Source organism: Triticum urartu, chromosome 1, assembly GCF_003073215.2.
Source record: "Triticum urartu cultivar G1812 chromosome 1, Tu2.1, whole genome shotgun sequence".
Taxonomy (NCBI): domain Eukaryota; kingdom Viridiplantae; phylum Streptophyta; class Magnoliopsida; order Poales; family Poaceae; genus Triticum; species Triticum urartu.
This window is the reverse complement of record NC_053022.1, coordinates 44,368,705-44,440,793: the sequence shown is the minus strand read 5'-3', so window position 1 is coordinate 44,440,793 and position 72,089 is coordinate 44,368,705. Positions and strand designations below refer to the sequence as shown.

General features: G+C 46.6%; 3 protein-coding genes across 4 annotated transcripts; all 3 read right to left on the bottom strand.

The window, feature by feature from the left end:
• Positions 1–7,741: 7,741 nt before the first annotated feature.
• On the bottom strand, positions 7,742–8,507 carry LOC125552436. Its single transcript, XM_048716020.1, has 2 exons — positions 8,113–8,507; positions 7,742–7,947 (listed from the first exon to the last, which is right to left on the bottom strand). The coding sequence occupies exons 1-2, from the start codon at positions 8,408–8,410 to the stop codon at positions 7,922–7,924; spliced, it is 324 nt and encodes a 107-aa protein (XP_048571977.1). The 5' UTR covers positions 8,411–8,507; the 3' UTR covers positions 7,742–7,921.
• A 4,441-nt stretch (positions 8,508–12,948) lies between these two features.
• Positions 12,949–36,774, bottom strand: LOC125545861 (4'-phosphopantetheinyl transferase HetI-like). Of its 2 annotated transcripts, none has more exons than XM_048709922.1 (9): positions 36,596–36,774; positions 36,170–36,482; positions 35,200–35,375; positions 34,315–34,379; positions 34,132–34,233; positions 33,872–34,027; positions 33,290–33,388; positions 26,586–26,706; positions 12,949–13,147 (listed from the first exon to the last, which is right to left on the bottom strand). In XM_048709922.1, the coding sequence occupies exons 2-9, from the start codon at positions 36,367–36,369 to the stop codon at positions 13,041–13,043; spliced, it is 1,026 nt and encodes a 341-aa protein (XP_048565879.1). In that variant the 5' UTR covers positions 36,370–36,482; positions 36,596–36,774; the 3' UTR covers positions 12,949–13,040. The 2 variants fall into 2 exon arrangements, with proteins under 2 accessions (XP_048565879.1, XP_048565870.1); XM_048709913.1 differs by lacking the exon at positions 12,949–13,147 and adding an exon at positions 26,174–26,503.
• On the bottom strand, positions 23,119–23,906 carry LOC125545871. Its single transcript, XM_048709930.1, has 2 exons — positions 23,489–23,906; positions 23,119–23,324 (listed from the first exon to the last, which is right to left on the bottom strand). The coding sequence occupies exons 1-2, from the start codon at positions 23,784–23,786 to the stop codon at positions 23,299–23,301; spliced, it is 324 nt and encodes a 107-aa protein (XP_048565887.1). The 5' UTR covers positions 23,787–23,906; the 3' UTR covers positions 23,119–23,298.
• Positions 36,775–72,089: the final 35,315 nt, after the last annotated feature.

Genomic DNA, 72,089 nt, shown 5'->3' with positions numbered 1-72,089 from the left:
AACACCGTAGACAAATATGCCGGCAGTCGCCGCACAAAAAGCTATCCAAAGCGAAAGCTACTGCCTGAATTTGACGAGGAGGCCTTAGAGCTCCTGCAGTCAAAAAATAGGAAAGCCATCCGGTCGGACGGACGACCGCATGGCCAGCATGGAGCGGCAAGCGGCGCCGCACACAAGCCGGCACGCGATCCACCAAAGGATCCGCATCAAAAACACGACCCAGCCAGATCTATATACGGGCCAAGAAAGCAAGCTCTAGTAAGCAATGCAACACAACAAATATCGAAACATCACGGCACACCCAAATACAGGGGTGCCGCACACCCCCTATGTTTCACCGACAAGGTGCTGGACCATGAATTTCCAGCGGGATTCAAGCCCGTAAACATAGAGGCATACGACGGAACAATAGACCCAGGGGTCTGGATCGAGGATTATATCCTCCACATACACATGGCCAGAGGAGATGACCTCCACGCCATAAAATACTTACCCCTCAAGCTTAAAGGGCCAGCCAGGCATTGGCTCAAAAGCCTTCCCGAAAACACCATTGGAAGTTGGGAAGAGCTTGAGGATGCTTTCCGGGCAAATTTTCAAGGGACCTATGTCCGCCCTCTGGATGCAGACGATCTCAGTCACATAACTCAACAGCCCGGAAATTCTGGAACAGATTTCTTACTAAAAAGAATCAGATAGTCGACTGTCCGGACGCCGAAGCCCTAGCAGCTTTTAAGCACAACGTTCGAGACGAATGGCTCGCCAGACACCTCGGCCAAGAAAAGCCAAGAACAATGGCCGCATTGACAAGCCTCATGACCCGCTTTTGCGCAGGAGAGGACAGCTGGTTGGCAAGATGCAGCACCAGCGACCCAAGTACATCCGAAGTTAGGGATGGAAACAGAAAACCTCGACGCAGCAAGGACCAGCGCCGGAATAAGGGAAACAGCCCGAAGAGCACGGCGGTCAACGCCGGATTCAAAAGCTCGCGGTAGAATTAGAGAAAGCCGCCCCTCAAGGATAAGAGGGACGAGCTATCCAACTTAAACAAAATCTTGGACAAGGTATGTCAAACACACAGTACTCCCGGGAAGCCTGCGAACCATACCCACAGAGATTGTTGGGTTTTCAAGCAAGCCGGCAAGCTCAACGCCGAACACAAGGGGCTCGACACACCAAGTGAGGACGACGACGAACCCCACAAGCAGAGCACCAGGAAACAAAAGGATTTCCCACAAGAAGTCAAAACAATAAACTTACTTCACGTGACGAACAGAACGGCGCCACAAGAGATACGCGCCATACGGCCTATCCCAAAGGAGTCTCACCAATGGTTGTTAAAACCAATCACCTTCGACCATCAGGATTACTCTAGAAGTATCTGGAACGCAGGATGGACTGCCTTGGTATTAGATCCAATAATCGGCGGACTCCATTTTACAAATGTCCTGATGGACGGCGGCAGTGGTCTAAACCTGTTATACCAGGACACAATCCGCAACATGGGGATAGACCCAGCAAAAATTCGCCATAGCAAAACCTCCTTTCAAGGGGTAACGCCAGGCCCGGATGCCCGTTGCATGGGTTCTCTCCGGCTAGAAGTTATGTTCGGCTCCCCCGACAACTTCCGTTCCGAACAGCTAACTTTCCACATCGCCACATTCTCAAGTATCTATCAAGCACTGCTGGGACGCGAAGCTTTCGCCCGCTTTAACATAGTACCGCATTATGCATCTCTTACGCTTAAGATGCCCGGTCCACGAGGCATCATCTCGTTAAAGGGAAAACATTGAGTGTTCCTCCCGCGCGGAAAACAGTGCGGCTGCCTGGACAGCCCCACAATGAAACGGCTTCACTAGCCAAAGCATCTAAACAGGTCGTCAAGACCACGGACACGGCTAGACGAGTCCGGCTTAAACATACAATTGATAAAGGCTTAATAGTCGTATACCCCTGTACTAGGGGCTCCGCGCATATAAAACAAGAGACAATAAAGCTCAATTTTACCCATTTCAATTTATACTTTGTTTATTTAGTATAACTCATGTTCGGCACAATCTTTCTTTAACTAAGTTCCTCTCTTTTACAGATGAACATCGTGCTACGCCCGTCCAGGATACGGCACAACGGAGACACATGCGCAGACGTGCAGCAGGGACCCGTTCCAAGGATTCTTTTCAGATTAAGACCCTGCGTAAACCTTTTTTACTGTCTCTTGTTGATACACATCCCCTGGTTTCTTGGTATAACCAAGGAGGAGGTTGGCGTTTTGGCATGTGCCACGTCAGAGTTTTGCGCGTACCTGGACACTAGGGGCTTATTACTAAGGGTGTTATCCCGCCCGCCCTCATAAAGACCGAATACCTTAGGGAGTGTTCGGCGTCGCGAGTTTGTCCTTATATGCATCAGCTCTGAATCATGTCTTTGGTCAAATGTTGGGTTTGCCCGGCTCCTGTGTTTTGCTGCCTTACGTTCCGCTCTATCGGCTAAGGCGGCACCAGGAGAACTACTGCGATTGTGCCCCGGTTCGGCCAAGCGAGCACCTCAGTAGAGAAAGCCGAAAACTGACTGTCATGATATAGCGTGAGACTGGTCAACCACTCGATGACATACCAGAATCTTTAGGATTCCTCCGCATTAACGAAGGGCCGTTTCCCGGCCAGGCACATACGCGCCCCGAGTTTGGGTGAGCGCAGGCGCCACCAGGGGCTATATGAGTAGCCTCAATGTCAAACTCCTATGGCTAAGTGAAAGTGATAAAGCATCATAGTCGGATTGCCTAGTTCGCTGCGCTATCACCTCCTTTGTAGGACCAAGACGTTGGATCAAGTGTGAAAATGCGCCTTCTGCAAACACCCCCGCATTATGTGCGTGGGGTCTGAAGCCGACGACTGTCATCTTTCAGATTATATATACATATATGTTAAACGGCCGCACAGGAGGTATCATAATACTTGCAGGCACAAGTATAAAAAGCTTCTACAATTTATCAAAATATTGTTTTACAATAATACATGCTATTCGAATATAGTATCCTTCGAGCACTGTGTCTCTATTAAACGAGCGCCTTGCAGAACTTCCTGAAAATAGCGCTCGGCAGGTACTCGGCTTCCATCCGAGTCTGGGGATGCAACAGCGGTGGCCTCCATTTCCGCCCAGTATGTCTTGACACAGGCAAGAGCCATCCGCGCACCCTCTATGCACGCTGACCTCTTCATCGCATTGATATGCGGCGCGGCACCAAGGAACTGCTGCACCAAGTTGGAATAACTTTTCGGCTCTGGTCTCTCTGGCCACAGATGACTCACGACATACTTCATGGCGAGTCCAAACAACCTATTTAGCTTGGCCCATTCGGCCAAACGATCGGCTAATGACAGTGGACGCTCTGGATTGTGGAACTTCGACCAGAAGAGCTTTTCCACTTCGCGATCTTCTTGATCTCGGAAGTGCTCGGCCGCATCTGCGGCACTCGCTGCTAAATCCAGATAGGTGTCCGCCATACTCCACATCTGGTCTACCGGAGCATGTTTAGGATCACAGAACTTCCTCCGCAGCATAAAGGGCTTTCCAGCCGCGATTTCTGCGGCCTGACGTAGCTCCTCCTTCACAGATCTCATCACAGAGCGAGCATCCTTCGCATCGGCAACGGCCTTCTTCAGGTCCGTCTATTCTGCATGATCTTCTTTTTCAAGAAGCTTGCAACGGTCAGCAGCATTCTTCAGCTTCACGGCCATCTCGGCCATTTCCTTCTTGCTTCGGCAGTGAGCAGCCTGTTCGGCTTTCAGCTCTTCAATTGCCTTTTCGGCAGCCGCATCACTTTCCCTGGCTTGCTCCTTGGCTCAGGCAAGTTCCGCCCGAAGATTCTCCATGGCAGCAGAACCATCTGCATCAAGTGCACACATTGTAAGATACTGGCATAAAGCTCCTCTTACCAGGCGCCACCGAAGGAATTACATACCTTGTGCCTCGTCAAGCTGCTTGTTGACAAGCGCGATGTCGGCATCTGCCACTTCAAGTTGCCACTTTAGCTCGGCAAATCCATCAGTCCGGCTGGCCACCGGACAATTCGCCACCTATGTATAAAGGCGGCATATTAGACCTGGGATTATGATCCTCTGTGCGCCGTCACTTTTGACAACACACAGAGTCTCAAGGGCTACTATCTACACAGGGCGCATCTTATTTATGCGCAACTATCCAAAAAGGGTACATTATTTCGCGTACCTCAAAACCTGTCAGTAAACTCCTGACGACCTCATGCAATCCGCTCTCCGCGGATGAAATCCTCTCAATCACCGTACCCATCAATGCACGGTGCTCCTCTGAGATAGATGCTCGCCCTAGCAGATCCTTCAGCTCCTCTGACTGCACACCAGACGGCACCGGACTCGTCCGATGGACCTTTTCAAAGGCCGGACGCGGAGGGCTTTGGGGGGCATATGACTACCTTCTGGCACCGCCGGATTCGGAGAAACCCTCCGCAACAATACCTCAGGGTCGCCCGCCTCGCAAGGCTACGGCAGGGGGAGGCGTTCCGCTCTCCATCATCTCTGGAAGAAGATCCCCCGAAGACGAGCTCTGCTAAGAAGGGCTAAGGTCCGAGCTACAAGGTAAATTTTCAATTACTTTTCTCAGATATAAAGCGGGGATTTCTCTCGTTTCTTAAAAAGAAAACTCCTCTCTACTTACGGCTCGGTGGAGGGTTGATCCCCTTGAGGGCATATTTCGGCCGAAGTATCCCCCAGCACAGGACCCTCTGGCGAAGATTTCTTCCCCCGCTTTAAGGCCATGGTCTCCGGGTCTTCAGAGGCGGTCCTCTTCTTCCCCTGAGGAGAGGAATTTTCGATTCCTCCCTTCCGGACAACCTCCTTTGAGGAGGTTGTAGCTCCCTTATCCCCTCCCTCGCTTCCCTTTGAAGGCACAACCTCCAACATCCTGACTAGCACGGGACCCGGCGTGGTCTCGGGGAGGGGGGCCGGACACCTGATTAGCTTTGCTTTCGCTATCCACTCCTGTTTAAAGGACACCTCTTTTAGGGGCAATTTTATGATAAATATACGGATAGCGAGTCCGGGAACAAAGCTACTTACTTGAGTATCCGGACGATTGTAGCTTAGACCTGCGTCCTCCATAGAATCCGGACACACTACTTGTGGACCGAAGAACAATTTGTACATCTCCACGGGCGTCATGCCAAGAAAATGTTGGAGAACTTGTGGTCCCTCCGGGTTGAACTCCCACAGGCGGGGGGGCGACGTTTGCAGGGCAGAACTCGGCGAATTAACATAACATGTGTCACCATGACCAGACTGATGTCTCTTTCTAGGAGATCTCGGATGTGGCCCTGCAACTGGGGCACGTCCTTTGCCGGCCCCCAGTCCAGCCCCGTATTGACCCATGACGCCAGTCGTGGTGGGGGACCCGCGCGAAAGGCAGGTGGCGCCACCCACTTAGGGGCCCTGGGAGCGGTAATATAAAACCACTCTCGCTGCCATAAGCTGGACTCCTCTTGAAAAGAGCCCTCGGGCCATGGAGTACCAGCATTCTTGCTTATAAAAGCACCTCCGCACTCCGCATACCATCCCTCGATCATCTTCGGCTCTACTTTGAAGGTCTTGAGCCATAGTCCGAAGTGAGGAGTGATACGGAGGAAGGCTTCACACACGACGATGAATGAGGAAATATGGAGGATGGACTCCGGGGCTAAGTCGTGAAATTCCAGCCCATAATAATACATGAGCCCCCTCACGAAGGGATCCGTCGGGAAGCCTAGCCCCCGAAGGAAGTGAGACATGAACACCACACTCTCACCGGGCTTGGGAGTGGGAATGACCTGCCCTTGAGCAGGCAGCCTATGCGAGATTTCGCCGGTCAAGAACCTGGCCTCTCTCAACTTCAGCACGTCCTCCTCCGTGACGGAGGAAGGCATCCATCGGCCTCGAAGGTCGGAACCGGACATTGTCGAAGGTCCGAAGCGCCTGAAATCTGGAGCCTTGGGTGTTGGAACTCGAGGCGAAGGGCGAACTCGTTTGATATTGAAAGAAAGGAGTAAGGCCTTGGTCTCTTTATAAGAGGTTGAATACCAAGGGCCTTCCCCGTGACCGTTCGGGACTCGCCTTTGATCGAGGAAATATACCAACGGGTACGGTTGGGTTACCCACGCCCGTGTTGATGAGAATCCCGGAATAAGGGGACATGATCTCTGCTTTAACAAGACGTGTCAAGGAAACCGCCTCGCTAAACGCGTTGAGGTGGGACAGTAAAACGATTCGAATAAGGACTTGGTCGTGGTGTGATGTCACGCTACGGAATACGTCAGTAGATTAGATTTGTGCAAATGTTATTCTCTCTATGGCAATATGTGGAAACTTATTTTGCAGAGCCGGACACTACCTTTGTGTTCAAAATCTTCTATGAAGTACTTGGAGGAGGAACCCGCCTTGCAATGCTGAAGACAATCTGCGTGCCAGACACGTCGTCATTGAAGCCTGGTTCAGGGGCTACTGAGGGAGTCCTGGATTAGGGGGTGTCCGAATAGCCGGACTATACCTTCGGCCGGACTCCTGGACTATGAAGATACAAGATTGAAGACTTCGTCCCGTGTCCGGAAGGGACTTTCCTTGGCGTGGAAGGCAAGTTTGGCGATACGGATATGTAGATCTCCTACCATTGTAACCGACTGTGTGTAACCCCAGCCCTCTCTGGTGTCTATATAAACCAGAGAGTTTTAGTCCGTAGGACGAACAACAACTTAGCTTGTGAACGTATGTCTATACAAGTGATGTATCATAGACCCTTTTAGTTGTTATTTTCCAAAAGGGGTCGACCCTCTTTCAGAGAAAGCATATGTGTGCTCTGTCAATTGCCTATCCTAATGAAGACTTCTTTTGCAGATTACGTTGATAGCTGATGATGTTGTGTGTGTCTTCTATTAGAAAGAAGTCGCGCATCTGCGCCGAGGACAACAGACTATGGTCCTTCTGTTTCTCATCTTCTGTAATTAGGGCTACTTTGGTAGCCTGGTGTGATACCTTTGGTCCACCTTTAACTACTTTTTTGTCCTTAACTCTCCTCCTCCCTCTTGTATATCTATGCACGTTCTAACTGTTTCTATATTAATGTTCCCTTAGTCACAGAGACGAAAAGTAGAGCCTTCTTGCCCAAATTTGTGATATACATGTCATAGAAAAGTCCTACCCAAGCATCCCACCTAGTCCCACGCGGTGTCTGCGTGGAAATCATCAAGCCCAAGCCAATGAAAATCTAAGATTAAGCTAAAGAAGAATAAGCTAAAAAGAACCTTAAGGGAGCCTAGCTGCTAGTTGAAATACTTCGTGTGATAAAAATCTGGTAGTGTATACATTGTACAAGGCAGACGTTGCACGCATTGCAAAATCCAAGTAAACCGTTACAATCGAACTACACCAGATTTGTGTGTGAAATCATATATACAACTAACTGAATATGCCATTTATCTTTCTCATCCCCTTCCCCATGAGTCTCCTCACTTTTAGCAAAGTAAGTTGTATTTGGAGCTTTGCATCAGCCAGGGTCGAGGAATAAGAGTTACTAAGATGAAAAATTGGTTGAGCTCAGCCATAAATGAACCCATTAACTTTGGATATAAAAAGCACATGAAAGTTGTTGCTTTAACAACAGTAATTTCTTCTAATATCCTTGATCCCTTCACCTGCAATGAGCCGTAAATAGAACCAAAAATATTGTGTATGAACAAACATAATTTAGACAATTTGAGGAGAAGACTTTATTAGTTTCAAAAACGTTCTCATACAGAGTGATTAACATAAACTATTATGAGTAAAACCTCACGAATTACAAATGTGAAAGGGAAGCTCTTGTGAGGCCACACACATATAATGTAAAAGCCAATGCTTCTCCTCCCGCGGCTAAACTAGAATCACTACGCCAGAGGAGGAAATGTGTAACCTGCAAGACCATTCAATTTGACCCAACATATGAATCAGAATAGCGCAAGAAGCATATAAAATGCATAACTAAAATCAAAGCCGTGTGACTCCAAAGAATAATAAATATCAAAACTGCATGTATGAAATGCCGATCATCGTAATTCCCTTATTATATTTCACTTACTTCCGCACTTGTAGCCGTGTGGGAATGGCTTCTTGCAGAAATTGGCAACGTAGGCAACCTTCTCCATACACCATATCTCCTCTTTCTCCTTGGTGACACCAGCACAAAGGCATGGGATGTTTGCCTTCTGCCACACGGCGCAGCATGCGTCCGACGGATCTAGCTTCGGGTTTGCTGGCCATTTTTGATACTTAGCACACTCCTTGATCATGGCCTGTCGGTCACCCTCACATTCGTCAGTCGACACGGCTACCGCAATAGTGAGGATGATGAAACATAAGCACATGAGTTTCGCCATGGCTATGGCTTTTGTATCTCCTACACTAGAGCCTTCTCTATCCCTTTGATATTAGAATCCTAAAATATAGGATTTGTGTGGCTTCTGTGAATGTGTGCGATACATGACTTCGCTAGCTATGTCTTGGTATATATAGCCTTCTTTGAGATGATGATACAGACGCATACACCAGTTGTATATCATGAAGATATAGCACCGTGTCAGACAATTAATGTATACATTAATTATACATCTAGGTGTTGGAATAAGCCACGACGTGTGTGATCGGGTTCGTCGGATGGGCGCGGGACGGGCGGGACACACTGGTGCCGTCAGGCTCGTCGGGCTTGTCGGGCGCGTCGGTGACGTGCGGGACGCAGAAGCGTGGCATATGTGTGTGTAGCGTGTATACACTCGAGTCTGGCACGTAGAGCAGGGCGTTGGCAAGTGTGCCGGCCACGTTTGCTTGATGCGTGTGAGTTAGTTAGTTGATTGTTAGCAGTGACCGGTGGAGATGGCCGCGTCGTGCGCGTAGCGCGCATGTAGTGCGCATAGCCGGGCTGATGGATTGCATGCAGGGTCGCTAGCTAGGCGGCGTGAGTACGTGCGCACAAGGAAACGTGGGCGCTGCGTTGTTGTGCCACTACAAAGCCATGACGACGAGTGTATTTGTTGAGGAGAGTTTTTGGGCTCTCGGAAAAGTAACGGGGCTGTGAAGCCGGGTGAAACTCTATTGTACTGTGTGCTCCTTCTTCTTCTATCTCCATCCATCAGTGTGAGAGAGCGGTTCCAACAATTGATATACAGAGCTTTGGTTCGGGCGATCACCGGCGACCATGGCGCTCGTCCCACACGGCGGCGGCGCGGGCGGATCGGCGACGATGGCGATGCCTTTGCTGACCGCGGACAACTACACGGTCTGGGCCATCAAGGCGCAGGCGATCCTCGACGTCCACACCGTATGGGAGGCGGTGGCGCCGGGCGACGCGGCGGTGAATGCGCGGAAGGACAAGATGGCGCGCGCGTTGCTTCTCGGGGCGTTGCCGGAGGATGTGCTGCTGCAGGTGTCGACGAAGCTCACCGCCAGGGAGGTATGGGACTCCCTGAAGGTGAGGTTCGTCGGTGCTGATCGGGTCCGCGCGGCAAGGCTGGGGACGCTGCGTGGCGAATTCGACCGGATGAAGATGGCGGACGGCGAGGAGCTCGACGTGTACAGCGGGAGGCACGTGGCGATGGCGGCGAGGTATGCCAACCTCGGGGAGACGCTGGGCGACGCGGCACTTGTGAAGAAGTTGCTGGATACGGTGCCGGATCACCTCTTCACCGTCGCCGCCGGCATCGAGCAGTTCCACGAGGTGACGATGATGGCGTTCGACGAAGCGCTCGGGCGGCTGCGTGCGTTCGATGAGCGGGTTCGGCATCGTGGACAAGACGGCGGCGAGCGCGGAGGTGAGCAGCTGCTCATGACGGCGGCGCAGTGGGCAGCATGGGAGCGTCGACACGGCGGTGCTTGGGACGACGACGACGGGCGCAGCGTGGCGTCGGGGAGCGGCGGCAACAGGCGCAGGCGCTGCTACAAGTGCGGGGAGCACGGGCACTTCCGGCGCGAGTGCCTGCAGCTGCGGAAAGGACCGGCGGCGGAGCATGCACTCTTGGCTGGCGCCAACGTCGACGATGACGGACTCCTCTAGGTTGTGGCTTAAAGGGTGTGTGTTGGAATAAGCCACAGCGTGTGTGATCGGGCTCGTCGGGCGCGTCGGGTGCGCGCAGGACGGGCGGGACACACTGGTGCCGTCGGGCTCGTCGGGCTTGTCAGGCGCGTCGGTGACATGCGGGATGGGCGGGACGTACGGGACGCAGAAGCGTGGCGTATGTGTGTGTAGCGTGTATACACTCGAGTCTGGCACGTAGAGCAAGGCGTTGGCAAGTGTGCCGGCAAAGTTTTCTTGATGCGTGTGAGTTAGTTAGCTGATTGTTAGCAGTGACCGGTGGAGATGGCCGCGTCGTGCATGTAGCGCGCATGTAGTGCGCATGGCCAGGCTGATGGATTGCATGCAGGGTAGCTAGCTAGGCGGCGTGCGTACATGCGCACAAGGAAACGTGGGCGCTGCGTTGTTGTGCCACTACAAGCCATGACCACGAGTGTATTTGTTGAGGAGTGTTTTGGGGCTCTGGGAAAAGTAACGGGGCTGTGAAGCCGGGTGAAACTCCATTGTATTGTGTGCTCCTTCTTCTTCTATCTTCATCTATTAGTGTGAGAGAGCGGTTCCAACAGAGGCTACATCATACATTAGTTCTATATCTTGAAGATACGATATTGTATCAAATAATGAATGTGTACATTAACTTTATATCTACAGGCTAGACCTTTAAGATATGAAATAGCATCAAACAATAAATGTGTACAGTAACTTCATATCGACACGTTTGACACACATTAGTTGTATATATGATATATCTCGAAGATATGGCATTGCATGAAAAGAATGAATGTGTACATTAGTTGCATATCTACACGCTACAACAATACATTATTATATATATATATCTTGAAGATATGGTATTGCATCAAAAAAATGAATGTGTACATTAATTGCGCATCTACGGGCGTACAACATTACATTAATTATATATATCTTGAAGATATATTACTGCATCAAAAAAGGAATGTGTACATTAATTACACATCTACGGGCTACAACATTAGATTAATTATATTAACTTTTTAAGATATGGTACTGCATCAAAAAATAAATGTATACATTAGTTGCACATCTACAAGCTACAACATTAACCGCAAATTGCTACAATATTGCATCACGCTTTGGAAATATGCATTGAATTCTATATATCACACTAGTATAAGACACTGGACATGTACATTAATGGACGTGTATCTCAGAAAAAATAAAGTTGAACTCAGGAGGGGAGCTTCTGAGGGGACGGCGCAACCTGCTTACGAGGCCTAATAAATCTGTAATTGTTGGCCCATGTGAGACAATTTTTTTTTGCCAGTGCTATTACTTTGGCTTATCAATTAGCCCCGTCTTACTTCCATGCCGCTCTCAGCTACTGATTGAGCCCACGTATCTTTTTTCTATCGGGGTACATATTTGTATACTATTAGATGATCCCTGCGCATTGCCGTGGAAAATTTGTTAAAGGTAATACATAAAGTGGTACTTAAAACAAGTAAAACTATTTGCAAACAAGTGTTCTCATCATGCTCGCTTGCACCAAGGGAAGATGGGAGGCGTGGCTGGAAGGTAGAGCGTCGAACTCCAACAAGACAGTTGGAGAAGAACTGGACATCTCTTTGGAGAGTCCAAGTGCCGTCAAAGATCAGGGTATTTTTGTGGCGGCTTGCCAAGCACTCACTTCTCACGGCAAAATCATGCCACTCCCTCCGTACTCCATAGTGAGAGTAAAGTAGATGATAACATCACACATAACTAGGTAAAATAGATGATAGATGATGTGGCAAGAAATTAATGAGGAAAAAGAGGCATATGGTAACATTGTATGTTATTCATACTATGAGTAACATCACACATACCAAAACAAGATGAGTATATAACCTAATAAATGGAGTATTGCATGACACCATACATATGTTACTCCTCGTTATGCAGGTAGTAACATAGACTAGTAACATATGCATGTTACTAAAGTTACTCCCCACTATGGGTAGTCTAAGTCATCTTACGTTGTGCATCAAGACCAAAACGAAGGGAAAACAAGAGAGCGTAATGTTCATTAGCTAATTAATACCATTGCATGCAATGAATTAACCACTGCATGCCGTGGTAGGTAGTCTCAACTCATTAAAAACATACACGCCCCACATCTCTTATTGGTTGATTCATTTATTCATGTCAAGAAATAAGAAATAAGGTGGGAGTTAATGCACCACCCCTGAGTGTTTTGAGACTATATGGTTTTCGTAAAATGACTAATGCATCGATACGGAGGAAATAGTTCATAGGAATGCATGTTACACGAGATGCAAGATACACGGTCACATGGATTCCTCAAGGGTAAGGCATTCCCGTCCGGAGTGCACAATGTCAGTGTGCGTATGGGCTGTGGCTGACGAGTACGTGACCAAACTATTGCAGAACCGGCGAGAACCCCATAAACTGGAATGACCTTTTACTCTGATTGATCACTTGAAACATGAAGAATAGGGTGAAAGTGCTTGATAGTGTGGGCGATCTGGTATGCGTGATTTGGTGGGTTGATGACTGCTCAGTGGCAAAGAACTTGAATTCTTGCAGGAGAGGATGTTATTGCGGTCACATCGTCCTAGAGATTGAAGAACGAGCTAAATTTTTCCGGGAAGCCTAGTACATTCCCCTTGACTGTCGACCGTCATTTGTGGCTGAGAACCACCTCAAGTGCATTGCATCCCATATAACATTCTAGATAGATTAAGAGTGTGCTTTCCTTGATAAAAATACCAGCCATTGTTGTGCAAACAAACTCTGAAGATACATACGGTAATGTAATGGCTGCCATTGAATGGCAGCTCAGACCAACAATGTTTCCACCAAGAGAAGAGAGCCAACACAGGAAAAATGATGTTTTAGTGGGCAGAGACCAAAACCTATTGGTGCTGGACCAAGTGTGTTTCACAACAATGTTTCAGTAGTCAGGCAATAAGTTTTACAGCTTCTGTTCCAGAGACGAGTGTATCTTCAACAAATGGCACGGTCTTCCATACTTTCAATCCTACTGATGCTGGACTGTCTTCAGGACCTGACATATACAGCAACAATGAAGCAACTGAAAGGACAAGGTAAGCAAACAGTTATTACCCAAGCTGGAAATATATACAGACCTTGACTTCTGGAACTGTCCTCTATACAAACTGACATGTAGTGAGAACTATTTAGCTCCGCGAGTGTAAACAACCAGTTCTCAGACAGATGGTCACAACCAGGCCTGGAAGCATTCGATGTCTGACAGATCCAACAAGAGTCAAGGAAGTCGATTAAAATTGATTTATTGCTAAGTTGCAACACAGTAATAAAGCACCACTATCTTAAGAGTTACTCCCTCAGTTCCAAAATAGATGACTCAACTTTGTACTAACTTTATACAAAGTTGAGTCATCTATTTTGGAACGGAAGGAATACTAACTAGAGGCTCCTTTCGAGGACTGGCGTTAATCCTAGAGAATTTGTCGGAATAACATCTATCTGGTCTACCTTCAAGCTATCTATGTAGCCGTTTGATTAAGTAAACCTCACCCTCTCCCACATGGACTCCTTTTGTTTCCCTTCCTCTCCTTACCTGCTGACTCCCTAAGTTCACCGTCACCTCCCACGCACGGGTCGGCTTATAATCGCCACTTCACACAATACATAAATAGATCATACATCATCCAGAATGCAAACAAGGTCGGACTACGGAACCCAAAATAAGAAAGACAACCACAAATGCTAGATCCCCAATCGCACCAAATGGGCTCCACTAATGATCATCCGGAAAAGAGACATAGTAACAAAAAGATCTTCGTCGAGCTCCCACTTGAGCTCAGTTGCGTCATCTGCACTGGTATCATCGGCACCTGCAACTGTTTGGAAGTATCTGTGAGTCACCAGGACTCAGCAATCTCACACCCGCGAGATTAAGACTATTTAACCTTATGGGTAGGAAAGGGTAGTGAGGTGGAGCCGCAGCAAGCACTAAGCATATATGGTGGCTAAGTTACGCAAATAAGAGCGAGAAGAGAAGCAATGCAACGGTCGAGAAGCTAGAAGTGATCAAGAAGTGATGCTGAAACTACTTACGTTCAAGCATAACACAAGAACCGTGTTCATTTCCCGGACTCCGCCGAGAAGAGACCATCACGGCTACACACGCGGTTGATGCATTTTAATTAAGTCAAGTGTCAAGTTCTCTACAACCGGATATAACAAATTCCCATCTCCCCATAACCGCGGGCACGGCTTTCGAAACTTCAAACCCTACAGGGGTGTCCCAACTTAGCCCATCACAAGCTCTCACGGTCAAAGAAGGATATTCCTTCTCCCAAGAAGACCCGATCAGTCTCGGAATCTCAGTTACAAGACATTTCTACAATGGTAAAACAAGACCAGCAAGACTGCCCGATGTGCCGACATCCCGATAGGAGTTGCACATATCTCATTCTTAGGGCAACACCGGATAAGCTAAGCGTATAGGTACCAACATAACCCAAGTTGCCAAGGGATGGTCCCGCACGGTGCTCTGGTTCGGACCAACACTTAGAGAAGCACTGGCCCATGGGGTAAAATAACATGACCCTCGGGAGCGCAACTCCCAAGGGAAAAGTATAGGTGGTGGTGAGGCAAATGGTAAACCAAGGTTGGGCCTTGCTGGAGGAGTTTTATTCAAAGCAAACTGTTAAGAGGTTCCCATAACACCCAACCGCGTAAGGGACGCAAAATCAAGGAACAAAACACCGGTATGACGGAAACTAGGGCTGCAAGAGTGGAACAAAACACCAAGCATAAGGCCGAGCCTTCCTCCCTTTACTAAGTATATAGGTGCATTAAAGTAAAAAAGATATAATAATGATATCCCAACAATATCCATGTACCAACATGGAACAAACTTCATCTTCACCTGCAACTAGCAACGCTATAAGAGGGGCTGAGCAAAGGCGGTAACATAGCCAAACAATGGTTTGCTAGGAAAGGTGGGTTAGAGGTTTGACATGGCAATATGGGAGGCATGATATAACAAGTGGTAGGTATCACGGCATAGCAATAGAGCGAGCAACTAGCAAGCAAAGATAGAAGTGATTTCGAGGGTATGGTCATCTTGCCTGAGATCCCGCAAGGAAGAAGAACGAGTCCATGAAGAAGACAAACGTACGTAGTCGAACGAATCCTCACATCTCCGGAATGGAACCAAAGCTAACGAGAGAAGCAACCCGGAAAGAAGCAAACAACATAGTAAACAACCATCACATAAACATGGCATAATGCACAACCAAGTATGATGCATGTCTGGTTTAACGAGGCATGGCATGGCAAAGTGCAACAAACAATACTACAAATTAAGTGGAGCTCAATATGCAACGAGTTGCATATTGACAAAACACCACATGGCTTATTTAGTTCGACCTCGGTTATGAACTCAACAATATTAAATGTTGTTAACATGGCAAGAGGTGAAACATGAGTAGAATACACAGTTAGGCATTTTAAATGAGGTCGGAAACATCCAACAACAATTCCGGTAAATCCTCATGTGCATTAGCAATTTAATGCAAACACCAATTTTAAACATTCTTGATGTTGTTATCATGATGCGGATGACATATGCAAGTTTATGCAATTTTATGAGAATATTGACATGAGCATATTATGAAGCATTTGTCATTGTGGCGGAAACGAAAAGGGGTGCCACTGCGATGAATCCGAAAATGATACCACGGCAACATATCGGTTCCGGTAGCTCACGGAGATACCGATGCAAAAGGTAGTGTGGCGGGAGTGTGCAAAAGATGGTGGGGGTGATCCCGGTAACTGGGTTCCTACGGGTGGACGGCATGGCAACGAGGAGGAACAACTAACGTTCACGGGCGAATACAACATCTAAACGTGCATCTCATACAACACATGCATTCGTTCATGGGCATCGTTCCGGCGGTTATATCTTCCAAGGGTGCATTCTCGGAGCGTTTCGGGTACGTCGAGGGAAGTAGTTGTTCTCGCGATGGTAGTGAAAGTAGCTGTTCTCGCGGGTCGTAGAGGAAGTAGTTGTACTTGCAAACTTGTCGGATCCACGACGACGGTAGTTGTTCACGTTCATAGTCGAACAAGTTTCCGTAGATGTTCGGGGTCACGGCGAGGTACTCGGCGTTTCGGTGCGGTGTAGGGGTACATGTCGATGGTCGTCGTGGTACTTGGTGTTTCGTTGCACCCAAGCAACGGTAGTCATACACGACGCGCTATGGACGTAGTTATACTCGCGGTCTTCGGTAATGGAAATTGGGCGTAGTGGTACACGTTGTCGGGGTACTCGTCCCATCACCGGGTGTAGTCATTCACGTTCGGAGTGGAACTTCGCGTTTCCATGTTCTTCGGAGTCATTGTGTAGTCGTTTATGTCGTAGTTGGACTTGACAAAAAACACACCGGCTGTAGTGGTACATGAGGGCCTTAACGAACTCAAAGGGGTACTTCCAGTTCGTGAAGTCGATCTCGGGGTCTTGGCATATACATCATGGGCAAACTTGCATCCAGCAACAACAGGTTCCGGCGTGCAGAGGCAAGGAGGAGGCCATCGACGAGTCTCTCGATAGCAAGGACCAGCAGCAGAGGCACGGACGCGGAGCTAGCGAGGGTAGCGGCGACAGCAAGCATAGGTGGCGCAGATGGTGGTCATGGGGATGGCCGAGGGTGGAGTAGCTAATGGAGGAGGCAAGGCCATGGCGCTGCTAGGACTGCCGGACATGTAGCTGCTGCTGTCGGAGGCTGGAAGCTCTACGCCGGCCATGAGGAGCGGGACAAGCAGAGGCGTCGAGCGGCTGTGGCATAGGGCGCGCGAAGGGGCGGCCGGAGGTGCGAAGGGAGCAGAGGAAGGGAGGCCGGGCGATGCAGAGGAGGCCGACCAGGGGAAGGTGACGACGCATGCGACTGGAGATGGTGGTGGCGCGGGAGGCCGGGCACGGCGCCATGGGAGGCAACGACGCAGAGGAGGGGAGGCTGCACGGGTAGTGATGGTCGACGATGAGGGCGACGGTAAGGTCCGGTGGCGCGGCACCAAGGGCGGCAAGGAGGAGGTCGGACGTGGGGGTCTCGCGGTGGAGGCGGCGAGGGGATCGGGTGCAGAGAGCTCCTCTCCCTGGCCCGATGCGTGTGTGTGTGTGTGAGTGGCGGTGGTGTGGGGGACGAGATGGAGAGATCGAGAGGAGGGGAACGAGCAGAGTGCAGGGCTACGGGCTAGGGTTAGGCAGGGGAGGTTCGACTGGGCCTTGGCCTAGTGGCCGGCGGCTATAGGAGGCCCAAGAGGTTTGGCTGGGCTCTTCCTCTCTCCCTTATTCCCTTTAGATGAAGAAAAAAATAGAGAGAGAGGTCAAAATAATTAAGAGAAAAGATCATGAACAAGAATTAGATGGTGGGACATATTTTGTAGGGCTAAATGAAATATTTCCAACCCAACAAAAATTGTTCTGGCAAAAATCAGGGAAGTTAAATCCAAAATTATTTAACTTGCACCAAAGTAGTTTGAATGGAGTGTAGGATTTCGGAGTGTCCAAAAATATTCGGAATTTTTGTGGAGATCAGGAAAGAGATGAAAGAAAATATGGGCAAAGTTTGGGGACCAAACTTGAAGCGGGAAAAGGCATGTGATTATTTACAAGTGTGTTTATGGGTGATTCCGAAAATGGAATATTTAATATAGCTCCCTAATATCGGGAGGATATGTTATAAAGAGAATCACCATGTGAAATCCCTCGATTTAAATGGACTGAAATTCCATACGTTTTATTTATTTGAGTTGCAAAGATTAATGACATGATGGCATGATGACATGATGCAATGCAAAGATAAAAGAGCAAGCACAAATGAAACACACGGCGATCACGAAAATATGGAAGTCTTCTGAAGCGTCGGTCTTGGGGCGTCACAGGAACACTTTCCTAGAACTAGAATTAAGCCACCTTATGAATCAATCATGAGGGCATCTTATGGATCTCGAACCAAAGATGACAAAACTTAGATCCTTGCTTTATGCCTAGCTATGGACGTAAAACTATAGCGCTTGTTGGGAGGCAACCAAATGAATAAAATATATTTTTGCTTTTTGCTTTCTGATTTTGTGTGTTAGCATAATTATGCTACTGTTATGATTGTGTTTTTTGTGTTTTAATTAGTGTTTGTGCCAAGTAAAGCCTTTAGGATCTTCTTGGGTGATAGTTGTTTGATCTTGCTGAAAAAATAGAAACTTTTACGCTCACAAGATTAATTTTTATATTTTACCAAAGAGCGATAAAATACCTGTTCCACTTGAAGTAGATCAATATACATATTTCTCAGGTCTTCCTAATTTTTTAGAATTTTTGGAGCTACAGAAGTATTCGAAATAGTCAGATTGCTACAGACTGTTCTCTTTTGACATATTCTAGTTTCTTTGTGTTGTGTGCTTATTCTGATGGCTCTATGGTTTTCTTTGATGAGTTTTTGCCATAAAAAAGTTGGAATATAGTAGATATAATACAAAAACAAAATATGAATTGGTTTGATACAACACTTATAGTAGTGGTTTATTATTCTTATACTAACGGATCTCACGAAGGTTTTGTTGAGTTTTGTGTGATTGAAGTTTTCAAGTTTAGGGTTATCTTACGATGGATGAAGGAAGGATGGAAGATCCTAAGCTGAGGGATGCCCCGGCATCCCAAGCTATTATCCAAAAATGAGCAACCAACTACCAACTAAGCTTGGGGATGCCCCCGAGTGGCATCCCCGCTTTCTTCCAACGATCATCGGTATTTTACTTGAAACTATATTTTTATTCGTCACATGATATGTTTTTTGCTTGGAGCGTCTTGTATGATATGAGTCTTTGCTTGTTTTATTTTGTGTTTTAAGTCATCAATCCTTGCTGGACACACCTATTAGAGAGAGCCAAAATTATGTCATGACTTGTTAGAATAGCTCTCTATACTTCACTTAAATTTATTTATGAGCTAGGACTTGCTCTAGTGCTTCACTTATATCTTTTTGAGCATGGTGTGCTTAGTATTTTTGAAGAAGTTCTCTCTTGCTTCACTTAAATTATTTTGAGAGAAAGAAAATTTATTATGCTCATGATCTTCACTTATATTTGTTTGAGCTTATGAAAAGCAACACATGAAAATTAGTCCCAAAGTGATAGATATCCAAGAAGGATAAAGAAAAAAATGTCATGAAGATCATTGGACAAAATAAACTTGATTCTTAGTAATAGTTTTGAGATATGATGATGTGATATGTGAGTTATGTTGATGAGTAATTATGCTCTAGTAAGAATATTGGTGTTAAGGTTTGTGATTCCCTATGCATGCACGAAAGTCAGTAATCATGCAATGAAAATTATATCCTACTTGTGGTGCATTATTCGGTGTTAATTATGCTTAATGCTTGCTTATGAGATTATCTGTTTCTTAGTTGGTCACTTCCCAATCTTTTGCTAGCCTTCATTTTGCACTAAGTATGATCACTACTTGTGCATCCAAAAACCTTTAACCCAGTTTTGACACATGAGTCCACTATATCTACCTATATGTGGTATTCTTTTGTTGTTCTAAGCAAATTTGCATGTGCCATCTCTAATTTTCAAAATAAACTTCTCTTTTGTGTGTTTGTTTCGCTCGCAGAGCGGTGAGGGGTGGCTAATATTTTCCATGCTAGATATGTTATTCTCAAGATGAGTGTTTATTCACTTGTCATTACACGAGAGTAAAGCAAAGGTATTAGGGATGCCCAATCCCGAAATGCAAAAATGAATTTACTTTATGTTGTCAAATAATAAATTCCTTGGAAAGTGTTGGTATGGAGGACACCCGTGGATACGGTTAGCCATGGAAAGTGAAAGTTATGGTGGAAAAAGGAATAATCTTTATTTTCTGTTTGGGAACCGCCTATGATATATCTATGCATGGAAAGTATTGGGAACTATTAGTTGGTGGGATGGATACACCTCCCAAAATGTATTTATCTCTAAGTTTTTCGCTTTGAGCTCTCGCACCTCTACAAATCCCTACTTCCCTCTGCGAAGGGCCTTTCTTCTACTTTATGCAATTTTTATTTTTGAATTTGAGTCTCCATCTTCTCTTATAAAAAGCACCAACTAGGAGGCAATATGATCGTACTTAAGTATTGGGTGTAGCTAATATTCGAGTGTGTTTCATGAATGGATCAATGTTTGATCATGATGGGCTAGGGATAACTTATTTTAGCGTTGATATTTTGAAAGACATGGTTGCTTGTTGATATGCTTGAGTATCTAAATTATTATGTCAAAACTAGACTATTGCTTTGAATCACATAAAAAGTCCAAATGTCCATGCTATAAAGAAAAGAATATGATGACATGTTAAACAGCACTCCACATCAAAAATTCTATTTTTATCACTTACCTACTCGAGGACGAGTAGGAGTTAAGCTTGGGGATGCTGATACGTCTCCAACGTATCTATAATTTTTTATTGTTCCATGTTGTTATATTATCAATTTTGGATGTTTTATAATCATTTTATAGTCATTTTATATCATTTTTTGGTACTAAACTATTGACATAGTGCCAAGTGCCAGTTCCTGTTTTTCCATGTTTTTTACATCGCAAAAAATCAATATCAGACGGAGTCCAATTGCCACAAAACTTTACGGAGGTTTTTATGGACCAGAAGGAACATGTTGGGGGTGCTCGCCATGTCGTCTCACGGACAAGAGGGCCGGGCCGAGGACCCTCGTGGCGATTAATTACTAGGATTCTTCGGGCAGCCCATGACATATACAATGGATATTCCACAAGACTTGGCGCACAGGACGAGGACTCTTCTAAATCCTAGGCCTCCGGTACATTATATAAACCGAGGCCAGGATAGTCAATAGATCATTACAACTTAGATCATTAGATCTACAAAGAGGTTCATTCACACATACGATCTCGAGGTAGATCAACATGTACTCTATACCCCATCCACAATCAATACAACAAAGCAAGACAAAGGGTTTTACCTCTTTAAGAGGGCCCGAACCTGAGTAAATACCGTGTCCATTCTTTGTCATGTTACCATCGTACCAAGATCACCAGCTTGGGACCCCTACCCGATATCTACCGGGTTTAGCACCATCACATGTGTATCTTCGACCAACGGTATGGTCTTCCATACTTTCAATCCTAATGGTATTGGACCATCTTCTGGACCTGCAACATATACACCAACAATAATGAAGTGGACAAAAGAACAGACAAGATAAACATACTATTTACCCCAAGCTGGCATAGCAATACAAACATTGACTTCTGGAGCCGTCCTCTATGCACATTGACATGTAGTGACAACTACTTAGCACTGTGAGTGTAAATAGCCAGTTCTAGGAAAATGGTCGCATCCAACTAGCTATCAACAACACCCTTATTGGCTCTCACATTCAGCTAGCAATCCTAGATGCATGCATAATTGTTTCTCATGTCCATTGTTTTATTTTTAGGGAACAATCTGGCCCATCTTAGGCCACTCGATATGCACCAGGAATATTTTGGCCCTCAAGTTCTCTGGCCCTGATTTGGATGTCGTTCTCAATCTTCTCAGTTGCTTCCCCTTCTTGGAAAAGTTCTATGTCATTGTAAGTGCTCATTTTTGTTTGCCTTAAATGTTGAAATAAATTCTTGATTCTCATTTATATATTCTAGTCTAGTTAGCAACTGCCTATTTAACATGTATCTGGCATTTCCCAATGAGAGGAGTATTTGAAGGCAAAGATGAAGAACTTGCATCCTCAGTCTGACCCACTACTAAATCCAGTGAAATGCCTTGAGAACCATCTCAAAGTAATGGTGTTGAAGAATTACAAAGGTGGTGAGAAAGAAGTTGGCTTTTCCAATTTCTTTGTTTTGAATGCGAGAGTGGTGAAGGAAATCAACTTAACATGATTGCCATCGATGAGAATTGGATGATTGATCAACTCAGGCTGCTACAAGTAGAAACTAGAGCTTCTCAAGTTGCGCGGCTGAAATTCAAAAATGGTTATTCTCCCTAGCAGACCTATGTGTATACAAGTGATGTATCATAGACCCTTTTAGTTGTTATTTTCCAAAAGGGGTCGACCCTCTTTCAGAGAAAGCATATGTGTGCTCTGTCAATTGCCTATCCTAATGAAGACTTCTTTTGCAGATTACGTTGATAGCTGATGATGTTGTGTGTGTCTTCTATTAGAAAGAAGTCGCGCATCTGCGCCGAGGACAACAGACTATGGTCCTTCTGTTTCTCATCTTCTGTAATTAGGGCTACTTTGGTAGCCTGGTGTGATACCTTTGGTCCACCTTTAACTACTTTTTTGTCCTTAACTCTCCTCCTCCCTCTTGTATATCTATGCACGTTCTAACTGTTTCTATATTAATGTTCCCTTAGTCACAGAGACGAAAAGTAGAGCCTTCTTGCCCAAATTTGTGATATACATGTCATAGAAAAGTCCTACCCGAGCATCCCACCTAGTCCCACGCGGTGTCTGCGTGGAAATCATCAAGCCCAAGCCAATGAAAATCTAAGATTAAGCTAAAGAAGAATAAGCTAAAAAGAACCTTAAGGGAGCCTAGCTGCTAGTTGAAATACTTCGTGTGATAAAAATCTGGTAGTGTATACATTGTACAAGGCAGACGTTGCACGCATTGCAAAATCCAAGTAAACCGTTACAATCGAACTACACCAGATTTGTGTGTGAAATCATATATACAACTAACTGAATATGCCATTTATCTTTCTCATCCCCTTCCCCATGAGTCTCCTCACTTTTAGCAAAGTAAGTTGTATTTGGAGCTTTGCATCAGCCAGGGTCGAGGAATAAGAGTTACTAAGATGAAAAATTGGTTGAGCTCAGCCATAAATGAACCCATTAACTTTGGATATAAAAAGCACATGAAAGTTGTTGCTTTAACAACAGTAATTTCTTCTAATATCCTTGATCCCTTCACCTGCAATGAGCCGTAAATAGAACCAAAAATATTGTGTATGAACAAACATAATTTAGACAATTTGAGGAGAAGACTTTATTAGTTTCAAAAACGTTCTCATACAGAGTGATTAACATAAACTATTATGAGTAAAACCTCACGAATTACAAATGTGAAAGGGAAGCTCTTGTGAGGCCACACACATATAATGTAAAAGCCAATGCTTCTCCTCCCGCGGCTAAACTAGAATCACTACGCCAGAGGAGGAAATGTGTAACCTGCAAGACCATTCAATTTGACCCAACATATGATCAGAATAGCGTAAGAAGCATATAAAATGCATAACTAAAATCAAAGCCGTGTGACTCCAAAGAATAATAAATATCAAAACTGCATGTATGAAATGCCGATCATCGTAATTCCCTTATTATATTTCACTTACTTCCGCACTTGTAGCCGTGTGGGAATGGCTTCTTGCAGAAATTGGCAACGTAGGCAACCTTCTCCATACACCATATCTTCTCTTTCTCCTTGGTGACACCAGCACAAAGGCATGGGATGTTTGCCTTCTGCCACACGGCGCAGCATGCGTCCGACGGATCTAGCTTCGGGTTTGCTGGCCATTTTTGATACTTAGCACACTCCTTGATCATGGCCTGTCGGTCACCCTCACATTCGTCAGCCGACACGGCTACCGCAATAGTGAGGATGATGAAACATAAGCACATGAGTTTCGCCATGGCTATGGCTTTTGTATCTCCTACACTAGAGCCTTCTCTATCCCTTTGATATTAGAATCCTAAAATATAGGATTTGTGTGGCTTCTGTGAATGTGTGGGATACATGACTTCGCTAGCTATGTCTTGGTATATATAGCCTTCTTTGAGATGATGATACAGACGCATACACCAGTTGTATATCATGAAGATATAGCACCGTGTCAGACAATTAATGTATACATTAATTATACATCTAGAGGCTACATCATACATTAGTTCTATATCTTGAAGATACGATATTGTATAAAATAATGAATGTGTACATTAACTTTATATCTACAGGCTAGACCTTTAAGATATGAAATAGCATCAAACAATAAATGTGTACATTAACTTCATATCGACACGTTTTACACACATTAGTTGTATATATGTTATATCTCGAAGATATGGCACTGCATGAAAAGAATGAATGTGTACATTAGTTGCATATCTACACGCTACAACAATACATTATTATATATATCTTGAAGATATGGTATTGTATCAAAAAAATGAATGTGTACATTAATTGCACATCTACGAGCGTACAACATTACATTAATTATATATATCTTGAAGATATATTATTGCATCAAAAAAGGAATGTGTACATTAATTGCACATCTACGGGCTATAACATTAGATTAATTATATTAACTTTTTAAGATATGGTACTGCATCAAAAAATAAATGTATACATTAGTTGCACATCTACAAGCTACAACATTAACCGCAAATTGCTACAATATTGCATCGCACTTTGGAAATATGCATTGAATTCTATATATCACACTAGTATAAGACACTGGACATGTACATTAATGGACCTGTATCTCAGAAAAAATAAGGCTTAACTCAGGAGGGGAGCTTCTGAGGGGACGGCGCAACTCGCTTACGAGGCCTAATAAATCTGTAATTGTTGGCTCATGTGAGACAATTTTTTTTATTTTGCCAGTGCTATTACTTTGGCTTATCAATTGGCCCCGTCTTACTTCCATGCCGCTCTCCGCTGCTGATTGAGCCCACGTATCTTTTTTCTATCGAGGTACCTATTTGTATACTATTAGATGATCCCTACGCATTGCCGTGGAAAATTTGTTAAAGGTAATAAATAAAGTGGTACTTAAAACAAGTAAAACTATTTGCAAACAAGTGTTCTCATCATGCTCGCTTGCACCAAGGGAAGATGGGAGGCGTGGCTGGAAGGTAGAGCGTCGAATTCCAACAAGACAGTTGGAGAAGAACTGGACATCTCTTTGGAGAGTCCAAGTGCCGTCAAAGATCAGGGTATTTTTGTGGCGGCTTGCCAAGCACTCACTCCTCACGGCAAAATCATGCCACTCCCTCCGTACTCCATAGTGAGAGTAAAGTAGATGATAACATCACACATAACTAGGTAAAATAGATGATAGATGATGTGGCAAGAAATTAATGAGGAAAAAGAGGCATATGGTAACATTGTATGTTATTCATACTATGAGTAACATTACACATACCAAAACAAGATGAGTCTATAACCTAATAAATGAAGTATTGCGTGACACCATACATATGTTACTCCTCGTTATGCAGGTAGTAACATAGACTAGTAACATATGCATGTTACTAAAGTTACTCCCCACTATGGGTAGTCTAAGTCATCTTACGTTGTGCATCAGGACCAAAACGAAGGGAAAACAAGAGAGCGTAATGTTCATTAGCTAATTAATACCATTGCATGCAATGAATTAACCACTGCATGCCGTGGTAAGTAGTCTCAACTCATTAAAAACATACACGCCCCACATCTCTTATTGGTTGATTCATTTATTCATGTCAAGAAATAAGAAATAAGGTGAGTTAATGCACCACCCCTGAGTGTTTTGAGACTATATGGTTTTCGTAAAATGGCTAATGCATCGATACGGAGGAAGTAGTTCATAGGAATGCATGCTACACGAGATGCAAGATACACGGTCACATGGATTCCTCAAGGGTAAGGCATTCCCGTCTGGAGTGCACAATGTCAATGTGCGTATGGGCTGTGGCTGACGAGTACGTGACCAAACTATTGCAGAACCGGCAAGAACCCCATAAACTGGAATGACCTTTTACTCTGATTGATCACTTGAAACATGAAGAATAGGGTGAAAGTGCTTGACAATGTGGGCGATCTGGTATGCGTGATTTGGTGGGTTGACGACTGCTCAGTGGCAAAGAACTTGAATTGTTGCAGGAGAGGATGTTATTGCGGTCACATCGTCCTAGAGATTGAAGAACGAGCTAAATTGTTCCAGGAAGCCTAGTACATTCCCCTTGACTGTCGACCGTCATTTGTGGCTGAGAACCACCTCAAGTGCATTGCATCCCATATAACATTCTAGATAGATTAAGAGTGTGCTTTCCTTGATAAAAATACCAGCCATTGTTGTGCAAACAAACTCTGAAGATACATACGGTAATGTAATGCCAGCCATTGAATGGCAGTTCAGACCAACAATGTTTCCACCAAGAGAAGAGAGCCAACACAGGAAAAATGACGTTTCAGTGGGCAGAGACCAAAACCTATTGGTGCTGGACCAAGTGTGTTTCACAACAATGTTTCAGTAGTCAGGCAATAAGTTTTACAGCTTCTGTTCCAGAGACGAGTGTATCTTCAACGAATGGCACGGTCTTCCATACTTTCAATCCTACTGATGCTGGACTGTCTTCAGGACCTGACATATACAGCAACAATGAAGCAACTGAAAGGACAAAGTAAGCAAACAGTTATTACCCAAGCTGGAAATATATACAGACCTTGACTTCTGGAGCTGTCCTCTATACAAACTGACATGTAGTGAGAACTATTTAGCTCCGCTAGTGTAAACAGCCAGTTCTCAGACAGATGGTCACAACCAGGCCTGGAAGTATTCGATGTCTGACAGATCCAGCAAGAGTCAAGGCAGATTGATTAAAATTGATTTATTGCTAAGTTGCAACACAGTAACAAGGCACCACTATCTTAGAGTTAATAACTAGATGCTCCTTTCGAGGACTCGCGTTAATCCTAGGGAATTTGTCCCAGAGAAATAACATCTATCCGGTCTACCTTCAAGTTATCTATGTAGCTGTTTGATTAAGTAAACCTCGCTCTCTCCCACATGGACTCCTCCTTTTGTTTTCCTTCCCTTCCTTACCTGTTGACTCTCTAACTTCACCGTCGCATCCTATGCACGCGTCTACGAGTGGCCACCACAGTAGTTCATCCTCCTTGAGACTGTTTGAGACCATTCTCCAGCAATCCTTTCCGAACTCAACACGCAAGTAACCATTAATCCCCAAATTCACTGCTGTATTCTCCGACCTATTGAGTTCATAACAAGGACCCACAACAAATATGCCTTATCCCTAATGTCTGATCAAGAAAATCTATGGAGTATATGAACTCTGCTGCTTGTAGGGCTTGAGATCAGAAAAGCTTGGTTTTCTAATGTGTATTTTGCAGCAGAGAGGAGATTGTTGACGACGTATGGGTGTGTCAGAACTCAAAGTGCGGATGTGCTTAATTAATTCAAATGTTGTGTTCTTGACCTTTGATTTTAGATGAAATCCCAAGTCATAATTGTGAACTTTTCCTTAGTTTTCCTGAGCCCAATGTTCACATTGTGTGGACATGCAACACCATTCCTGTAGTGAGTACTCTCGTAAGTGCATGTATTCTGAAACAACTGCTAAAATCGGTTGTGGGTATACTGCATTGTACCTCTTCTCTTCACGTCTGTCCTCTAATTTGCTTTAATTTCTTTTAGGTTTACCTGTGATTGTCTTCAGATTTACCAGTCAAATGGGAAGTATGTTTATATCAATGGTACATATGTCATATGTGAAGTAAAAAATGTTGAAAATTTGGGACTGAATTATGACTGTCAGTATATATAATTTCCATGTTTTCATCAACAGCGCATCATTCATGCAGATAATATTTTTTTAACTGGTATTTGGTCTAACAAGTGTTCGAACAAGTGATGTCGACACCGATGACTTCCCGATTAAGATAGGACTGCATCAGGGGTCAGCTTTGAGCCCTTATCTTTTTGCATTGGTGATGGATGAGGTCACAAGGGATATACAAGGAGATATCCCATGGTGTATGCTCTTTGCGGATGATGTGGTGCTAGTTGACGATAATCGGACGGGGGTAAATAGGAAGTTAGAGTTATGGAGACAAACCTTGGAATCGAAAGGGTTTAGGCTTAGTAGAACTAAAACCGAGTACATGATGTGCGGTTTCAGTACTACTAGGTGTGAGGAGGAGGTTAGCCTTGATGGCCAGGTGGTACCTCGGAAGGACACCTTTCGGTATTTGGGGTCAATGTTGCAGGAGGATGGGGGTATTGATGAAGATGTGAACCATCGAATCAAAGCCGGATGGATGAAGTGGCGCCAAGCTTCTGGCATTCTCTGTGACAAGAGAGTGCCACAAAAGCTAAAAGGCAAGTTCTACAGGACGGCGGTTCGACCCGCAATGTTGTATGGCGCGGAGTGTTGGCCGACTAAAAGGCGACATGTTCAACAGTTAGGTGTGGCGGAGATGCGTATGTTGAGATGGATGTGTGGCCACACGAGGAAGGATCGAGTCCGGAATGATGATATACGAGATAGAGTTGGGGTAGCACCAATTGAGGAGAAGCTTGTCCAACATCGTCTGAGATGGTTTGGGCATATTCAGCGCAGGCCTCCAGAAGCTCCAGTGCATAGCGGACGGCTAAAGCGTGCGGAGAATGTCAAGAGAGGGCGGGGTAGACCGAATTTGACATGGGAGGAGTCCGTTAAGAGAGACCTGAAGGATTGGAGTATCACCAAAGAGCTAGCTATGGACAGGGGTGCGTGGAAGCTTGCTATCCATGTGCCAGAGCCATGAGTTGGTTGCGAGATCTGATGGGTTTCACCTCTAGCCTACCCCAACTTGTTTGGGACTAAAGGCTTTGTTGTTGTTGTTGTTGGTATTTGTTCTATGCAGTCTTCAGTAACAGTGACATGAAAAATTGGTAAATAAATGCTTACGATGGATAAATGAGCCCTCTACTACACACTAGGGACCCAAATGATGGTGTTGCTATGGTTGCAGGCTTATAGGTTTCCATGGAGTCTCCTAGAAAGAACAATGAATTTGACACACTTCGTCTCATTGTTAAAAGTCAAGCCTTTGTTTGTGGGAGGGTTTCTTGTCGGTCATCACGGATTGAACTTTATTATACTTAAAAGTTTTTCACTTCAACGGGAATATCCCTGCATGATTACCCTCTATTATTTATCTTCTCATCTCCCTAATTGTCTGTTAGACCAAACTTCCTGCTGAATTTGGTTCAACATTTGTTCTTTTAGAAAGAAGGCTCAAGAAGAGCACGCCATCGACGGGCCAGGGATTACACAAAACCAATATCAAACAACAGCAGAACGGTACAAGGAGCTGAAAGAGCAGCTTACAACGCAATACACACAGCAAGCACAAGACAGAAAATGAAAGCACAGCTTGCAACTGTCGCTGCCACCACACTGAAGAACCTAAAACAACTAAGCAGAAGAGGCAGCAGTGGATCAGCCAGTAGCCATGGGAAGAGAGGGACGCTACCCTCTCGTCCTGGCTCGAAAGACGCCGCACTGTCGGCAAGAAGAGGCGCTCACCCGAGAATTAGGCAAGGAGCCAGCTTCACGACCACACGGAGACTTCACAACAAACGACTAGCATGAAGCACACCACGCCGACTGCAGCCCTGCCATCCTCCGAAACACAAGCAAGGAGGGAAAGCTACTAGGAGCAATCAAACACGAAAGAACAGCACTGGGGCCAAGCCTAGGCAACGAACACATTGAAAACATGGTCAGCCTTCACAAAGAGGGACCGGGCACTCGGATCACATACTTAACACTGCCACCATCTCCACCTAGGGACGAGGATGTCGACCCACATGAACATACCAATTACCAACGCACACCGGAGCTGAGAGCACCACCAAAGGTAAGGCGCCGGACCTGCAGAAAATAGCATCGCTCGCTGCCGCTAGAGACTCAAAGCCCCCGGACACCTCCACACCACAACACCACTCATCCAAGTCCAGCATTCCCCGGATGGCGTCTCCAAGGAGAAACGACACGCATGTCGCTGTCGCCGCCAAATCCAGAGCCGATTTTGAGCTTTCGCTCAGGAAAGTGGCGAGGGGTGGGAGGAAGAGTCCTCAGCCACACCTCCAGGGAGGAAAGTGGTGCCCTTGGGCGTCGCCATTGCCGTGGCCCAACCAGCCAGCCAAGGGTTTCCCCCGGACCCAGACCCGCAACACCTACACCAAAGAGGGTACCGGCGACGGAGGTTGCCGAGCACCAAGGTTGGCGAGGAGGAGGTCGTGCCTTCAGCTCTAGGGCCTCAAGCTGAAGGACTTGCGTATCGACCACCGCCCGCCGACTCCTCGCCGCCCAAGCGACCAAGGGATCCAGCCACCAGCATCTGTGGGCGCCGCCTGCCACCAAGACATCACCGCCACGCCATCGAGGGCCGCTGCCCCAGCATCTGCAGCCATTTGCTAGAGAAACGGAGCAACACGAGCTTCACCACCACCTTCACTGGCATCCACGCAAGCTTTCTCGACGTCCTCCTCTGGTGGCGGCAAGGGAGATGGAAGAAGGGCACAGCAGCACTGGGAACCCTAGTCACCCCTGAGTCGCCCTCGGGAGGACGATGCGAGGGCCCGTAACATTCTACACTCTCACCCCAAAAAATTGTTAATGCTAAGGGATGATTGTCGACACTATAGTAAGTTGAGATATTCGAATTAAGAGTGGAAACACCATGGAAACCTCCATTAGCAAAAAATTAGTGTGGTTGTTGGTGATCCGACAAATCATGCAACTAATGCAATGTATTTCGCCGTCTTGTTAACGACCTCACGTTGAAGGAAATATACCTAAAGGGACGCCGTTTTACTTGGTCAAACGAGCAATCCCCACCCACCTTGGTGCACTTGGACCACGTGCTCTGCACCTTGGACTAGGAGGAGGCACATGGTGAGTGCCATCTTCTTTGCCTCGCGTCCATCGTGTCGGACAACAACCCGCTTCTGCTAGACTGCTCCCCCATGCCTACGACGCACCGGCGTTTCCACTTCGAGGACTTATGGCTGAGACTTGATGGGTTTCACGACATGGTGGCCACGGCTTGGGGCTCAGTTCATGACTCGGACCCCTTCCATCGCCTCATGATACGCCTGCAGGCCACGGCCCACAGCCTCACCAGCTGGAGTGCCAAGTCGATAGGCAACATCCAGGATAGGATGGCCATCTTCCGTGAACTCATTGCGCGCTTCGACAAGGCACAGGGGATTCGCGTGCTCACCCCACCGGAAGATTGGCTGCGGAAGCAACTCAAGTTTACATACCTTGGCCTCGCATCCCTTGACCGCACCATCGCCCAACAGTGTGCGCGCATCACCACGCTCAAGGACGGCGATGCCAACACCAGCTTCTTCCACCGGCAATGCTCCTTCCGATGGCAGAAGAACTGGTTTTCAGTCTGGCCGTGGATGGGCATGTGCTCACCGACCATGACGAGATGGCGCAGACGGCATTTGAGCACTTTGAAAGAATCTTGGGCACGTCCGCCAATCGCGACATCACGATGGACTTGGAGCAACTTATTGATCCGGGTAACCTCGCGAGCCTCGATGTGCCCTTCACCGCGGAGGTATGGGACGTTGCCAGCAGCTGTACGAGTTGAGGCCGCGGATTCAGCAAGCTTAACCAAGCCCTCATGACCCTATTGCCCAAACGTGCTAACGCCCACCAGCTACGTGACTACCGGCCGATATGCTTGATACACCTGGTGGCCAAGATCTTCACGAAAGTACTATCGCTGCGCCTTGCCCCAAAGCTGGACAGCCTGGTTAGTCGTAACCAGAACGCATTCATCACCGGACGCAGCCTCCACGATAACTTCATCCTTGTCAGGCAATTGCTTAAGATGTTGCATCAACTTGGCTATTAGGAACGGCATGTCTGCCCTGTTTTGGGAGGACCACTGGCTTAGCGGAAAGTCCATCCGCCGAGCTCGCCCCGCTGCTCTACCAGTGCATCCCCAAGCGGCAACAAAAATCAAGGACGGTAGCAGAAGGGCTGGCCAGGAACTCCTGGGCTTGTGATATCCAGGGAGCCCTTGGCCTCCACGAGATAGGCCAATACCTGATGATCTAGCAGACCGTGAACCGTACCAACCTCTCAAATGAACCAGACCGACTGCTTCGAAGGTGGACGGCCAACGGTACCTACTCAGCGCAGTCATGTTATGTGGCCACTTTCCATGGTTCAACGCGATGCACGTCCTAGAAGCTGATTTGGAAAAGCTGGGCGCCGCCAAGAGTAAAATTCTTTCACTAGTTGGCGAATCAAGATCGCTGCTGGACGGCTGAGAGGCTCGCTCGACGTGGGCTGCAGCATCACCCCAGGTGCCTTCTATGTGACCAAGCTACTGAAACACTCCAGCAGCTGCTCCTGGCCTGCCCCTTCACTCGCCAAACATGGCATGCCATCTTGCCTTGGCTACGCATGCCGACCTGGCCACCGGACTAGGAGCCCACTGTCATGGCATGATGGCTGCGCGCGAACGAGCACACGCCGACGACGCATCGCAAGGCCCTCAGGTCCATTGCCTTGCTAGTTCCATGGATGATCTGGAAACACAGGAACGTGTGCGTCTTTGACAATGCGACGCCCTCGATAGATTTGCTAGTAGATAGGATCAAAGACAAGGCCCGCTGTTGGGCAAACGCCGGAGCCCACGGACTTAGGGTTGTTCTGCCCACTAATCGGCCGATGGCATTGTAAAACTCACCTCCTAGGAGGCTTGTTCTCTCTTTCCTTTCAATGAAATGAAACACAAAGATCCTTTGCGTTTTCTCGGAAAAAAAAATGTAAGGATTAGTAGAGTAATGTGTATCTGGGTTCCAATAGGCTTAGAATTGTGTTTCAATTTTTTGTTACATTGTCATCTACATGTGAAATACACATCCAGCAGATCATGTACATTATCTGCCTAAATAAAGTTGACTTACACGACTATTTCTAACGGGTTCTATTTTTCATCATATTCCTGTTGCATTCTGAAGTTTCCGTTGCACAAAGGGTGTACCCAGTGTTGAATGCTCCCACACAAGGAGCCCGTAGTGTCCATTAAAGAAATATATTGTTCGACCTTTTTCTTATTTACGTGTCATATAAAATATCTAGCCCAAACAGCTGCATGGGTTGATAACTAGTAATGCATAATAACCATATACTTTTCCTTGTGAAATTTGCTTAACATGTCATCTGACAGTTGGGCCAAAAGGAATGTTAGGTGTCCAGGAGACCCACGTGTCAGAAGATGTCACAGAATATCATGTGGATTTTTTTTAAGATACATAGTTCCAGAGCTCCCTTACACATATAGCATACGTTAAAGACAGCAACAAAAGGGAAAGGTTGAAGATGTATACCTTAGAAATCCTAATTCCCTTGCTTATTTCCAGCATTATAGAAAAAGTACTGAATGGAGCACCTGAGAAACCCATTCCAAGAGCTTTTACATATGCTTCCTAAAAATTTATACATCAATTCTATGTAAGCAATTTATTTTAAAACATCGTATCAGTAATCAGTACTATGAATATTAAATTTACATAGGGCAACATTTGCTGCAAACCCACTTTGGCGCTAACTCTTCTCATACCGATTCCTTTTTCCACAAAAGCACTATTCATAAGGTGCCCATCTATGTGTCGTTCAATTTGATTAATTTAATATAACCATATGTAAGGAAGGATTTAGCTAGTTAGCATTAAAATGAGTTCACTCTAGACACATTCCAGACCTGCATTTCTATATCAAAGAACAATTAAGTCAGCTACAGTATGCTTTAGGTGGTCATATTAGACTACGTTATGGGCCAGAGGATACATTCTACCCTAGTACTGGAAAATACCATCGCTGCTCAATGTTCTACAGAATGTACACCAGCACAACGTAGTGAATGTGCATGAAAGGGCTATAAGTAGAGGACCAAAGAGAGCCTCACTAACTTTAAGAGTCCATAGTTTCAGGAATTCCTTCCGCTGAGCATCTGAATCAGAAATCTCAGCTAGACTATCAACTTCAGAAGGGGTGAAGTAACGGCGAGCAAGAGATAAAATATTCTTGGTTGTATTCCGCTTCTTCTCTTCAACATCAATGCCAATCTGAGACAGTACATAAATAGCAATATCAACTGAATAACATCCAAAGCAACAGAAACATGGTCATTTCTTTCTCATTTTGATAGTCACAGGGGCAAGGAACATACATGAGCATTAATGGCAATGCCACAGGCAATCAAAGAAGTTGTGTGTGAAATATTGAAATGCAAAGGTTGCTCCGCAGTGCTATCATCCAGTGGCCACAATACCTGATTAAACATGGAGAGCAACCAAAGGCAAATTAGTACAAGGTTTTAAATTGCAGAAAAAATAACTGCTGAAGCCGTTACCTCAGGTTTGCCAAATTTGTTCTTCTTAAACTCAAATGACCTCGGATCAATTTTACAATCTGTATCTAATCTAGTTCAAACAAATTAGAAATAAGCATATCAGTAATTCTGTTAATGACAGTGTCAAAAAAACATCTTATATTTTGATATGGAGGGAGTAGTTGATAAGAACTAACAAGACGAGTATATAGTATAATTATTGACAAGATAACATGCTTATAAACTTAACATTGAGCAGCATGTCAAACTTCCATGTTTCAGGTCAAGTGGAAGATATGTTCATTCTCCATTTTTAGGACTATTTGCAAAAAAAATTGCATCAGATAGTGATAATACACCTAGTAGGGGGAAAAATACATCTACCGATGCAAGAAGCCCACTTTACATGACATCGATGATTTTGAATCATATACTTCCTGTATATGTAAGACAAGATGAATGCGCAAATGGAAGCCCACCTATCTACAGGCAAAGTTCAAAGGCAATATAACTCAGTGCATCTAAGAGTCATAAATTGCAGTAGCTCCGAAGCTCTCCAGAAATATTAAGTTGTTTTCTTAAAAAGATAGAGTTTTCCTGATGATTACAAAGATTACAGGGTATATAAACTAAAATAGTTTTTATATATAGCACAACCCATGGAAAGGATTATATTTGTTGTCAATCCTAACCAACATATATGCTTGTGAATCTAAAATCTGCAACCAATTTCCGTATTAAATAACTAATAATAACAAGAATAACATACAAAAAGATCTCTTGAATGATGATTCCTTTGTAACTAAATATAAGACATTTTTGCAGTTCAAACAGTAAGTTAGTAACAGGCATGAAAATCCAATTAAGTGTGATCGACCATGCAATAGGCAGTTGGTGGTTACATACATCTTGAGAGGGTGGTGCGCAACAATGCACGGGACAAAACAACATCTTTCCGCAACAATGTTGCTTTCATAGAGTCAGCATACTTTCTTTCAGAAGGAGACAGGAGTTCTTCATACATATTCAGCTGGGACTGATTATTCAGCTCATCGGGGCAAAGATACCAAACATGCACCTCTCTACAATACAACAGAAATAAACACATAAACCAATGTCTTCAAAATATTTCAATTCACCAAATAGCTATTATAAGAAAAAAGAAGCCAACCATTTGCAAATGTTAAAGAGTTATACTCATCAAGTACAGTCCTTACCTAACCCAGGGGAACAATTACTGAACCAAAAGCTAATCATTCTATCCATATGCCAATATCAGGGAGTATCTAGGAATAGAGATTATAAGGAGAGTTATAATAAAACCCGACAATCTCTCCTTCAGTGAATGCCCAACACCAGCCCCTATGAAAAATCTAACCAGGCAAACAATCTTCGCTCTGTCAGAACAAAAAGCAAACGGTCGTCTCATCCTAATAGTTGGTGATTTGTGATGTGCTCAATTCTCATGCACTATGTTATTTTCATGCACATAAGTGTACCTATTTCACAATTTTTAGTGAACAAACAAGATCGGTAATAGCAAGTAGAAGCCAGTAATCTTGGCAATCTCCGGCATTGTCTAATATAAAGTATGTTTCATATTAAGGAGAGACATGGAGCATAGTGTCACGCCGCCGTCGCCTATGGCCGCCACCACGAGGTCACAAGACATGGGTTGATCCCCTTGCTGCTCTCCTCACATCCTCGATTCCCCTCGCCGTCGAACGATACCTCTAACAACTGGTTGAAAAGGCCATATAGCCATACATTGGCAGCATGACCTCTACTGCCTGCCGCCAGAGGCAGATCTACCATATGTCCAAGCAGGTTCCGAGGAATCACAACTTGCAAAGCACAAAAGGATGGAAGGGGGTACCTTGGGGACTGGAGAGGCGGCGGGAGCGGCAGGGAGGAGAAGAGGCGCCCGCCCGAGACCCCCGGCGTCCTCGGCGGGATAGGCAACCCACGGCATCGGATGAGGCGGTGGTGCACAAGGCTCCCCGAAACCCGCAGCGTCCTCGGCGGCGACGGCAGGATAGGCATCGCGCGGCAGCGGAGGAGGTGGTGGTGGCGCATGCGCGTGCGGCTTCGCGCTGCCCGCCAGGCTTGGCTTATAGCGCGGGCTGTCGGTGGCAACGAGGGGCGGCCGGCCGGCCGGCCTGCTTACTCTCGAATCCAACGAGCCGAGCCTGCGGCGGAGCAACAAGAAATGGCGGTAATTTAATTAGAGGGTCTCACATCCCGCCAGCAACCTCTCCGGCCTCACAAATCGTGCAATGCGACTGGATTAGATGGGCCTTACCTATCGCAGCGCCGGGGGCTCGTCGGCGGCGCAGATCCTCGGCAGGGGTGCGTCCGGGAGAGGTTGCGGGCGCCGGCGGCGGGCGGGTAAGGGAGGAGTCGGGGGAGGACCGGAGGAGTGAAATCCGCCGCCGCCGCCGGGCCTGCGTCAGTTGTATCGGGAGGAGATAGACCGGGAAGTATGGGCTCGGGGGTAGGCGTCGCCCGCGCACCGCACCAGAAAGCCCAGGTTGGCCCAGTTAACCAAAGAAGGCCGATTTTATGAGATCAACTTGAGGCACAGATATACTTTCATGAATGTCTCTAAAAAAGAAAACTTTCACGAGAGGCACGGTAGTGACTCTCGAAAAGGGAAAAAATATGTGTTTTTTTTCGTGGGAGACACAAATTTAATTCTCGTTGAGGCACGAATTTGCTTTTGCGAGAGGTACAATCATGCCTCTTTAAAGAAAAAAAATCTGTTTTTCCCTTTCACGAGAGGCACAGAGGCACAGATTTATTTCTCCTGAAGGCATGGGTTTATTTTCGCAAAAGGCACGGTCGTTTTAAAAAAAATCCTCTGCGAGAGGCATAAATTTAATTCTTATGGAGACATGGATTTGCTTTTCTTGGAAAGGAAAAAATTTCCTTTTTTCACGAAATGCACGCACTTAATTCTAGTGTAGGCACAAATATGCTTCCACATCGTCCCTTTTGAAAAGGAAAAAAACGTGCTCTCACTTTGTTTTTTCGGCCATTTTTTCTGGAAAAAAATCATCGAGACCTATCAACATGGTATCTAATTTTGAAGATCTCGACACGAGAAATCCAACGGTTAAAACGGTTTGACATTTAGACACATAGTTTGAGAGATGAAACGTTTTAAATAAATGGGAAGGGTGGGCTCGGGGTAGGCGTCGCCCGCGCACTGGACCAGAAAGCCCAGGTCAGCCCAGTTAACCAACGAAGGCCGATTTTATTGACAGAGCAGGGTGGTGCATCATATTCAACGCGTAACGCGTAGGTCAACATTTGTCTGCCAGGACTATTTTTTTTTCTTTTCTGAGATAATCCAGGACTATATCTTAGGAGCAACTAACGAAGTCGTAGTCCTTCGGGAGCCCCCGCAAGGGTCACTTGGGGTGGACTCTTTGGCGCACTCTCAGTCGTCACCATGTGTCGTGCTCTGAGCGCTCCCCTCCGATTTTCGTTTTCTTTATTTTTTCACACGTGTTTTTGGCTTTTTATATTATTTTTTCTTTTTTTGGCTTTTTGGTTTTTCATCGGTCTTTCTTACCTTTTGAATAAAAAAGAAATTACAAAAAAAATTGAGAAAACATGTTTTTACTTCCACGAGAGGCACGAAATTAGCCTCTGAGAAACAGAAAAAAATGTATTTTATTTTTTTCCTTCTACAAGAGGCACGGATTTGATTTCATGAGAGACACAGATTTGCTTCTGCGAGAGGCACAACCTCTGAGAACACAGAGAAATTGGTTTATTTTTCTCTTTCCACGAGAGGCACGCATTTAATTCCACAAGAGGCCCGGATTTACTTCTGCGAGGCATGGCCATGCCTCTCGGAAACAATAAAAACGTATTTTGTTTCTTTTCCTTGCGCAAGAGGCACGGCCGTGCCTCTCGGAAATGAAAAAAAAATATGTTTTATTTTTTTTCCTTCCCCAAGAGACACGGATTTGCTTATGTGATTGCGCCTCTAAAAATGTGTTTTCTTTTCTTCCACAAGAGGCATGGGCATGCTCTTTCGAAAAGGGAAAAAAGTGCTCCCGGTTCGGTTTTATCGTCCGATTTTTTTCGTGAAAAATAGTTCATCAAAACCTATCAACATGAGACCTAGTTTTGAAAATCTCGACGTGAGGAAACACTTCGTGATTTGGACATACAGTTTAAAAGATAAAAATATTTTGAATAAACGGATCTACAAAAAAGAAAAACTTTCTGGTTGCGACAAGTAGCGCCCTCGGGAGGTGGGAGTGACCTTTGCAAAGAGTGCTCCTTAATTAGTAATCTCGCTATATCTCGCCCGTACTGAGAATTCCTTCTGTCTCACCTCTGGAGTTTTGTGAACAGGCCGGCCTAGTACTGTAGCTGTGAGAGGGGTTTTAGAAATTGCCTATGGACCGGTTCGGTACGATTTTAGAAACTTCCATGCGGTTTTGTTTTGCGTTTTCTTATCAGCTTTTATTTTATCTTACTTTGGTTTTTTTTATTTTGTACTTTTTTCTATGTGTTTTTCTTATTGGTTTTCTTCGGTCCCACTTAACCATTAATATTTGTCAAATACAAGTTGAACTTTAAAAAAAACTAAGCGAACATTTGTTTTATATTGTATACATAAGTTTTTCAAATGTCACAAACCAATTTTTCAAATGGGTGAACATTTTTTTAAACGTACCGTAATGTACGTTTCTTTTAATGGTATGAAACAATATTTTTCGAATTACAACAATGTTTCTTTACATTGTATAAAAAAGCATACATTTTTTAAGTGTCACAATATTTATGAATGCTACCAAAAGTTTAACACTGTGTTAACATTTTTCCAACTTCGTTTGTTCTCAAATTTTAAGTACATTAAATTTTTATATATTTAGAATATTTCAAAAATGTAAACAATGAGAAAAAGGAAAAAATACAACACGATGTGATGTGTACCGGGAATCTAGGCCCAACCCATTTGTGGTGGCGTTGTAGGCGAGAGTCCATACACGTTGCAGGAAGCAAGATATAGGCGAAATCACTAATTAACTAGTACTCATTGCAAAGATCATTCCCACATTTTCAGATTGTGATAAGTGGCGCGCTGCATGTACACCATTTGTAGCAACATGTGAGTTTTCCTTTTTTTTCGTAGATCTGTTTATTCAAAATATTTTATCTCTTAAACCGTGTATCCAAATCTAGAACCGTTTTCATCATTGGATTCCTCGCGCCGAGATCTTCAAAACTAGATCCCACGTAGATAGGTTTTGACAAACTTTTTTTTATGAAAAAAACCGAACAAAAAAACCGAACCGGGAGCACAGGTTTTTTCCCTTTCCGAAAGATGCACGCCCGTGCCTCTCAGAAAATCACAACTGTATCTCTCGCAGAAGCAAAACCGTGGCTCTCGCGGAAGGAGAAAAACGCGCTTTTCTTTGGTTTACGAGGACGTATGGCCGTGCCTCTCGTGAAAGCACAACCATGCCTCTCGCGGAATCAAAGCCGTGTCTCTCACGAAAGATGTCTCTCGCGAAAGTACAACCGTGCCTCTCGCGGAAGCAAAACCGGGCCTCTCACGGAAGAAAAAAACAAAAAACGCATTTTTTTTCGTTTTCGAGAGGCACACGGCCATGACTCAAGCGAAAGCACAATGATGCCTCTCGCGGAAGCAAAACCGTGCCTCTCGCGGAAGAAAAAAAAACATAAAACGCGTTTTTTTCGTTTCCGAGAGGCACGGCTGTGACTCTCGCGAAAGCAAAACTGTGTTTCTCGCCGAAGCAAAACCGCGACTCTCGCGTAAGAAAAAAATGAAAACACGGTTTTTTGCACAATTGTTTTCTTTTCAAAAATTGTTTTTGATTCAAAAGCTAAGGAAGACAGGTGGAAAACCGAAATGTCGAAAAAAACCCGTTTAAAAAGCTAAAACGCGTGCAGAAAAATAAAAAAACAAAATCCGGAGGGAGCGCCCAGAGCGAACACATGGCGGGTGGCTGAGAGAGCGCCAAGTGGCGTTGCTGATTGCGAGGCTTCCGTAGGAGCACTTGTCAACTAGTTGCTCCCAGGTATAGGAGCTCCCATATATCACCGCGCGTTGAGGCGGAGTGACCGTCTCACTTCTGGATTTTAGGAGCTTCCGTGCGGGTTTTTTCTTTGTTTGTTTCTATGTATTTTTTATTGGTTTCTTGATATATTTTGTCGTATGACATATCCCCGTCCTCACGCAGCTGTTGCCTTCTCTCCAAGAAAAAAATACTAAGGGTTCCTTTGCCTCCCACTAGGGCTCATCTCAAGCAGTCCTAGGTGTTGGAAATATGTCCTAGAGGCAATAATATCATATTATTATATTTTCATATTCATAGTTAAGAGTTTATATTCCATGCTATAATTGCTATGATCTTGGAATATACGATGCAATGAAAAACTCATATGCATGCGTGAAATGATAAACGGAATAAAATAGTATTTTTATCTGTTTTCTTTATTTTTGCATGGTTTTACTATTCTTTCTTTCTGCGTACCAACGTCCTAGTTTTAGAAGAAAACCATGCATGGAATGGAACGGAACGTAACGCTCACCCATCATCGAGAAGCGCGTGCCAGTTGTGCAACGCGAGTAGTATTACATGCGGAGACTCCCGGTGGGCAAGGTATGGCGGCTGCCATATTTTAATTGGGTGCAAAACATTTTTTATATGTATGCATCTCGTCTCGTCGGACACTGGCTAAGCTAATTCGCTGGCTATGCTAATTAGAGTCGCTAGAAAAATCGCTAAAGACTCTGAGAAAAGGCCCGTTCGGGACTGATTAATGGGCCATTGAGGCAGTTGGGCCAAGAGCGATTGAGCCAGCGCCCAACACAACGAACGACACATTGTACCTCTCGCATGCACAGGATGCACACGCCCCACTCGGACACTCCCAAACCTATCGCGGCGGCGTCAGCTGGCCAGGAGGATGCGGACCGGCGGCGGCGTCGAGCAAGCGGGCGGGTGGGCGCTGCCGCGCAGGGCGCACTGTCTAGCGAGCGGTGGCTGAGGGTGAGGGCTAGCGGGCGGCAGCAGCGACAAAATTGCCCCCAACATTAGAGATGATGTTATGTTCACTTATATATGAATGGCTCCAACTCGGCCAACTAGTCACAATTGCTACTACTGATGCAACGGCAACAGTTAGAAGGGTCTTTTCATCAATGAAAATTATTAAGACTGAATTGTGTAGCAAGATGTTTGATGGATGTCTTAATGACTTAATGGTGTGTTACATTAAGCGAGGGATTTTCAAAAGCATTCATCTTGGTAAAATTAAGAAAGATTTTCAGAAGAAGGGTAGGACACTGCCATTTCCTGGGTCTTCTAGACGCCACTGAAAGCTTCATTACCGGTATATTTTAGGTTGTTTTTCTATTGAAACATGTCTAAATTTTCATTGTATTTGTCTATTCGTTTGTAGTGTGCATTGTTAGTGTGTATTGACTCTTTTGGTTTGCATTAAAAATCTCTTTGCTTGAGACTTCGCCACACCTTCAACTTTTTTCATCCTCCGCCTCTGTGTTACATACTGAGTAATTACATACGCGAATAATTTGTGGTTGGATGATTATAAGAATAGTGGTATTTTCAGCACATCAGAGTTCAAGTCCTGGTTAAAGGTGTTCATAAGATAGGGTATATATGTGCGTTAAGTGAGTGTATGCATGTATGTATAAACGTCTGTGTTCATACTGTGTTAAACAAGTACTCCCTCCGTAAACTAATATAAAAGTGTTTAGATTATCTAAACACTTTTATATTAGTTTACAGAGGGAGTACTATATACGTGCGTACGTGTCGATGGAATCTGCTTTACGTACGCGCGCGTTCATCGTGGACGGCCTAATTATTCCTGTGTGGAAAGAAGTGTGCGGCAGCCGGCGCTGGCCTGGCCTGACCTGGATATATACGACGCGTGTACGCTCTAGTACGCGTCTGCGCCCAACTGGGCGATCGAGGTGAGTTCGATCGGTTAGGTACGCCGCCATTATACTACATGAGAACTTCCTCTCCGGGGAGAAAAAGGCACACCGGCAAGATCGGAGAAAAGAATATTAACGGCCAGGCGCACCGCGCAGTGCGGATGATAGACGACGCGTGGGCCCCACCAGCGCACGACATGCATGCATGCAGCGAGCACAATGCCTACCTTGAAGTACCCTCACGTTGCGTTGCATTAGACAACGGCTAGCAAAGCCCAGCTGCCCAGGCTGTTCACACTTAAACTGGCTAATAATCAGCTGGATGCCGATGTGTTTGCAGGAGTCTCAAGTCATTTTGTGGGCGTTCATTTGTGATGAATGGGTCACTACACCTAACGAGTCCATCGCGGGCTCGGGGAATGATTCGCGTACGCATGCATCTGCTGATAAATTCCTTTCCAGCACGCGGTGCGGCACTGTACGTACTGCTGGGTGGGTGGTCTACGTGCAGCGTAGAACCTGCGGTGCGCGTGTATTTGACGTGCCAGCTTGGGCTCAACTGGGGCTTCACAAAGTGCGCTCCAGACTTCCAGCCACCCCCGTCCTCTCGCTCCAAATCCATGTACATGTACGCTCACGCGTGCATGTGGGATGCATGGCTGGTTTTGCGCGTGGAATGGAGTATATTACAGAGAGACATCAGCAGCCGTCGGGACTACGATCGCTCACTGTCCGTGCATGCCTAATTTTTACTCCATTATCTATGTGCGTATTCTCGATCGAGCGCCACGTCAAAGTACTAATCATATGAAAATATATTTCATGATGAATATAATAGTACTGACTTGGTATTCTTGATGTCGATGAAATTTTCTATCAACTTGCTCGAAATCTAACGTAGAACAAGCTAGTTAATATACACTATATTTTGATTTTCTTATCTGACTCCAACCGAGCTCCGAGGCAGAGTATAGTAGCTGGTCTGGGTGAAAGTAGTATAAGCAATGTTTGACTTTTACTGTCTCTAGAGCACCACTTTGACTCTTTTTATTTACTATGCACCTAAATATAGTAAAAAGGTTTTGCAGGTTCAGACACAATTATAGTATGCGATCTGATCCCCATGGCCAATATTCATTCACTTTTACACACATGGTGGTCAAAGTTTGAAGCATTGACTACATGCGACCGATGAAGTATTGCACATCGGTGCATATATATGTCGGCAAGATGCCAAGATACAGTTGCAATCAGCTACTCTGACGTCGCTGAGACGATTTGACCGCGAACTAATATAAAGGTGGTAAAAGGATTGGTTCGGTTGATTCGGGTAACTAGCAACAATGATGAGCTTGAAAAGTCTGGTTATTATTGTGCACTAGCTGCTAGTGCTAGCTACCGAAACTAAATAAAGTCCACACGGCATCAGGGCGTATAATCATACCAACTTTAGAAGAGATATACATATTGGAATTCCGAGCAAGATCAATCAATCAATTAATACACAAGGGGCGGGAATTCCACTACACCTACCGTACGTACCATAGAGAAAATGCTGTTTGGTTTCCATGCACATTATTGTTGCTACACGGCATCGATCAGGACGTAGTACATGTTTTTTCTGCGTGGCTATATGCTTACCTGCACGTATGCACAGCGTATATCGATGGTGTATATGTAGCACGTTGCTATCACTCACTCCAACGAGAGAGAGAGAGAGAGAGAGAGAGAGAGAGAGAGAGAGAGCATGTTGACGGCAACGGTATGATTACATGCACACAACGTACGTGGAACACAGGCTGTGTCCAAATCGATCTCATCTCAAGCTGAGGATCACTGGATCAGCTACCTAATTCTGCCGGGACGCGCATGCATCCTACGTCAGCATAATGTCACACATGCATAGATCGGATCTAGAGAGGGTATTTCAATCGTCGGCTGTCCACTTAACCCTGCATTATATTACAAAAGATATGGTCACTTCTAAAATAGTTCTAACAGTAAAAAAAAAGGGACTCCACTACAAATCTGATGTCAAATATTTTACCCTGGCAAATCGAACATTTTTTATGGAAATTTGTGTTTGCCAAGGATTGCAAGTTTAGTTGGCAAGCATGACAAATCCACCTTAGTTCATTTTTTTTGCCAGGAAATTGATGTGCTCGTAAACTAAATTTACCATCCTCAAGCCAACTAAATTTGTCATAAAAATATTCGATTTGGCATGCTTACAAATCTGAAAAAAACTCAATCAAGATCATCTCACTTTTGATAACATGTGGATAGGAGGTTATTAGGTTTGATCGTAGAAACATTTATTTCTTGGTTGCCGAAGAAATAGGAAAACCATTGATGTAAGATATTGGTTGGACTAGTCTTCACAATGCCAACCACGACGACGTAGAATTGCATGCACCAGCTAATTCACTCCAAAATTTGATTGAATGTGGCTCAAATTTTAGTGCAACTAGTTACTTGCCCCTATTCTAAAAATTACATGTGATTTCAATAAGGTTTACGCATGTTATTTTACGAAGGGGGGAGGCTCTCTACCATTTCATGGAGATCCGAAAATGGGAAAACATGTTCGGATGTTCTTTCAAAGTTAGTACCAAGGACAAATTAACCACATATTTGTAAAGAGGTACACATTGCACCACCACATTTTGGATCTATGGTTACAAATTTTACCATATTTTCTTTTGACAATGAAACCTAAATCACACCCTTATCGTATGCAGTTTTGGAATCTGAATCCAAGGGATGGACTGTGACACGGGCTCCATGCCCATGCTGGCCCCTCTATTGCCGCTCTCCTGCTGACTCCTAGCTATCCCTAAGCTCAGAGCATTTCCAGCCGTTGGCCCTTCAGGAGGGGCAAAAAATCGCCCCCTGAGACGTACCGGCGCTAAACTGCGTACTGGGGGCGTGATGCCCCCCAGTCGCAGCGCCCACGTTTTTTTTGAAAAAGTTAAATACAGCGCAAACACGGCTCAAATTTAACGCAAACATCGGCGAGTTCGTTCAAATTTAAACATATTTTACAAAAAAAACTACTACGGGCTGCCCCCGCCGTCTCCATCGCCGCTCCTCGCCGTCTACGTCGCCGCTCCCCACCGCCCGCCGTCCGCCTTTGCAGTTCTACATGCCGAGGAGGCGGTAGAACCGCGTGTAGTCGCCGTCATCGTCGTCGTTGTCCCCGCCTCCGCCGCCGCCGTCCCTGCTGTATCCCTCCCCCGGTTGGCGCGGCGGGTTGGATGGTCCGGGGGCGTCCTCGTCGTCGTCGCTGTCGAGGATCACAATGCCGTGCTCGTCCTCGCGCCCACGCTTGCGGGCGGCGATCTCCTCCAAGGCCCGGTGCTGCCGGACCATCTCATCGCGGAGGTAGTCGTCCCGCGCCCACTGCAGGGCGTCCTCGTCGGAGAAGCCGCGCCGGGCTATCTCCTCGTACTCCGCGGGGAGGCCGGGCTCCGGCTTGGGCTCGACGAGGATGAAGCGGCCGGTGGGGGGGGGGGAGTCGCCGATGCGGACGCCGGAGCTGCGGGTGCACGCGCTGACAGGCGTGTCCTGGGGCTCCGGTTTGACGGGGCGAAGGCAGGGAGAGCCCGACGAGCGGCCGGACGAGGAGGAGGACGCCCCGGGCCGCTCCATGCGCCTCGGCGTCCAGGAGCTCCCACGGCGGCGTGAGAAGGACGGGGGAGCGGGGTACTCGAGGTGCGGCGTGTTGCCGCCCTCGATGTACTCGAGGACGGCCTCCAACGTGCGGCCGGGCACGCCCCACCACCGGCGCCGGCCCTTGAAGTTGAGCCTGCCGGAGGGCACGACGCCGTTGGTGGCCTCGAGCTGCTCGGCGTGACACCGGCAGAAGTAGGGCTCCCAGAGCGGGTTGTCAGGGACGTAGCGCGGCCCCTCCCTCGCCGCCCGCGGCAGGGACGCGCGGATACGTGCGATGTCCGCACACCGTGCCACCCCGGTGGGTGGTGGTGGCACCGGCACGCCGCCGGCGCTGATCCTCCAAGCCCCGGGCACCCGCATGTCCGGCGGGACTGGGTACTCGGCCTCGAAAAGGAGGCGAGCCTCGTCCTCGTGAAGATGGCGGCGCCCGAAGCAATTTGCCGCCGCGCCGTCGCCTGGGAAGCGCTCGGCCATTCCTCTGAACTGGAGACGGCGAGAGGAGGAAGGGAAGGGGGAGAAATGGGTGCGTCGGCGGCGGAGTATCTGTGCATGTCTCCGTCGCGCTGATGGTCGGCTTATATAAGCGGAGGCGCTGCGTGGTAGGCTTGGCCGGCGCATTACGCGTGGCGTGGTGGCGTGGAGGGCGAGGGGGCGCGCGTCGTCTGGCCTTCACTGCGCCGCCCGTGAGGCATCAATGGAGGCTGGCCGGCGCGGCAGCGCGCGCAGCTTTGGCATTGATTTGCCGCGGGAAACGAGGCGATGAGGACGACGAAGCGGCGAGAAGAGAGTCGATTCGCTGACGCGGCGGGCCCGCGGCTCTTCCGAGCGACCCCTAGCGCGCCGGGTTCGGGTTGGGTCCGCCGGCGCCAATTTCGGCCCGAGCCGGCGAAAATTGAGCCCTTAGGGACGCGACTGAGCCGATTTTTTGACGCCGGCGGCTGAAAAATCATCTGGAGGCCTTCTTGAGGGCGCGGTTGGAGATGCTCTCACATGAGAGCGAACTAGAACTTGTAAGCTTCTGGAATGGTTCGGGCTACACGATCAAATCGCTTCTTTGACACTCCGACTAGTTTAGTAGCGGCAAGCAAAAAAAATATGTTGTCGAGTTGGTACAACACATTTGCTACAATATTTTTTGGTTAATCACATCTGATGCAAAAAGTGCGGTTCAAATTGAGAATATGAGCTCTTTTAAGAGGCTTCCAAATCAACCGAGGCATAAAATCTTTTTAATCCATTGATTAATATTGCCTCTTGTGAGTAAGATGATGGTAATGATTGTGCAAGGCTTTTGTGGACTTTTATTTAGATTTTGAAGGCAAATAATGAACTAGGGATGACAATGAGTAGGGTATGGGCGGGTACAACCTTGTTATGCCCAAATCCATACCCATAGAAACTTTCTATACCCACTCGCTTCAATACCTATGGGCATAAATTGAGACCCATGCCCATACCCATCGGGTATCCTATACTTAATGGGTATCCATTGGGTATCATATATAGCATTTAAATTTAAAAAAACAGAGAAATGAGTCTAAAATCAAGTGATATGGGTGGGCATTATAGCACCAACATAGCCTCCTCCGATGGGTGGCTTCTTGGAGGCATCAAGAGAGTATGAGCATCGGTTGGTGGAAGCCCGACATAGTGGGAATGAGCAGTTGGAATTGGGGTTCGCTGGATTGAGAGTTCAGACGAGTCCGATGGTGATCAGTCGAGATTTCACCGTTTCAAAAAGTTACATATAGGACATTGTTGGAATTGGGGTTCGTTGGATCGAGAGTTCAGACGAGTCCGATGGTGATCAGTCGAGATTTCACCGTTTCAAAAAGTTACATATAGGACATCAGAGGAGTGTCGAGCAGGCGATTGCGGGCCTAAGACCTATGGCTGATTTAGAGAATACAATATTTAGGGTTAGGCCATAGGAGCAAGATGCTTACCCCACATGTCATAGGAATAATTTCGATTTATTAAAAAAATTGGGTATTTATTGGGTTATCCATGGGCGCAATTTAATACCCATGCCCTACCCATAGATTTTGCGGGTATGGATACCCATTACCCGTGGGTACACAATCTTTCCAAGTCATGCCCATGCCCATTGTTTTTAGGTAGGGTACCCGTGGGTACCCATACCCATAGGCAAAACTGCCATCCTTAAATGAAAGACCTACAATTTCTAATTAATGTATTACTAAACAATCTTGGAGTACTTATCTTCTGGTTTTGTTTCAACACAATGGATAAATGTCTAGTCTTTTTTAACATGCGCGTTCGAGAAGAACAAACCATGTCAATTGGGATCTTGCTTTTCATGGTTCTCATCTGTGCAACTCGTAATTTTGACGATATAACCAAATCCAAGTGGGTGAATATCATGATTTGGGTGCTGAAATTTGAGATGGGCTTTAGACCCATATAGCAATTTCTGAAAAATCTCTAAGGGCCCATGTGGGTTATATGGCACTAGGTGTAGTGGGAAGTTTAGTCTCACCCTGAAAGTGGAAGAGGAGTTGGACCTCCTTATAAGGGTTTCTCTTCTACATGCTATTGGAGCTTGAGAAGAGAAGAGGCCCTCGCCCACTCCTCCGCCGCCCGCCTCGCCACGTCACGACGCGCCGCGGGTTGCGGGATTGAGCCGAGCCGAGCTCACACCTACGCGCTTATTTTTGCCAGTCACTAACGGAGAGTTCTCTGACAGCTGGACCACGATCTGAGACGTCAGATCATGGGCTATCACGAACTCGAACGTGGGTCGAGCCCACGTCTCTCCACGCGGCTGCGCCTATATAAGTGTGTGGTGTCTCATAACCCTAGCCGCCATGAACAGATCACATCTACTCCACACGCACGCCCACCGTCGTTCCTTTGTTGCTGCTGCCGCCGGTGACTCCATCGCGTCCGCCGCGTACATGGTCGACGGGAGAGCAGGTCTTCGAAACCACGCCCTTCTGGTTCCTGTACGGGGTGAGGGGCGAATAGGTTTTTGGGCAGCGATTACGCGACCGCTCGCTTCCGATCGTCTACTTCCTCTACGTCTGCGTCGCCTTCATCATCACCATGTCCACCGACGCCGAACGTGCCACCGCCAAGAAAGCTGAAGCCGACAAGAAGGCCGCCGAGGACGCCGCTGCTGCCACCAAAGCCGCGGCCTCTGCATGGCCTACTGGAGGGTATAACTCGTTTATCCCGCTCCTACTGTTTTCTGTTTTAGCCATGCTAGCATTATACATAGATCTTTCTACAATTAGCATAGTATGTGCTAGCTTGATTGAATATCAGTATGTGTTTATTTGTGTCAATGCCATGCTATTGATTTACTCATGGATTAATTTAATCGAGAAATTGCCTATTTACTCAACAATCCAAAAACCTATTATGTGCTGGAATTTTTCGGCAAGTGGCTTCGTCGCTGCACTAAAACTGGATAAGTTTACCGGTTCGTATTTTAAGCGTTGGCAGACTAAGACCACTTTATGGCTCACGGCTATGAACGTGTTCTGGGTCACCGGTGTCTCCACGGGAACGATTGCTCCTGAACAGGAGAAGGCGTTCAAGGAGGCCACCGTTGTGTTCCTAGGAGCAGTTCTTAGCGTGATCGGAGATAAACTGGTCGACGCATATTTACATGTGCATGTCGCCAAGGACTTGTGGGAGGCGCTCGAATCTAAGTTCGGGGCAGCCGATGCCAGGAGCGAGATGTATATTATAGAGCAGTTCCACAATTACAAGATGGTTAAAAACCGTCATGTATTGGAGCAGGCTCATGAGATAATATGCATTGTTAAGGAGCTTGAACTTCTTAAGTGCGAGTTACCGGGCAAGTTTGTCGCGGGCTGCATAATCGCTAAGTTCCCTAATTCTTGGAGGAACTTTTCCGCCACTCTGAAACATCAGATGCGTGAATTCTCTATGGAGGATGTCATTGGCCATCTGAGTGTTGAGCAGAATTCAAGGGCAAAGGACTCGCACGGAAAAGGGGCCGAAGGGACTTCTGTCGCCAACATGGTGAACCAGAAGAACTTCAACTCCCACAAGCCCAAGGGAAAGAACGGTGTCCAACACAATACCGACTTTAAAAAGAAGGGTAAGAAGACCTTCAAGAAGAACAAGAAGGATGAGGGTTGCTTTACTTGTGGTTCGATTGAACATTGGGCCAACAAGTGCCCAAACAAGTACAAGAAGTCAGGACAGGACTCCAAGTCCGTCAATATGATTGTGGACAACAATGAGAATGGTGCACCTGGGTACGGTAATTTATTTACTGTTTTTTTAGTGTTTCAGCCCACCGATTGGTGGGTGGACACAGGTGCAGGTGTACATGTGTGTGCTGACATTTCATTGTTCACTTCTTACCAGGCCACAGGCCACGGGTCAGTATTGATGGGGAATGGCGCGAGTGCTTCTGTTCATGATGTTGGCACGGTCGATCTGAAGTTTACTTCGGGAAGGATCGTGCAACTGAAGAACGTGCAGCATGTCCCCGCCATCAAGAAGAACCTCGTTAGTGGCTCCCTTCTATGTAGAGAAGGGTTTAAGTTGGTTTTCGAGTCTAATAAATTAGTTGTTACGAAATATGGACTCTTTGTTGGAAAAGGTTATGAAAGCGGAGGGATGTTCCGCCTTTCCCTCGCAGATTTCTGTAATAAAGTCGTGAACCATATTCATTCGAATGTTAATGAATCTGAAGTTTGGCATTCACGTCTTTGTCACATTAGTTTCGGTGTTATGACGCGGCTAGCCAAGTTGGATTTAATCCCGAGTTTCACCTTAGCCAAAGGTTCTAAGTGCCTTTCATGTGTGCAAGCTAAGCAACCTCGCAAGCCTCACAAGGCCGCGGAAGAGAGACACTTGGACCCATTAGAACTCATACATTCTGATCTTTGTGAGATGAATGGTGTGTTGACTAAAGGTGGAAAGAAATACTTCATGACATTGATAGATGACTCCACTAGATATTGTTATGTGTATCTGTTAAACACTAAAGATGAGGATCTACACTACTTTAAAATCTATAAGGCAGAAGTTGAGAATCAACTTGAAAAGAAAATTAAACGAGTCCGGTCAGATCGTGGTGGAGAGTACTTCTCGAGTGAGTTTGATTCTTTCTGTGCGGAACACGACATTATTCATGAGAGGACGCCTCCCTATTCACCCCAGTCAAACGGGGTTGCCGAGCGGAAAAACCGTACTCTAACTGATTTGGTTAACGCCATGTTAGATACATCGGGTTTATCCAAGGCATGGTGGGGGGAGGCTATATTAACGGCATGTCATGTCCTGAATAAAGTTCCAACAAAGGATAATGAGATCACTCCCTATGAGAAATGGGCAAAGAGAAGGCCAACACTCTCGTACTTGTGTACTTGGGGCTGTTTGACGAAAGTCAATGTGCCGATCCCCAAAAGGCGTAAGTTTGGACCAAAGACTATGGACTGCGTTAATTTGGGCTACGCTAAGAACATCGTTGGCTATAGATTTATAGTAGTGAAATCTGAGGTACCTGACCAGAAGGTCGGTATAATTATGGAGTCTAAGGATGCTACATTCTTCGAGGATATTTTTCCTATGAGAGATATGCAAAGCACTTCGAGACAGGAATCCGAGGAGACTCCCGAACTTGCCATCCCTATGGAATATTATGAACAAAATCCTGAGGAGGATGACGAGGAAACCCTTGGTAGGGGCAAGAGACAAAGGACTGCAAAGACCTTTGGTGATGATTTCTTCGTGTACCTCGTGGATGATACTCCTACTTCTATTTCAGAAGCGTATGCCTCTCTAGAAGCTGACTACTGGAAGGATGCGGTCCGTAGAGAGATGGATTCCATCATGGCTAACGGGACATGGGAGATCACTGAGCGTCCCTATGGTTGCAAACCATTGGGATGTAAGTGGGTGTTCAAAAAGAATCTTAGGCCCGATGGTACGATTGAAAAGTACAAGGCTAGACTTGTGGCCAAGGGTTATGACCAGAAATAAGAGGAAGATTTATTCGATACTTATTCACCTGTGGCTAGACTGACCACCATTAGAGTATTACTCTCGTTGGCGGCCTCGCATGGTCTTCTCGTCCACCAGATGGATGTTAAGACATCTTTTCTGAATGGAGAGCTAAATGAGGAAATCTATATGCAACAGCCAGATGGCTTTGTGATAGATGGTCAGGAAAGAAAGGCGTTTAGGTTGCTGAAATCTTTATATGGCCTGAAGCAAGCACCTAAGCAATGGCATGATAAGTTTAATACAACTTTGACATTTGTTGGTTTTGTTGTTAATGAGGCTGACAAATGTGTATACTATCGCCATGGTGGGGGCGAAGGAGTTATACTGTGCAAAGGAGGTATGTTGATGACAAAGACATTGAGATGACATACTGATATTCAGAACCTACCTCAAAGGCGAAGTATGTTGATGACATACTGATATTCAGAACCTACCTCAAAGTCATTGAGGAGGTCAAGTCATTTCTGTCTCAGAACTTTGAGATGAAAGACCTTGGTGTGGCTGATGTTATCTTGAGCATTAAGCTACTGAGAGATAATGAGGGTGGGATTACACTTCTGCAATCCCACTATGTTGAGAAGGTGTTGAGTCGTTTTGGATATTCGGATTGCACACCATCTCAAACACCATATGATCCTAGTGTGTTGATTCGAAAGTCCAAAGGCATGGCTATAGATCAATTGAGATACTCTCAAATCATTGGTTCACTGATGTACCTAGCGAGCGCAATGAGGCCCGACATTGCGTTTTCTGTGAGCAAACTGAGCCAGTTTGTTTCCAAACTGGGTGATGTACATTGGCATGCTGTTGAAAGAGTTATGCGCTATCTGAAAGGTACTATGAACTATGGACTTTCACTATACCGGATACCCGTCGGTACTTGAAGGGTATAGTGATGCAAATTGGATCTCTGATGCTGATGAGATGAAGGCCACAACTGGGTATATGTTTACTCTTGGAGGTGGCGCTATTTCCTGAAAGTCTTGCAAGCAAACGATCTTAACGAGATCGACAATGGAAGCAGAATTAACAACATTAGACACATCTGGTGTTGAAGCAGGATGGCTTCGAGATCTTTTGATGGACTTGCCATTGGTTGATAAACCGGTTCCGTCTATCCTTATGAACTGTGATAATCAGACTGTCATCACCAAGGTGAAAAGTTCAAAGGACAACATGAAGTCCAACAAACACATAAGAATGAGATTAAAGTCTTGCAGATCCCTTTATGAAAGGGCTATCACGTGTAGTGATAAATAATGCATCGAGAGAGATGGGTATGAGACCCACATAAGTTGCCATGGTAGTAACCCAACCTATGTGATCGGAGATCACGTGAATTAGGACCTGGGAAAACAAGCCAGTTGTGAACTGAGGAGAGTAACTGTAACGCCCTCGATGCGGCTATATCTCCCATGTGTCGAGGCACGACTTAGAGGCATAACCGCATTGAAAGCAATGTCGCAAGTTAGGCAATCTTCACAACATCCCATGTAATATAGATAATAAAAGGGGAGATACATAGTTGGCTTACACTCGCCACGTCAAACCAAGTACATAAATAGCATTACATCAACCAAACACTCACGGCCCGACTATGGCGCCAAAATAAAAGATAAGCCCAACATGCGACACGGTCCCGATCGCCCCAACCGGGCACCACTACTGATCATCAGGGAAAGACACATAGTAACGACGTGAGTCCTCGTCGAACTCCCACTTGAGCTCAAGCGCGTCATCTGGAACGGAATCATCAGGCCCTGCATCTGGTTTGGAAGTAATCTATGAGCCACAGGGACTCAGCAATCTCGCACCCTCGCGATCAAGAATATTTAAGCTTAATAGGCAAGGCAAGGTAAAGTATGTGGAGCTGCAGCAAGCGACTAGCATATATGGTGGCTAACCTGTTCGCAAAAGAGAGGAGAAGAGAAGGCAAAGCGCGAACGGATAACTAGAGGACAACCTGCGGCAAGCATTACTCCAACACCGTGTTCACTTCCCGGACTCCGCCGAGAAGAGACCATCACGGTAACTCACACAATTGATTCATTTTAATTAAGTTAAGGTTCAAGTTATCTACAACCGGACATTAACAAATTCCCATCTGCCCATAAGCGCGGGCACGGCTTTCGAAAGTTCAAATCCCTGCAGGGGAGTCCCAACTTAGCCCATGACAAGTTCTCACGGTCAACGAAGGAATAGACCTCCTCCCGAGACACTCCGATCAGACTCGGTATCCCGGTTCTACAAGACACTTCGACAAGTTAAAAAAAATCCAGCAACACCGCCCGAATGTGCCGACAAATCCCGATAGGAGCTGCACATATCTCGTTCTCAGGGCACACTCAGATAGGTCAAGCTACGAGTAAAACCAGCCCTTGAGTTTCCCCGAGGTGGCCCCGCAAGCTGCCTGGTTTGGACCAACACTCAGAGGAGCACTGGCCCGGGGGGGGGGGGGTTTAAATAAGATGACCCTCGGGCTCCGGAAACCCAAGGGAAAAAGAGGCTAGGTGGCAAATGGTAAAACCAAGGTTGGGCATTGCTAGAAAAGCTTTAATCAAGGCGAACTATCAAGGGTTTCCCATTATCACCCAACCGCGTAAGGAACGCAAAATTCGGGAACATAACACCGATATGACGGAATCTAGGGTGGCAAGAGTGGAACAAAACGCTAGGCGAGAGGCCGAGCCTTCCACCCTTTACCAAGTATATAGATGCATTAAGATAACAAGGCAATATAATGATATCCCAACAAGTAAATAATGTTCCAACAAGGAACGGTCTCCAATCTTCACCTGCAGCTAGCAACGCTATAAGAGGGGCTGAGCAAAGCGGTAACATAGCCAATCAACGGTTTGCTAGGACATGGTGGGTTAGAGGTTTGACATGGCAATTTGGGAGGCATGATAAGCAAGTGGTAGGCATCATAGCATAGGCATAGCAAAAGAGCGAGCATCTGGCAAAGCAAAGATAGTAGTGATTTCGAGGGTATGATCATCTTGCCTGCAAAGTTGTCAGAGTTGACTGGATCCTCGAAAGCAAACTCAACGGGCTCCTCGTTAGCGAACTCGTCTCCCGGATCTACCCAAACAAGACAAACAAGCAACAAGGACACAATCAACCACGTGCAAAGCTCAAACAATATGATGCAAACATGGTATGCTATGCGGGATGCGATATGGGATGCATATGCAAGATTTGACAAGGAATGAATGAACCTGGCCTCAACTTGGGAATCCAAGTGTGCCACTGGAAAGGTGAGATGAAATCTCTTGAAAACGATATAAAGATCACCGGAATCGGAGTTACGATTTGGAAATGGCAAGCAATTCAAATATGACCACGTTCTGCGATTTACAGCAAGTAGCCATCTAAATGCAACAAGATGAACATGCTACAACAGCCAAACATGGCATCAAAATACATGGAAGGGATCCATTCATGATGCTTAACAAAATAGGAACACTGAGCTACGGCCAATTCATCCGTTTAACAGGTTCAAACAAGCATGGCAAAAATGCATTTGGTAAACAGATTTCAGACTTAGTGAAATTAACACTTGTCCGGAATCTCAGATCAGGTAGCACACTTTGGAGCATGAAAACTATATGCTATAGGACCTGAACATGGCAAAGTAAAGCATGGCATGGAGCTACTCAAAGAGCTTAACAAAAGTCCCTTAGTGACCTTGAGCCAAAAGGGATCAGAAAATACATTTGCAAGCATGTGAACATGGCAAAAACATAATCAGATCACAGACTTAGTGAAAAACTGGAGCATGCAAATCAGATATCAAGTAGGCATGTTTACGAGCTCGATGCACTCACTACAGAGCATGTCATGAAAATCTAAGCATGCACCCATCAAGAATATACACATTATACAAGCTAGACATGACAAGAACAATAACATAGCATGCACGGATCAACTACAACATCCTCGGCAAGATCGCTAACAAGTAGACAATCTGCCCAGATTCACGAAATGGCAAAAGTAGAGCTCGATTGACTCAAGCTAGGGTGCTCCATAATTGCAAACAAAGACATGGATGGATAGAGCACTACAAGATTAACAAAACACCCTTACTGATCATCCTCAAAAGAGGCACGGATCACTAGGAAACAACATAAACATATGGCATATTGAGATAAACAGATCAAGGACTTAGTGGAATTGCTAAGTCCCTCAAATCAGCATTAATGAATGCTCTACTTTGCAAGCTTGTGCTAGTCACCACACACATCACAAAAATACATGGGTTGCACCTCTGGGTAGATGGAAAAACATATAACAAAACACATGTAGAGCCCAGGGGCATATCATGCACACAATAATCATGGCAAAAATGACAAATATCTAATTGGAGCAGAAAATCTGACAATTATCTCAAATAGCATTCTTCCAACAGCATTTCGGGCATCAAGATGAACTCAAATGAAAATGATGCGATGAGATGAAATGATGTGCTCTCTGAGACGAACATTTTGATATGCTATATGCCCAAAACGGAGCTACGGATGCAAAGTTACGACATGATGAACATGGGCAAAATAATTAGGGTTTCGGGCAAAAGTCAACCGAGATATTTTCCCAGATCTAGATCCAGCCGGGCGCGGACTTCGAGGCTCGCCGGAAACTGTTCACTTGGGAGGAGGTTGACCGCCGGAGCTCGACGGGGAAGCGGGGGCCGGCCGGAGTGGGACTTGGGCGGCGCTGTGGAGGCGGCGGTGAGGGACGCCGGCGATGGGGAGGCGTGGAGGCGAGGTCCGGCGAGGGCGCACCGGCCGGCGCGGCGAGGTGGTGGCTGGCGCGGGCCGGTGCCGGAGTCGAAGGCAGCGGAGGAGGAGCCACCGGGCGGCGCGGGCGACGGGCTCGCGGGGGCCTGACTTGGGCCTCTCGGGCCGGAGCGGCGGCGGCGGGGCGTGCCACGTGTCGCGTGTCGATTGGCGCGGGCGCGGCGGTGGGATTTGTCCGGCGCGGACCGGACGTTTCCGGCGCGTGGATGGAGCGGGGCTAGGGTTTGGGGGGTGGTTTGATCCAGAAATTTTGGGGGAGAACACCTATTTATAGATAGAGGGAGCTAGGAGAGTCCAAATGAGGTGCGGTTTTCGGCCACGCGATCGTGATCGAATGCTCTAGATGATGGAGAGGGTTTTGGGCCAAAATGGAGGGGTGTTGGGCTGCAACACACACGAGGCCTTCTCGGTCCCTCGGTTAACCGTTGGAGCATCAAACGAAATCCAAATGGTACGAAACTTGACAGGCGGTCTACCGGTAGTAAACCAAGGCCGCTTGGCAAGTCTCGGTCCAATTCGGAAATGTTTAATCTCCACACACGAAAGAAAGGTAGAAATGACCACCGGAGGAGAACGGAGCGCCGGAATGCAAAACGGACAACGGGGAAAATGCTCGAATGCATGAGACGAACACATATGCAAATGCAATGCACATGATGACATGAAATGAAAAACATGACAACGACAACAACACATGGAGACAAAACCCGAACCCGAGAAAATAACATAACTTAACACCGGAAACGGCAAGAGTTGGAGTACATATTGGGTAAATCATATCCGGGGTGTTACAACACTCCACCACTACGAAAGGATCTCGTCCCGAGATCTAGGACTGAAAGAACGCCGGGTATTCAGAACGGAGGTGATCCTCGCGTTCCCAGGTAGCTTCACGGTCGGAATGGTGTGACCACTTGACTTTGAGGAATTTGATTGACTTGTTGCGAGTCTTGCGTTCAGTCTCTTCAAGAATAGCAACGGGGTGCTCACGATAAGAGAGATCTTCTTGAAGCTCAATGTCCTCGAAGTTGACGGTGCGGTCAGGAGTCTTGAAGCACTTTTGGAGCTGAGAGACATGGAACACGTCATGCACATTTGCAAAGTTTGAAGGAAGCTCGAGTTGATAGGCGAGATCGCCTCTCTTACTGACGATCTTGAAAGGTCCCACGTATCTAGAGCAAGCTTCCCTTTGATACCGAAGTGACGAGTACCTTTGATTGGAGAGACGCGGAGGTAAACATGATCTCCGATCTCGAAAGCCAAATCACGGTGCTTACTATCATAGTAGCTCTTCTGGCGGGATTGGGCTGCTTTGAGGTTATCTCGAATGACTTTGCACATTTCCTCTGCCTCTGTGATTAAGTCATTACCCAAAAGCTGACGTTCATCGGTTTCAGACCAGTTGAGAGGGGCACGACACTTCCTTCCATACAGAATTTCAAATGGGGCCTTGCCCGAACTTGCTTGAAAACTGTTGTTGTAGGAGAATTCAGCATATGGAAGACAATCCTCCCACTTCATGCCGAAGGAGATCACACAAGCCCTGAGCATATCTTTAAGAATCTGATTGACACGCTCGACTTGACCGCTAGTTTGAGGATGGAAAGCTATGCTGAAGCGGATGTTGGTGCCCATGGCCTTCTGAAAAGAATCCCAAAACTTGGAGGTAAAGATGCTGCCACGGTCTGAAGAGATCACTTGTGGAATACCGTGCAGAGAGACAATTCGAGAGGTATAGAGTTCCGCCAATTGAGCTGCAGTGATAGACTCTTTGATAGGCAGAAAGTGAGCCACTTTGGTGAGTTTGTCGATGACAACGAATATAGCATCATTGCCACGTTTGGACTTTGGAAACCCAGTCACGAAGTCCATCTCAATGTGGTCAAACTTCCATTCTAGAATGGCAAGAGGTTGGAGGAGACCAGCTGGCCTTTGGTGTTCTGCCTTTACTCTTCTGCAGACATCACATTCATTCACGAACTGAGCAATCTCGCGCTTCATTCGAGTCCACCAATAAGCCTGCTTGAGGTCCTGATACATCTTCGTGCTCCCAGGGTGGATGGAGAGGAGAGAATTGTGAGCCTCATTCATGATCACTTTACGAAGGTCACCTTTGGGCACAACAATACGATCCTCGAAGAAGAGGGTATCCTTGTCATCAAGGCGGTAGCACTTGTACTTGGGTTGACTCTTGGCAATCCCGATCTTCACCTTCTTCACCATAGCATCAAGAAGCTGAGCTTGGCGAATCTGGTCTTCTAAGGTAGGAGAGACTTGAAGGTTGGCGAGGAAACCTTGAGGAACAACTTGCAGATTAAGTTTACGGAAAGCTTCACAAAGCTCGGGTTGATAAGGCTTGAGAATCAGACTGTTGCAATAAGCCTTCCTGCTCAATGCGTCAGCAATCACATTGGCCTTGCCTGGAGTATACTCGATACTCGGATTATACTCTTGAATCATTTCGACCCATCGAGTCTGCCTGAGGTTGAGATTAGGCTGAGTGAAGATGTACTTGAGACTCTTGTGGTCAGTGAAAATGTCCACTTTTCTTCCCAATAAGAGATGTCTCCAAGTCAAAAGAGCATGCACAACTGCCGCCAACTCAAGGTCATGAGTGGGGTAGTTCTTCTCGTTGGGCTTCAACTGGCGAGAGGTATAAGCCACAACTTTCTTCTCTTGCATCAACACTGCGCCAAGACCTTGGAGAGAGGCATCACAAAAGACCTCATACGGTTTGGATTCATCAGGAGGAGTCAGAACTGGAGCAGTGACCAATTTCTCTTTCAAGGTGTTGAAAGCGATGTCACATTCCGGAGACCAAACATACTTGACGTGCTTCTGAAGAAGATTTGAGAGAGGCTCCGCGATCTTAGAAAAGTTTTCAACGAATCTTCGACAGTAGCTTGCGAGACCAAGGAAGCTACAGAGTTGCTTCACGTTCTGAGGTGGTTCCCAATTCACAATTGCAGACACCTTCTCAGGATTCACCGCAATGACCTTGGCAGAGATGATATGACCAAGATAAAGAACCTCATCGAGCCAAAATTCGCACATGGAGAACTTGGCATAGAACTTATGTTCCCTGAGCTTATCGAGCACCAAACGCAAGTGCTTGGCATGATCTTCCTTGTTCTTCGAAAAGACTAGAATGTCGTCGAGATAGACCAAAACGAAGTCATTGGTGTAGGCGTTGAAGATGAAGTTCATCATGCGAGAGAAAGTCGGAGGAGCGTTGACGAGGCCAAAAGACATGACAGTGTATTCATATGAACCAAAGCTTGTCCTGAAAGCCGTCTTGGGAATATCTTGCTCACGGATTCGAATTTGGTGATAACCCATACGGAGATCAATCTTGGAGAATACTTGGGCACCTTTGAGTTGTTCGAATAGCTCATTGATGTTGGGAAGTGGGTATTTGTTCTTGATGGTCTTCTTGTTCAATGGACGGTAATCAACACAGAGTCGGTCCGTTCCATCCTTCTTCTTCACAAAAAGAACACCACAACCCCACGGAGAAGAACTAGGTCGGATGAGACCCATTCTCTCTTGAATATCGTGTTTCTTCTTCAGCTCCTTCAACTCTTCAGGTTCGAGCTCGTAAGGACGCTTGCACACAGGTTCCGTGCCAGGCTCAAGATCGATGATGAATTCAACTGGCCGGTGCGGAGGCATTCCTGAAAGCTCTTCTGGAAAGACGTCTTGATATTCGCAAACAACTGGGATTTGCGAGATAGCATCCAGTTCACCCTTCTCATTGAGAGAGAACAGACGGATGGTATCATCACGAGCGGCAAAGACAATTACATCCTCAGACGAATGAGTCAATTGAATCTGCTTGGCTGCACAATCAAGCTGAGCCTTGTGCTTAGAAAGCCAATCCATTCCGAGAATAAGATCAATGTCCAAGTCACCAAGAACTATTGGGGAAGAAAGGAACTTGTAGTCGCCCAAGGTGATAGTAACATCTGTCACCTCCAGACTTGCACTCAAACGTTTTCTAGGAGAAACGATATCCATTTGTTTACCCAAATGAGAAGAAACGAATTCATGCTTGGTAAAAAATGGCTTTGACATGAAACAATGCGATGCACCAGTGTCAAAAAGAACTCTTGCAGGAATATCGTTAACAGGAAGGTTACCCATGATGACATCTAACGAGTCCTCTGCCTGAGCTGCATTCATCAAGTTGACCTTAGCGTGCTTGGGGTTATGCTTGACCACAACTGTACTTGCCGATCTCACAGGAGGAGGAGGAAGACGCCTCTGATTGAAGCATTTGTTGGCATAGTGACCCTTCTGTTGGCACTTGTTACACGTGACCTCTGAAAGCGGACGGTGATACGGAGCACTCGATCTTGGAGCTTGAGACGAAGTCTTGTTCTGAAAGCCAGGGTTGGGTGGGTGGGAAGATCCACTGCCACCTTTGCTCTTCTGCTGATATGGCAGACGGAACGGAGGAGGAAGAAGCCAATACTTCTGCTGCTTGGCCACTTGAGTAGAGGAAGAAGGAGTAGCATCTCTGACTCGCTTCTTGGAAGCATCACACCTCAGTTGAGCAGCCTCTTTCTTCAATGCCATGTTGTAGAACTCATCGTACCTCAAGGGCTCAAAGAGAACAAGAACTAACTGAATTTCTTCTCTGAGACCACCCCTGAACTGGTATATCATGCTCTTCTCGTCAGGGACGTCCTGCTTAGCAAAGCGGGCGAGCTTCTGAAACAACTTGTTGTAGTCATAGACAGACAAAGAGCCTTGCTTCAGGTTGCGGAATTCCTCACGCTTGCTTTCAACCACGCTCTGAGGAATATGATGAGCTTTGAAGTCTTGACGGAATTCATCCCAGGTAATCACACGGCCTCCTCTGGAATCCTTGTACTGCTGGAACCATTCTGCAGCTTGGTCTTTGAGTTGGAAGGAAGCGAACTTGACAAAGTCCTCAGGCCTGACGTTACTTCACTCGAAATGCTTGCATAGATCCACGAGCCAATCGTCAGCATCAGTTGCCTCAACACAATTGCTGAAAGTCTTTGGCCCGTTAGCAAGGAACTGGTTGAGTGTAGCAAAGTAATTTTGATTGTTGCCTTGGTTGCCTTGGTTCGCTTGATTGCGCTCTTGAAGAATTTGCATGATCAACTGTGTGTTTGCATTGGTTGCGGCCATCACAACTTGCCATGCCTCCGGAGGAGGTGGAGGTGGTGGCGGATCCAGATTCTGATTCTGATTGGTGCTCTTAGCGGGAGCCATCCTGAAGAGGGTGACAACCGTTAGCACATTGCCAGATAAAATGAAGCTGAATCAAAACGGGTTGAAATTGCAACATAAAGTCTTCACATCCAAACATAAGAACGAATGCATTCCACTTGAAATGGTCACACATCCATAAATTGAGAAGCCACTTAGAATTTAGGTAGAGGAATAAATCAACAAGGTACGGATCAAGAACGAATACTCGGTAAGAAATCCCAATCTCAAACCAAATATCCATGGAAGAAAAACTAGAGCTACTTGAATTCCCACCTATGAAACTCCCGAACCTTTCCGGTTATGCAATCAGGTGTTGGGGATACAGGGGAAGCATAATATCTCACCCAAATCTAGCAAATCCTACATCCAGTTGTATCCATCCTTCAACACATAACCGAGAAAAACTTCGGAAACCATCTACCCCAACCTTCGAAAAAACATCCGTTATACAAGTTATGGCGATACTCCCGAACTCCCGCCCCAGTACTGGGTGGCGTCGAGGTTATCTCACCAATGAACTGCATAAAAGAGATTTTCGATGTCGGCATACTAAACTCAGGTATTCCAGAACTGCAACGATAAAATTGTGACGACAACACCTCGGAGCTCAACTCCCCGGGACACTGCCACAACCCCTAAAGACAGGAGGCACCAAGAACAATGTTCTCGTCACAAAACCATCGGAACGATTCCAAGATACCCGCGTGATCCTAATTTTTTTAGTGAAATTTGAGAAGAGAAGAGTCAAAACTCTACGTCAGGATGCCTTACCAGAGCGATGAGGAGACTGGGGAGTAAAAAGAATTCCTAAACACTCCGATATATAATTCCTAAATGACTCAAAACATTTTTCTAGACTCAACTCGGCCTCTAAAGACGATCAAGCAATGGGGGCTCCTAAGGTCGGGGAAGGCTCTGATACCAACTTGTAACGCCCTCGATGCGGCTATATCTCCCACGTGTCGAGGCACGACTTAGAGGCATAACCGCATTGAAAGCAATGTCGCAAGTTAGGCAATCTTCACAACATCCCATGTAATATAGATAATAAAAGGGGAGATATATAGTTGGCTTACACTCGCCACGTCAAACAAAGTACATAAATAGCATTACATCAACCAAACACTTACGACCCGACTACGGCGCCAAAATAAAAGATAAACCCAACATGCGACACGGTCCCGATCGCCCCAACCGGGCACCACTACTGATCATCAGGGAAAGACACATAGTAACGGCGTGAGTCCTCGTCGAACTCCCACTTGAGCTCAAGCGCGTCATCTGGAACGGAATCATCAGGCCATGCATCTGGTTTGGAATTAATCTATGAGCCACAGGGACTCAGCAATCTCGCACCCTCGCGATCAAGACTATTTAAGCTTAATAGGCAAGGCAAGGTAAAGTATGTGGAGCTGCAGCAAGCGACTAGCATATATGGTGGCTAACCTGTTCGCAAAAGAGAGCGAGAAGAGAAGGCAAAGCACGAACGGATAACTAGAGGACAACCTGCGGCAAGCATTACTCCAACACCGTGTTCACTTCCCGGACTCCGCCGAGAAGAGACCATCACGGTAACTCACACAATTGATTCATTTTAATTAAGTTAAGGTTCAAGTTATCTACAACCAGACATTAACAAATTCCCATCTGCCCATAACCGCGGGCACGACTTTCAAAAGTTCAAATCCCTGCAGGGGAGTCCCAACTTAGCCCATGACAAGTTCTCACGGTCAACGAAGGAATAGACCTCCTCTCGAGACACACCGATCAAACTCGGTATCCCGGTTCTACAAGACACTTCGACAAGTTAAAAAAAATCCAGCAACACCGCTCGAATGTGCCGACAAATCCCGATAGGAGCTGCACATATCTCGTTCTCAGGGCACACTCAGATAGGTCAAGCTACGAGTAAAACCAGCCCTCGAGTTTCCCCGAGGTGGCCCCGCAGGCTGCCTGGTTCGGACCAACACTCAGAGGAGCGCTGGCCCGGGGGGGTTTAAATAAGACGACCCTCGGGCTCCGGAAACCCAAGGGAAAAAGAGGCTTGGTGGCAAATGGTAAAACCAAGGTTGGGCATTGCTGGAAAAGCTTTAATCAAGGCGAACTATCAAGGGGTTCCCATTATCACCCAACCGCGTAAGGAACGCAAAATCCGGGAACATAACACCGATATGACGGAAACTAGGGCGGCAAGAGTGGAACAAAACGCTAGGCGAGAGGCCGAGCCTTCCACCCTTTACCAAGTATATAGATGCATTAAGATAACAAGGCAATAGAATGATATCCCAACAAGTAAATAATGTTCCAACAAGGAACGGTCTCCAATCTTCACCTGCAGCTAGCAACGCTATAAGAGGGGCTGAGCAAAGCGGTAACATAGCCAATCAATGATTTGCTAGGACATGGTGGGTTAGAGGTTTGACATGGCAATTTGGGAGGCATGATAAGCAAGTGGTAGCCATCGTAGCATAGGCATAGCAAAAGAGCGAGCATCTAGCAAAGCAAAGATAGTAGTGATTTGGAGGGTATGATCATCTTGCCTGCAAAGTTGTTAGAGTTGACTGGATCCTCGAAAGCAAACTCAACGGGCTCCTCGTTAGCGAACTCATCTCCCGGCTCTACCCAAACAAGACAAACAAGCAACAAGGACACAATCAACCACGTCCAAAGCTCAAACAATATGATGCAAACATGGTATGCTATGCGGGATGCGATATGGGGTGCATATGCAAGATTTGACAAGGAATGAATGAACCTGGCCTCAACTTGGGAATCCAAGTGTGCCACTGTAAAGGTGAGATGAAATCGCTTGAAAACGATATAAAGATCACCGGAATCGGAGTTACGGTTTGGAAATGGCAAGCAATTCAAATATGACCACGTTCTGCGATTTACAGCAAGTAGCCATCTAAATGCAACAAGATGAACATGCTACAGCAGCCAAACATGGCATCAAAATACATGGCAGGGGTCCATTCATGATGCTTAACAAAATAGGAACACTGAGCTACAGCCAATTCATCCATTAACAGGTTCAAACAAGCATGGCAAAAATGCATTTGGTAAACAGATTTCAGACTTAGTGAAATTAACACTTGTCTGGAATCTCAGATCAGGTAGCACACTTTGGAGCATGAAAACTATATGCTACAGGACCTGAACATGGCAAAGTAAATCATGGAATGGAGCTATTCAAAGAGCTTAACAAAAGTCCCTTAGTGACCTTGATCCAAAAGGGATCAGAAAATACATTTGCAAGCATGTGAACATGGCAAAAACATAATCAGATCACAGACTTAGTGAAAAACTGGAGCATGCAAATCAGATATCAAGTAGGCATGTTTACGAGCTCGATGCACTCACTACAGAGCATGTCATGACAATCTAAGCATGCACCCATCAAGAATACACATTATACAAGCTAGACATGACAAGAACAATAACATAGCATGCACGGATCAACTACAACATCCTCGGCAAGATCGCTAACAAGTAGACAATCTGCCCAGATTCACGAAATGGCAAAAGTAGAGCTCGATTGACTCAAGCTAGGGTGCTCCATAATTTCAAACAAAGACATGGATGGATAGAGCACTACAAGATTAACAAAACACCCTTACTAATCATCCTCAAAAGAGGCACGGATCACTAGGAAACAACATGAACATATGGCATATTGAGATAAACAGATCAAGGACTTAGTGGAATTGCTAAGTCCCTCAAATCACCATTAATGAATGCTCTACTTTGCAAGCTTGTGCTAGTCACCACACACATCACAAAAATACATGGGTTGCACCTCTGGGTAGATGGAAAAACATATAACAAAACACATGTAGAGCCCAGGGGCATATCATGCACACAATAATCATGGCAAAAATGACAAATATCTAATTGGAGCAGAAAATCTGACAATTATCTCAAATAGCATTCTTCCAACAGCATTTCGGGCATCAATATGAACTCAACTGAAAATGATGCAATGAGATGAAATGATGTGCTCTCTGGGACGAACATTTTGATATGCTATATGCCCAAAACGGAGCTACGGATGCAAAGTTACGACATGATGAACATGGGAAAAATAATTAGGGTTTCGGGCAAAAGTCAACCGAGATATTTTCCCAGATCTAGATCCAGCCGGGCGCGGACTTCGAGGCTCACCGGAAACTGTTCACCCGGGAGGAGGTTGACCGCCGGAGCTCGACGGGGAAGCGGGGGCCGGCCGGAGTGGGACTTGGGCGGCCCTGTGGAGGCGGCGGTGAGGGACGCTGGCGATGGGGCGGCGTGGAGGCGAGGTCCGGCGAGGGCGCACCGGCCGGCGTGGCGGCGCGGCGAGGTGGTGGCCAGCGCGGGCCGGCGCCGGAGTCGAAGGCGGCGGAGGAGGAGCCACCGGGCGGCGCGGGCGACGGGCTCGCGGGGGCCCGACTTGGGCCTCCCGGGCCGGAGCGGCGGCGGCGGGGGTGTGCCACGTGTCGCGCGCCGATTGGCGCGGGCGCGGCGGCGGGATTTGTCCGGCGCGGACCGGACGTGTCCGGCGCGCGGATGGAGCGGGGCTAGGGTTTGGGGGGTGGTTTGATCCGGAAATTTTGGGGGGGAACACCTATTTATAGATAGAGGGAGCTAGGAGAGTCCAAATGAGGTGCGGTTTTCGGCCACGCGATCGTGATCGAACGCTCTAGATGATGGAGAGGGTTTTGGGCCAAAATGGAGGGGTGTTGGGCTGCAACACACACGAGGCCTTCTCGGTCCCTCGGTTAACCGTTGGAGCATCAAACGAAGTCCAAATGGTACGAAACTTTACAGGCGGTCTACCGGTAGTAAACCAAGGCCGCTTGGCAAGTCTCGGTCCAATCCGAAAATGTTTAATCCCCACACACAAAAGAAAGGTGGAAATGACCACCGGAGGAGAACGGAGCGCCAGAATGCAAAACGGACAACGGAGAAAATGCTCGAATGCATGAGACGAACACGTATGCAAATGCAATGCACATGATGACATGAAATGAAAAACATGACAATGACAACAACACACGGAGACAAAACCCGAACCCGAGAAAATAACATAACTTAACGCCGGAAACGGCAAGAGTTGGAGTACATATTGGGTAAATCATATCCGGGGTGTTACAGTAACTATACTTACCCACTCTGTTGGAGATGCAATACTCTCGATACTGTATGGTAGGATGACTACTGTCTTAATGTGTTCCGAAGCTTATATAAGCAAGATGCTATCCTACAGAGCGATCTTTGGAGGAACACGCCTATATGAGCCCGACTGCTAGTCACAGTCTATGAGATTGGGGTGATCTCTAGTAAGCTCATGAATTGGCCAGGAGTGTGACTTATATGCTCCACCCGAGGGGTCAGCCTTCGGCAGCCCAGTACTAGTAAGACATGTGGTGAAACTTCTTTACGCCAAACTGACAATTCAAGGCATAGTCCATTTTTCAGTTGTGAAGGAGTGTAACTACTTGCTCTAGGTGAAGCTCAACCTTAACAGGTCTTCAGTGAAACACTGGTATATTGAAACAGTAATTGGACAGAGGACACAATGGGCACTCGAGATCTGGTGGGGGATTGCTGAAATTTGAGATGGGCTCTAGGCCCATATAGCAATTTCTGAAAAATCTCTAAGGGCCCATGTGGGTTATATGGCACTAGGTGTAGTGGGAAGTTTAGTCCCACCCCGGAAGTGGAAGAGGAGTTGGACCTCCTTATAAGGGTTTCTCTTCTACATGCTATTGGAGCTTGAGAAGAGAAGAGGCCCTCGCGCACTCCTCCTCCGTCGCCCGCCTCGCCACGCCACGCCTCGGCACGACGCGTCGCGGGTTGCGGGATTGAGCCGAGCCAAGCTCACACCTACGCGCTTATGACGTCAGATCGTGGGCTGTCACGGACTCGGACGTGGGTCGAGCCCACGTCTCTCCACACGGCTGCGCCTATATAAGTGTGTGGTGTCTCCTAACCCTAGCCGCCACGAACAAATCACATCTGCTCCACGCGCACGCCCACCGTCGTTCCTTTGCTGCTGCTGCTGCCGGTGACTCCATCCCGTCCGCCGCGTACACGGTCGACGGGAGAGCAGGTCTCCGAAACCACGCCCTTCTGGTTAGAATAGGTTTTTGGGCAGCGATTACGCGACTGCTCGCTTCCGATCGTCTACTTCCTCTACGTCTGCGTCGCCTTCATCATCACCATGTCCACTGACGCCGAACGTGCCGCCGCCGAGAAAGCTGAAGCCGACAAGAAGGCTGCCGAGGACGCCACTGCTGCCAGCAAAGCCGCGGCCTCTGCATGGTCTACTGGATGGTTGTAACGCCCTCGATGCGGCTATATCTCCCACGTGTCGAAGCACGACTTAGAGGCATAACCGCATTGAAAGCAATGTCTCAAGTGAGGTAATCTTCACACAACCCATGTAATACATAAGGGAAAAAGATACATAGTTGGCTTACAATCGCCACTTCACACAAAACATGAATAAAGCATTACATCATTCAAATACAATCAAGGTCCGACTACGGAACCAAAATAAAAGAAGAACCCCAAATGCGACAAAGGTCCCCGATCGACCCCAACCGGGCTTCACTACTGATCAACTAGAACGAAACAACACGAAGGACAAGATCTTCAACGAGCTCCTCCTGAGCTGGGTTGCGTCATCTGCACGGACTCCTCGGCACCTGCAAGCTGGTTTTGGAAGTATCTGTGAGCCACGGGGACTCAGCAATCTCGCACCCTCGCGATCAAGACTATTTAAGCTTATGGGTAAGGTAAAGGTAAGAGGTGGAGCTGCAGCAAGCGACTAGCATAAAAGGTGGCTAACATACGCAAATGAGAGCGAGAAGAGAAGGCAAAGCACGGTCGATAAAAGTATGATCAAGAAGTGATCCTAAAACAACCTACGTCAAGCATAACTCCAACAACCATGTTCACTTCCCGGACTCCGCCGGAAAGAGACCATCATGGTTACACACGCGGTTGATTCATTTTAATTAAGGTCAACTTCAGGTTTTCTACAACCGGACGTTAACAAATTCCCATCTGCCCATAACCGCGGGCACGGCTTTCGAAAGTTCAAATCCCTGCAGGGGTGTCCCAACTTAGCCCATCACAAGCTCTCACGGTCAACGAAGGAATAGACCTCCTCCCAAGACATTCCGATCAGACTCGGTATCCCGGTTCCTCAAGACATCCTCGACAATGGTAAAACAAGTCCAGCAAAGCCGCCCGATGCGCCGACATCCTGATGGGAGCTGCACATATCTCGTTCTTAGGGCAACACCGGATGAGACATCCTACGAGTAAAACCAGCCCTCAAGTTTCCCCGAGGTGGCCCCGCAGTCTACTCAGTTCGGACCAACACTTAGACAAGCACTGGCCCGGGGGGGTTTAAAAATAAAGATGACCCTTGGGCTGGCCTAACCCAAGGGAAAAAGAGGCTAGGTGGTGAATGGTAAGACCAAGGTTGGGCCTTGCTGGAGGAGTTTTATTCAAAGCGAACTGTCAAGGGGTTCCCATTATAGCCCAACCGCTTAAGGGACGCAAAATCCGGGAACATAACACCGATATGACGGAAACTAGGGCGGCAAGAGTGGAACAAAACACCAGGCATAAGGCCGAGCCTTCCACCCTTTACCAAGTATATAGATGCATTAATTAAATAAGATATATTGTGATATCCCAACAAGTAAACATGTTCCAACAAGGAACAACATCTCCATGTTCCAACAAGGAACAAACTTCGATCTTCACCTGCAACTAACAACGCTATAAGAGGGGCTGAGCAAAGCGGTAACATAGCCAAACAACGGTTTGCTAGGGCAAGGTGGGTTAGAGGCTTGGTTCAACAATATGGGAGGCATGATAAGCAAGTGGTAGGTATCGCAGCATAGGCATAGCAAAAGAGCGAGCAACTAAGCAAGCAAAGATAGAAGTGATTTCGAGGGTATGGTCATCTTGCCTGAAATCCCGCAAGGAAGAAGAACGAGTCCATGAAGAAGACAAACGGACGTAGTCGAACGAATCCTCACAACTCCAGAACGAAACCGAAGCTAAACGCGAGAAGCAACCCGGAAGAAGCAAACAACCAAAAGTAAACAACCATCACATAAGCATGGCATGATGCACAACCAGGTATGATGCATGTCCGGTTTAAATGAGGCATGGCATGGCAAAATGCACAAACAATCCTACAAATTAAATGGAGCTTAATATGCAACGAGTTGCATATTGACGAAACACCACATGACTTATTTTGTTCTCTCCCGTTTAGCTACTCAACAATATTAAATGTTGTTAGCATGGCAAGAGGTGAAGCATAAGTAAACTAAACATTTAGGCAAGTTTAAATGAGGCCGGAAATAACAAGCAACAAATCCGGTAAATCCCCATATGCAATTATCAATTTGGTGCAACAACAATTTTTAAACGTTTAAATGTTATTATCATGATAAGAATGACATGTGCAAGTTTAAGCAATTTTATTAAAAGTTGACAAGAGCATTATGAAGCATTTGTCACCGTGGTGCAAAGGAAAGGGGTGCCACGGCAACGATAACGAAAACGGTGCCATGGCAGCGTTCCGGTTCCGGTACTCGATTGAGATACCGACGCAAAGGGGAAGTGTGCGGAACGTGACAAGCCAGGATGGTGGGGTGATCTCGGATACCGAGTTCCCACATGTCGTTGGCAAGGCAAAAAGAGGGGCGACGTGCAAACGCGATCATCTCATATCACATAACATGCATTCGGTCCACGGACGGTCGTGTCAATGGTTATACCTTTCGAAGCGTGCCTTATCGGAACGGATCAAGTTCGTAGAGGGAAGTAGGCGTTCTCGCGACGGTAGTCGAAGTAGTTGTTCTCTCATGCTCTAGGGTCGACGGTAGAGGTTCTCGCGATCTCGGCGACGGTAGTGGTACATGTTTATCGTTGCGCGAGTTTCCGTAGATGTTCGGGGTCATGGCGAGGAACTTGATGCATTGTTGAACTTGGCGTCCTAGGAATCCCGCGTAGTCGTACACGAGTCATAGTCGAACTTGATGGTTCCGCTACACGGTTCTTCGGAGACGGTAGTTGTTCTCGGTTCGTAGACGAACTTGACGGACCCGAGGGCTCCGGCCATCGGGGTACTTGACGCAACACCGAGTAGTCGTACGTTTTGAAGAGGAACTTGGTGTATCCAAAATGAGCAAGGCAAAAACCCTTTGTTCAGTGGTGGTCACACTTGGCAAAATCCATGAAGGCGTCCTTGGGCGTTCCTGGTTGTCGCGTCTTGGCAAAATTAAGGGGACATTGGCGTCCATGCAACAGGCAGTGGAGGTGCACGAAACCAGCGGCAGAGGACAAGCTGCAGTCGTGGTTCTCAATTGGCAATGACGGCAGGGGAGGACGCCTACGAATCGCGGGTGAAGCCTGGGCATGGAAGGAGGGAGGCGAGGCAGAGCAGCAGCGCGAGGTGCAGCGAAGTCATGGGGCGCGAGACTTGGACGCTGGCTGCAGAGAAGCTCGGGGTAGGGGAAGCAGTCACCATGGGGACCGGGAGGAGCTCTACTCCCCTCTGGCGTTGCAGGCTGCTGGTGGAGGAGACACGCTTAGGAGTTCCTCTCCCTGGAGCGAGATGGGGCGCGAGCGCCATGGCCCGAGAGAGAGGCTGCAGGGTAGAGGAGAGCATCTCCGGCGCTCGGGGTCGAACTCACACGCGAGGGGAGAGGGTGAGGGCTCCTCAAGCAGAGGGAGATGGGGATGGCGCGGTCCTGGGAATCGAGAGGGAGATCGAGGAGAGGGAAAGAACTGGATCGAACATGGGAGGATGAGAGGGAGAGGAGTGGGATCGAGGGAGATGAGGGAGATGAGGGAGTCGGGCTCCCTGGTGGCGCGAGAGAGAGAGATCGAGGAGAGCGAGGGAGAGGACGAGGTGAGGTTGGTCGGGCCTAGGGTTAGAGAAGCTGGTGGGGCGGCTGGGCCTTGGGCCACTGGTGCGGGTAGCCTAGGTGCAGATGGGCCGCGGGGATAGTGAGCGAGCTGGGCAGGTTGCAGCTGGGCTGGGAGGCCCATCCGGCTCTTCTCTCTCTCCCATCTCCTTCTCTTTACAAAAAAACAAAGAA

Coding starts and splice junctions, on each gene's coding strand:
- LOC125552436 (XM_048716020.1), bottom strand. CDS start 8,410: ATGGCGAAACTCATGTGCTTATGTTTCATCATCCTCACTATTGCGGTA. Junction 7,948..8,112: donor ACACGGCTACAAGTGCGGAA/GTAAGTGAAATA, acceptor ATGGTCTTGCAG/GTTACACATTTCCTCCTCTG.
- LOC125545871 (XM_048709930.1), bottom strand. CDS start 23,786: ATGGCGAAACTCATGTGCTTATGTTTCATCATCCTCACTATTGCGGTA. Junction 23,325..23,488: donor ACACGGCTACAAGTGCGGAA/GTAAGTGAAATA, acceptor ATGGTCTTGCAG/GTTACACATTTCCTCCTCTG.
- LOC125545861 (XM_048709922.1), bottom strand. CDS start 36,369: ATGCGCCACCACCACCTCCTCCGCTGCCGCGCGATGCCTATCCTGCCG. Junction 34,380..35,199: donor GCGCACCACCCTCTCAAGAT/GTATGTAACCAC, acceptor GAACTAGATTAG/ATACAGATTGTAAAATTGAT. Junction 26,707..33,289: donor AGGGAATTAGGATTTCTAAG/GTATACATCTTC, acceptor TGGATCTGTCAG/ACATCGAATACTTCCAGGCC.